Source organism: Oryctolagus cuniculus, chromosome 2 (genome assembly GCF_051225735.1).
Source record: "Oryctolagus cuniculus isolate XC-2025 breed Fujian yellow rabbit chromosome 2, ASM5122573v1, whole genome shotgun sequence".
NCBI classification, from domain to species: domain Eukaryota; kingdom Metazoa; phylum Chordata; class Mammalia; order Lagomorpha; family Leporidae; genus Oryctolagus; species Oryctolagus cuniculus.
In genome coordinates, this window is record NC_142868.1 from 138,940,822 (window position 1) to 139,007,404 (window position 66,583).

The 66,583-nt window shown below is 46.8% G+C and overlaps 1 protein-coding gene and 1 non-coding gene across 2 annotated transcripts; both read left to right on the forward strand.

Annotated features, from left to right (window-relative positions):
• Positions 1 to 21,740: 21,740 nt before the first annotated feature.
• On the forward strand, positions 21,741 to 32,448 carry BMP10 (bone morphogenetic protein 10). Its single transcript, XM_002709825.6, has 2 exons — positions 21,741 to 22,216; positions 27,043 to 32,448. Exons 1-2 carry the CDS (start codon positions 21,883 to 21,885, stop codon positions 27,987 to 27,989), a joined length of 1,281 nt encoding a protein of 426 aa, XP_002709871.1. The 5' UTR covers positions 21,741 to 21,882; the 3' UTR covers positions 27,990 to 32,448.
• On the forward strand, positions 29,280 to 29,381 carry LOC127490407 (U6 spliceosomal RNA). Its single transcript, XR_007918369.2, has one exon. It is a non-coding gene; the product is annotated as a U6 spliceosomal RNA (small nuclear RNA).
• Positions 32,449 to 66,583: the final 34,135 nt, after the last annotated feature.

Genomic DNA, 66,583 nt, shown 5'->3' on the forward strand with positions numbered 1-66,583 from the left:
TGACAGGAGATGGGCATGGGCAGGGGAACTAAAATTAGTTTCCCATCTGACATCCTCCTTTCTGCCTTCTCGGGAATAGCCGTCATCATCCACATTTCTCCCCATACATGGTCCATTCTGAAATAATCCCATACAGAGGGCTAAATGTCAACCGCTCTGAAAAAAAGCCTCTGAAATTCTGACAATGAATGAATGTGCAGCATTTCACACACTCTCTGGAATCTTATCACCCCTGCCAGGAAGAACCAGGGCCGTGGACTGCAGCAGGACCTGGTTTCTGGTTTCTCAAGCAGATTGGTGCCTCATCCCATGGCCAGAACTCCATCCTGACTGGGCTTGCCAGCCTCCCTAGAGCTGTGTGTAGACACCCCATTCCTGGAGGAGGTGAGATCTGAGATGGGCCTGTTAAATAGGAAAACCTCCCCTGGGGCTCACTGAGCTGCTGCTCAGGAAAAACATCAGCCCCAACAGCCTCAGCTGGGTATTTATTGAGGTCCCTCTCTGAATACTGACCCAGAGAAGGAGGCAAAGGAATTTAACCCATAGTAGTTGGTAATTACTTCTGGATATTTGACTTCCCAAATGCAAGCTTTGATTACTTCCCTCTCCAAGAGAACAAAAATATCTTTTAGAGATCAACTTAAAAAAAGAAATAAATGGGGCTGGTGGTATGGTGTAGGGGGCTCAGCCGCCACCTACAATGCCAGCACCCCATTTCGGCACCAGTTTGTGTCCCAGCTGCTTTAATTCTGATCCAGCTCCCTCGTAATGTGCCTGGGAAAGCAGCAGCACATGACCCAAGTATTTGGCTCCTGCCACTCACACGAGACACCTGGAAGAAGATCCTGGCTATGGGCTTCATCCTGGCTCAGCCCCAGCTGCTGCAGCCATCTGGGGAGTGAACCAGTGGATGGAAGATCTCTCTGTCTCTGACTTTCTATCTCTCCCTCTCTCTGCTTTTCAAGTAAATAAATAAATAAACCTTTTAAAAAAGCAATAAAATGGTGTTTAGGACCTCAAGCAAGTTGATAAGATTAACAAACTCAGAACATATAAATACATGTTTGGGCCTCAGATCAGCTTTCCAACGTCTTTGATGTGAAGAAAATGAGGTCTATAAGCTGTGCTAAATGAACCAAAAAATGGATCAACTGATGCTGAGATTCATTTGAGGGATTTGAATGCAGTTTTTAAAGAAAATGTGAAAGTGGAAAATGTTAATTCATATATTATTTTATATGATATTTTAAAATATGTGTATTAAAATTATTTAGTAAAACAACTTAAGTGAACAATTGACTGATTCATCTACATCTGTAAGAAATATAAATACAATATGCCCCCAAGTCTCTCTCTTTTTAATCTTTCAATGGGAAAGCAGAGAAATCACCATATTATGTTTGGGTGTATATGGGACTTGAGAATTATTGACAGATTAATGTAGAGTCAGAGCCGTTCATATGAGAGATTGGATGTCATTGTTTCTAGTTATGACCGAGCTATGGATTAGAATTTTAAAAATATTGTGAACAAGCATTCTATATTAACTATAGAACTTCTTAAAATTATTACCTAATCTACTGAATTTATTGCATATGATCCCTTTGAAAATAATCCCTTGCCAATTGCCCATACCTTAGTTTTGGCCTAGTTCAGCTGCCAGACGTTAGCCCCAATTTTGGTGATGACTGTAAGTAATGCTTAACTGCGGTTTTATTTGAGAACAGTCATTCAATCTTTTGAAATTTGGGTTTCCCTGTTTATATAAAAAGAAAGATTTTTGACTGCTTTGCCTGCTTATCCCACAACTTATGAACTCAAGGATTTTTCCTCCAGATATATTATATATTTGTAAATATATATTACATTTTAATTTTGTTTTATTTATTTGAGAGAGAAAAAAAGAGTTCTCCCATTTTGCTGGCACACTCCTCAAAAGCCAACAGCACCCAGGACTGGGCCTGCCGAAGCCAGGAGCCTGGGCCTCAGTCAAGTTCTCCCAAGTAAGTATCAGGAACCCAACTACCTGCTGCCTCCCAGGGTGTGCATCAGCAGGCATTCGGAATTGGGTGCACAGCTAGCACCTGAGCCGAGGTGCAGGGTCTTAGTCCACCCGTGCGACTATGGCCTGGGCTCCAGGAAAGGTAAATGCGACACTCGCCCATTTCCCAGCCGCCCCATTTTCCAGCCTCCCAAACCCGGAGACAATCAGACACAGCGGGCAGCCCAGTCAAGCAGGGACTCATTTATTTCGCACATAACAGAGCCTTTTAAAGCAAAAAACTGCAGCATCATTGGGGCAGGGCATAAGGACCAACCAATCACTTAAAAAGATCATTTTACGGGGTGATCTCTATAGGATTAGCCATGTCTATATACTCGTCATCAGTTGTCGTCACCGCCCCTGATGTTGCGCAGCCAATCAGCTTTGGTGGTAAACAACTTTGAGTTCCGCCCATCTGACTTCCTCTGGGCACCATCTTCTTTGCCCCTCTCCCAGGGCACCATGGAGAGGAGGCCGCCGACATGATCCTCGGCAGCCTGGTCCCTCCGTCTGGTTCCCAATGGTCCTCTTACTGGGGGCTGTGGCGGCGGCACGAGCTGCTCCAGGATCCACTCCCCCTCCTTGCACGACAGCAGTTTGCTCATGGCGGGCCCTGGGCACAGCGGCATCATGGCGGCAGCTGTGCACACGCTCCAGCTCACAGTCCCACTCCTCCAGCACCTGCAGGCTGTAGATGAAGTCCTCCTGCAGGCGCTGCAGCCAGCCTGCGCCTCCTGGAGCCAGGTGCACTTCATGTTGACCCCTCCTTGGCGCCACCTGGGGCCCCCATCATCCACACAGCCTGGTCCAGGGGCAGGAGCCGCTACCGCCACACCCCCGCAGGGCTGCTGTCTGCCATGGCAGCGGCCAGGCCGTGTGCGCGTGCGCCAGTCCTCTCCCTGTGCCTCCATCCCCAGGACACCCACCGGCTGGCTGCGGGCTCTGGCTCATGTAAGGTCGCGGCTCGGCTCCGCGCGGCTCCGCTCCGCCTCCGCGTGGCTGGGCCAAGGGCACCCGGGGGCGGCTGCGCGTGTGGAGCCCGCGGGCCTTTGCTGGCCGCGCCAAGGCCGCGCTCAAGTCCCGCAGATTCCCCTTTTTGTTTTAAAAGCAGACCCACCTCTTGGCGTAGTTCGGTTCTTTGGGCACCTTTTTTATAAGTTACACCCATTCGGCACCTCTTTTCCTGAGGTTCGCCTAGAGTATAGGGGAATCCTTAGGGGTTGAGCTTGTTGTGGCCACGGAGTGCCATAGTTTGTTTAATATGCAGGGCCCAGGGGGTACAAATTAGGGTAAGCAAGTCATCCAAGGGAAAAGTCAATCCGGCCGGTTGGGTTTCAGCTGGGTCTCCCCATCTGCACTGAGCCGGGGAATCTACAACCTGGCACTTTCCTTTAACACCGAGGGCCTCGTAGAAGGGAGGTCTACGTCAGGCCACCAGGTTTGGGGGACAACATTACGCGTGGTGCTGTTGAGGCTCTCTCCATTGCTGGCACTGGTCACTAGTCAGGTCACCCACTGAGGTTGATGTGGGTTTCTCTGGGCCACCGTCTGAGCCAAGAGGGTTGGAATGCCCATCAGTCGAGGTACCTCCATCTGAAATGGTCAAGGAACATAAAAGCTTCTCAAGGGCTGGGAGCCCTTGGGGATGGTTAGTAGTTACTTTTTTGGTCCTTTTTCCTCTGAAAATGAACTGTGACCACCATAATTGTTTCCTCTCCTTGTTGGCCATTCTGTTTTTGGGCATCTTCCTGTATAGAGGAAATGGGCAGAAACTTAAGGTTTCTGGCTGGAAGCCAGATTGGGGCTGTCTCCCCTATGGGGAAGACGCATCCAAACCCTCTGCCCATGGCGATTAAGGGGTCTGGTCCCCTCCATTGTTGTGTTAGAGGGTCCTTCCATTTAACCTGAACCTGGGGCCTGGGGTTTAATTGGCCCCAGTGTCTTTGGAATTTTGATTCAATTGACCCCTTGGAAAAATTTAAAATATTGATAGTGAACAAAGCCATTTGTAATTGGATATGGGGGCTAATTCCCCCTTTTTGTTTTAAAAGTTGTTCTTTTAGGCATTGATGATTTCGTTCTACAATTGCCTGTCTCTGAGGGTTGTAAGGTATTCCTGTGATGTGTTTAATATGTTAAAAGTCGGACATTGCTTTGCTAATAAAGCAAGGTCCATTATCCATTTTAACCTGTGCTGGCAGGCCTAGAATGGCAAAGCATTGAAGGAAATGTGATTGTGAATGTTTAGCCTTTTCTCCTGTATGTGCCGTGGCCCAACAAGCTCCTGAATAAGTATGGATGGAAACAAAAACATATTTAAGCTTGCCCAAGGCTGAAAAATGGGTGACATCAGTTTGCCAGGGAGTATTGAGTCTGAGGCCTTTAGGATTTACTCCCTGTGCCTGTAATGGGGGCACCTTCAGGAAGGATTGACATGTTTTGCAAGTGTGGATGATTTTTTTGAGGTCCCTTACAGGGACTTGGGGGAACCTGTGTTGTAAGACCCTCCAATTGATATGGGCTAAGTCATGTAGTTGAGTGGCTTCCTGTAAAATTAATGCTTGTGGGCCGGTGGCTAGTTGATCAGCGCAATTATTTTCGACAGAAACCCAGGGAGCTTTGAGTGTCCCCTCAAGTGCTGGACATGAATGGAAGCCCCCCATCCCTCTAATAAACCTTTGAGGGTAACCATAAGGGGGGTAATAGGGTTACTGTCCAGTCTAATATGTGCTTGGGGGACATGGGGCAGCAGGTTAACCATATACAGGCCATCAGAATATAAGTTAAAGGGCCCTTGAATGTCCTAAAGAACCATAATCACAACAAACATTTCTTTATATTGTGCCAGCACTTGGCAGGGTTGGAATCTTTGGAGGCTCAGGGTTTCCTGTTGACCCTCGAAGGCCACATATGCAGAGCCTGCTTGATCCCTGTTGGTGAAAACATGAGGGGCATGGAGGATGGGTTTGGAAGAGAATAAAGAAGGCATTTTTAAGGGAAGTTGCCATAGCATGGTGGTCCATTTGGATGGCCCACAGTGGCCATCAATGTGTCCCAAAAACCCCTCCGGGGAAAGGGCAAGACGGACACTTGCCCTGGTCCAAGGATGATGTCATCCATATAGGCATAGGCGAGGGAAACATCTGAACTTAATACGGGCTCCAAGAGCCTGGCCAGGTACTGTTGGCAGACCGCTGGACTATTAGCCATCCCTTGTGGTAATACTGTCCACTCATACCATTGATCAGGTTGAGAAAAATTAAGGGAGGGGATGGAAAAGGCAAAATTTTCACAGTTGTCCATGTGTAATGTGATAGAAAAAAAACATCCTTAATCTCTGTTACAGCCAGGGTATACTGCGAGGGTATGTTGGGGGTCCAGGGCATGCCTCTCAAGGGGGTGCCCACCAATCCCATCCTTTCATTTATTTTACGAAGGTCCTGAAGCATGCGCCAGGCCCCGGAAGCCTTTTGGATAACAAACACTGGCATGTTCCAGGGGCTCATGGAAGGACGTAAGTGTCCCAGGGTCATTTGTTCCTCCACCAGAAGGCGGAGTGCCACGAGTTTAGGTTGGGTTAATGGCCACTACTCCACCCAGGTGGGATTTACCAGCCTCCACCTGATAGGTGGCACCCGGGGGGCAGTGGCCTTTAGGATTGGGGATATACTCAGATGGGTCCCTTGGGTTCCTTGTGATTGGTGAGACGATCCTTTGGCTTGACCCCTTCCACGCCCCAGTCGTGGCCCTGGGCCTCTCCTTCCTCTAGAACACCCTCATAGAAAGTCTGGTGAGCTGTGGCAAGCGCAGCATCCATTTGCCCAGCACATCCTGTCCCAGTAAATTGACTGTGAGATTTTCTGCTACCAGGGGGCCTATTTTCCCTGTTCCCCATCAGGACCGATCCATTCCATGACGGCGACTGTTTCCTTAGATTGACAATTGCCCACCGACTCCCAATATTGATGGCCCATCCGCCAGCTCCCCGGTGGCAGCACCTCCTCTTCTCGGAGTACCGTCCTGTCCGCCCCAGTGTCGATCAGGCAGCGAAACCTTTTTCCGCCTATGATGACACTCATCTAGGGACGGAGCCCCTCCATGAGGGGGCCAGTGGGCTTGGGTCGTTCTAGTACAGGTTGCCCCTGGTTTCCCCTTGGATGGGGTTCCTCCTTGAGTTAACGGGGCTGGAGGATGCCCCCCCCTCTAGTTTAAAGGCTTCCCTTCTGTATCAAATTTGGACCTGCAATCCTTTTTCCAATGATATCCCTTCCTGCACCTTGGGCAGGGGTAGGGGGCGGCTTTGACCCTCCTGGTCTATTAGTCAAGGAGGCTTGAGGGCACTCCCGTTTAAAATGCCCCTCTTGCCCACACTTGAAGCAGGCTCCCTTAGTGGCCTGTCCGAGTGACTTGGAACTTTGGGTTGCCAGAGCCTGAGTAATAGCCTCTGTCATTGCTGATGTTTGGGCTGAGAGGGCCTGGGTCATGGCCATTGTCTGAGCATATAGGGTCATGGCCAGGGATTGATTTTGCTGCTGTTGCGTACCGACATCCTGCGAGGCCACTACCCATTGACTTATCGAAGCCTCCCTCAGGCCAGCGCAAGCCATCCTATGATCAGCATTCATTCCTTCCCAGACAAGCTGTGGGGAGCAACTCGGACTAGACTGTTACTGGAATTAAGACTTATTCTATGCATCTGCTCTCCCACAATATGGTGCTGGGAGAGGAGGAAACAGCTTCTACACAGCTGCCTCCAGTTCAACCAATAAACAGCAGGACCTGCTCCTGATTGGAGGAGAGCAGCGTACTCGGCGTGGGTAGCAGAGTTGGGATTGGTGGAAGAGGACTGACTATAAAGGAGGAGAGAGACAACATGCACCAGGAACATCTATCTGAAGGAACACCTGTGCAGCCCCCGAGAGAGCTGGCCAGAGGTGTGCCGCTCCCCCGCGGAAGTGGGGAAAGTGGCAGGGGGAACCGCCCTTCCACGGAGGTGGAAGGGACGGTAGCCAACCCGGGAAGAACCAGCAGCAAACCCGGGGAGGGCCGAGCAGACAAAAGAACAGCGCAGGGTCCTGTGTCGTTCCTCCACGAAGAGGGGGAGCGACACAAGCATCTTAACAAACTCATCCCGAAGGTCCCCAGCAAGCAACTTATGACAGAGACTGTGCTGGACCCTAGCTATAAAATCTGGCAATGACTCTCCCGGTTTTTGTCACACCCCCATGATGGGAGATTCAGTGGGCCCCTCGCCCAGCTTGTACCAAGCACTAAGTCCTGCCTGCCTCACTTGTTCATGGTTCGGAGCTGGTGGCATGGCTTGCTGGATCCCCATAGAGAATCCCTGCCCCGTGCCAGCCAGCATAGTGTGTGTAATAGGGATAGCCGGCTGGGCTGCTCAGTTAGCTTCGGCCCTCACCCAGCACTCCTCCTTAAAGAAGGCGCACCACTTTATGAACTGTGAACTTGTGAGGACTGCCTTGGCCACGTCCTACCAGTCCTTGGGGATGCATGGGTGATAGGCTATATCTTGCAGCAGAGTTTGGGCCCAGGGGGAGTTTGGGCCGTCCTCTGCTACTGCCTTGCAGAGTTCTTTGAGGTCCTTGGCCTCCCAAGGGTACCATTCCAAGGTCCTGTCAGCCGCTGGGGCTAAATTAACAGGGTAGGCCTGAGGCGGCAGGTTCCCAGGCTCCGAGTTCACTTCCCTATGCCGCTTTATGTCCACCGGATAAGCTTCCACATAGGTTACCTCCCCCAGCCCCTGTCTTGCGGTGGAGGGCTGGTCATTGGGATCTAGGTCACACAGGTCCCTCTGCAGGGTCGCATAGGACGACGCTCCCTCCTCAGTCCCAGGCGTGTATGGCGGGGGCCTGTACTCCTCCAAAATGTAGGCAGGGGGAGGAAATTTTACTTTCATCCTAACTTCTACTGTCTGTCTCTTTGTCTTTCCTACTGTCGATGTCATCCTCTGTCCCTCCCATGTCCCAGACTGCCTTAAAAATAAAATTACCCATAATAAGGCTTTCACTTACCCTGAGAGATCACTTAGCCTCAGCCGAAAAGTTACTGCTTGAGCCCCACGTTGGGTGCCAGATGCAGGGTCTTAGTCCACCCATACGAGGATGGACTGGGCTCCAGGAAAGGTAAATGCGACACTCGCCCATTTCCCAGCCTCCCGCACCCGGAGACAATCAGACACAGCGGGCAGCCCAGTCAAGCAGGGACTCATTTATTTCGCACATAACAGAGCCTTTTAAAGCAAAAAACTGCAGCATCACTGGGGCAGGGCATAAGGACCAACCAATCACTTAAAAAGATCATTTTACGGGGTGATCTCTATAGGATTAGCCATGTCTATATACTCGTCATCAGTTGTCGTCACCGCCCCTGATGTTGCGCAGCCAATCAGCTTTGGTGGTAAACAACTTTGAGTTCCGCCCATCTGACTTCCTCTGGGCACCATCTTCTTTGCCCCTCTCCCAGGGCACCATGGAGAGGAGGCCGCCGACATGATCCTCGGCAGCCTGGTCCCTCCGTCTGGTTCCCAATGGTCCTCTTACTGGGGGCTGTGGCGGCGGCACGAGCTGCTCCAGGATCCACTCCCCCTCCTTGCACGACAGCAGTTTGCTCATGGCGGGCCCTGGGCACAGCGGCATCATGGCGGCAGCTGTGCACACGCTCACAGTCCCACTCCTCCAGCGCCTGCAGGCTGTAGATGAAGTCCTCCTGCAGGCGCTGCAGCCAGCCTGCGCCTCCTGGAGCCAGGTGCACTTCATGTTGACCCCTCCTTGGCGCCGCCTGGGGCCCCCATCATCCACACAGCCTGGTCCGGGGACAGGAGCCGCTACCGCCACACCCCCGCAGGGCTGCTGTCTGCAATGGCATCGGCCAGGCCACAGGCGGGCGTGCTGGGCCCCTCCCTGCACCGCCATCCCCGGGTTCGCCGGCTGGCTCCGGACCCTGGCTTAAGTTAGTTTGCAGGCTTGACTCTGTTCCGCTCTGTTCAACTCTGCTCCGTGCGGCTCCGCCGGGGGCGCCCGGGGGCAGCTGCGCATGCGGAGCCCGTGGGCCTGGCCTGGCCGCACCATGGCCACGATCAGGCCCCGCACAGAGGCACTCCAATATAGGTTTTGGCTTAGGATAAACACTTCCTCCTATATTTACTTTTTTTTTTTTTAATTTTTTTTGACAGGCAGAGTTAGACAGTGATAGAGACAGAAAGTAAGTGAGAAAGGTCTTCCTTCTGTTGGTTCACCGCCCAAATGGCTGCTAAAGCCAGTGTGCTATGCCGATCTGAAGCCAGGAGCCAGGAGCTTCCTCCTGGTCTCCCATGCAGGTGCAGGACTCAAGCACTTGGACCATCCTCCATTGCCTTCCCGGGCCACAGCAGAGAGCTGGACTGGAAGAGGAGCAACCGGGACAGAATCTGGCACCCCAACTAGGACTAGAACCCGGGGTACCGGTGCCACAGGCGGAGGATCAGCCCAGTGAGCCAGCCTCCTATATTTACTTTTAAAGTAGCAACATGATGCATTCAAAGAATAAATTTAGTGAGGAAGGTAGGAAAGATGGCAAGAAGGGGGAGTAAAGGAAGAAAGAAGCTGGCAAGGAGAGAGGACAGGAAGACTGAATGGCCCACAATGGCCCACCTGTGTGCGTGACCACCGCTTGGCTCCTCACTTGCCCTTTCTCCTTTACTTGCCCGCGTGGCCTTGGGCAACTTCGTTGGCATCTGCATATCCGTGAGAAGACACATTTCTCCTGGGTTTGCAGTCTGCAGCTTTTCACTAACTTTGTTTTCCTTTTGCAGACACAGCTAATGGTTCCACTTATATAGTGTATTCTAATAGCTACATCTGTCAGCATAAATCAATTGAGCATCCCTGATTAATTAAGCCGAGTACATTTTCACTAGAGTTAAACTTAAGCAGAGTTAACTCTCATTAGAGTTAAATCTCTCACCAAATCAGAGTTAAATATCTATTCATTTAAAATTTTCTAAGTATTTTTCAAAAGAGTTTGGATCACTCATGATTAGGAGATGATGAAAGATAGAGAAGATGCTAAATTTTGAATTTTATCTAAAAAAGAGAATTGGTTTCAAGGCCTGGAGCTGAATAAATTTCAGCATTCATAATAATTATTGTTAAAACTAAGCTTTGTTATACCAAGCACTTTGAGGTGTTCATCACTTTCTCAGAGCAAGCGGTGAGGTTTTCTGGACAGAAGGTCCCACAGGGAACAGAAGGACACCTCAGGCCAGACTGTGAGGTTCTGGCCATAAATCTTAAATGATACTGTTAAGCCAGGAAGGAGAGAAGAAAATAGCCGAAGTTGATTTTGTTTAACTTATAGGGAAGAAAAGAAATAGAAATCAATCCAATTCGCAGCTGGAGTAGGGATACCACGGTGCTGGCAGGGTAATGACTTGAAAGACGCCATGAAGGAGAGCCCCCAAAGGCTGACAGGCTGCAGAGAACCCCAGGAATGCAGAAGTTCCCCTCCGGGGAGTGCAGGGGCAGGTGCACCACGCGTTTTGTGCACAAGAGTCTATGGGCGTGGCTGAGGGTGATGGGATGTGACTGACAGTCCTGGACAGAATAGACGGAAGAAGCCTGAGAAATACCAGCTTAAAAAGGATGACGTCTCTGTTAAAGAATTTGATCAAGGAATTGAGATGTCGACAAGTTAGTAAAAGACTTCAGCAGGTGATCCTGGAAGCTGGCATCTTCAACAGGAGCGAATCAGCAATAAAATCATGAAACTGTATCATTTGTATTGAAATAGCTGGAACTGGTTGGACATCAGGTTGAGTGAGATAAGCTGGACACAGAAAGACAAACACCACATATTCTCCCATATTTGTGGGAGCTAAAAACAAAACAAAAAAATTCAAAAAGCAAAAATGACAGCAAAAAGAAATGCCTATGTGTATCAGTTTTGCTGCAAATACAGTATTTTGTCAAACTTTGCTTTAAATCTTTATCAAACAAATAACTATGAATCATATATAATACTATAGTTTTAGTGATAAAAATTTTAAAAAGAAATGGCAAATGGGAAATATTATAGGCATATTTCCTTCAAATTAAGATATCAAAGAAAGAGCAGCTCCTTTCTACGGAGAAGTTGATCATTAGCTTTGTGCCAAGAAGAGTAACAAGCAGCAAAAGAGACAAAGCAGGAAGCCATCCCTAAGTCCTCCCTGCAGACCCTGTTTTCCCCAGGCTTCCCCCCTCTGTTTCTTGCCAACCTGCTCCAGTCTCCTCTTCTCACCATTGAACTCACTGGGAACACTTCGCCATGATTCCCAAGAGACTGCTTCCCGGGGTCCAGGCCACTGGTCCGTTTTCCTCACCCAGCTGCTCAGCTTATGAACTGAGCGGCTCTCAGTATTTGCCATCATCCCTTCCACCCTAGAGGTCCAGTGTACTTTGCTCCTGAAGTTTACAATGTTAATACCCTACTGTTGAAATGCAAAGTGGAATTGACTTCAGTTACTATGGCCCTAGCCCCACTTGTGTGGACTCTATAATTTTAAAATGGTTGCTTAAAACTTACATTTCACTGAAATTTATGGAAGGGGAATAATAGATTTTAGTAATATTCATGAATGTTGGGTTTTATATATGTCTGAATTGTTTCACTTGCTAAGCCGAAATGTTGAAAGGCATGGAATGTTAAATATGTGATATGTTGTTACTATTAAAACTCTACACTGAATTTCTCTATTGAACTTCAGTTTCAGTGTGTCTACCTCCTTGACGCATGGCCTAGCTCATCCATTTTTCTAGCAATTGTGCTAAGCTAAAAGCCTCTCCCACAAGCCACCTCTTGGACTGTCGCTCCCCCTCTTCGCAGAGGAACGACACAGGACCCTGTGCTGTTCTTTTGTCTGCTCGGCCCTTCCCGGGTTTGCTGCTGGTTCTTCCCGGGTTGGCTGCCGTCCCTTCCACCTCCGTGGAAGGGCGGTTCCCCCTGCCACTTTCCCCACTTCCGCGGGGGAGCGGCACACTGCCGGCCGGCTCTCTTGGGGGCTGCTCAGGTGTTCCTTCAGATAGATGTTCCTGGTGCATGTTGTCTCTCTCCTCCTTTATAGTCCTCTTCCACCAATCCTAACTTGGCTGCCCACACGCCGAGTACGCTGCTCTCCTCCAATCAGGAGCAGGTCCTGCTGTTTATTGGTTGAACTGGAGGCAGCTGTGTAGAAGCTGTTTCCTCCTCTCCCAGCGCCATATTGTGGGAGAGCAGATGCACAGAATAAGTCTTAATTCCAGTAACAGTCTAGTCCGAGTTGCTCCCCACATTGGACCACCACTTTTCCAATTTTCCAAGTAGATTTGAAGCCATTAAGCAGAATTACAACAAAAGAGGGAAAGATACAGAGAGAGAGAGAGAGAGAGAGATCTATATCTGCTGGTTTACTCCTCAAATGGCTACAACAGCCAGGCTGGGCTAGGTTGAAGCCAGGACCCCAGAACTGCATCTAGTCTCTTATGTGGGTATAGGGGCCCAAGGAGTTGGGCCATCTTCCACTGATTTCCGAAGTGCATTAGCAGGGGGCTGGATTGGAAGTGGAGCAACTAGGACTTGAACTGGAGCTCATAGGAGATGCCAACTTCACAGGCCACAGCCTAACCTGCTGTGCCACGATACAGTCCTGGAAGCCATGTTTTAACATGCTCATGAGTGGGCTTCTCCCTTGCCACTCAGCAGGTGGCCCTCTGCCATCAGATTTCCTGAATTCATATTAATACTTATACTAATACATACTCCACAATTGGTATGCTATTCCTCTTCCTTCAGCCTCAGTTTCCTTGGAGGCAGAGTGGCTTTCATTGAGTTAAAAGAGACCGCTCATATACATTAGTGCATTGGCAGACACATAGGAACTCAATATTTGCTGCTGTCATCATTATTTTACCATTGCCATTGACACCACCCCATCCCATCCTTTCCTCATTCTTCCGCTCCAGAGGGATTGAGGATTTTAGGTGTGAAGTTTCTCAGTGTCTTCTTCTAGCACGTCAAATGTAGCTCTGTCTCCACTCATCTTTTCCTCTCTCCTCAGGATAGCCAAAGACTTTCCCTTTCCTAGGTTTTCTCCTCCCCTCTGCCAGGCCCTCGCTCCATCCAATCAGTGCCTCTTAGGGGCGCAGAGTGTGTTTAACTGAGATAGGGCAGACCTCATGTCAATCTTGCATCTTTCCTTCCTGGCTCTTGGTTCACCATCTTCATCTGTAAAGTGGAGACAATTATAACACCTGGGTCACTGAGTTTGGGGGAGATTGGATGGGGTAATGACCAAAAAGTACGGGGCTCAGTGCCTGGCATGGGAGAGAGCCTGAGTAGATGGGTGTTTTGAAATTGTTATTCTTTTGTCAGCTGGTGTGGCAGTGCCTCTCCCTGCCAGCCTAGTGCCAAGTGCGTTACATAGTGTAGGTGCTTAGTAAACATTTGTTCTAGCAGTGGTGGTGAATGATGAATTATTAGCCATGATAAGTTGCGTCTGGCTGTGGCTCAAGATTCCTGGCTCCTCTCAGAGCTCCTGACATCGCCACAAGTGCCGGAGAACAGCATTGATGTGGAAAGGGGACTTTGCTCCAGGCGACATGGCTTTGTTTCCTGGAGGATCTTGTTCCAAACCGACTTTTGCTCTGTCTGTAAGTAGTTTCAAAGCTTAGAACTCAAGAAGAGCATACTTGTGTCTTTCCCCCAAGACCATACTTCAACCCATCTGAGAAGAAAGTTCTAAAGACATCCTAACTGGAGGATGCACTGCTTTCTGTGTTTTGTCAGCTACCTGAGTTGCCTGGGTTCCCATGAGCCAAGTCCTGGCCAAAACACTGTCCCAAAGAGAAACATCCAGGGAGAGAACTCAGTATTTACAAAGGAGACCATGAAGGAGAGTAGGTGGTTGTGTCCTGGGAAAGAAGATGGAAGGTAAAAGGCCAGAAATGCGAGTGCCTACAAGGATTCCAAAGCACTTGTAGTTCAGAGGAAGACTGACATTTAGGAGTGTTAGTGCCTTTAATTCAAAAGCATATTCCCTTGATTGTGTCAGGGTACTTCATAAAGCATGTGGAAAAGTGCAATTAAAAGGTAAGTTTATTGTGGTGTAAAAAATTTGAAATCTATGCATACAAGGGGTCTTTAACAAGTTCATAGAAAATCCATATTAGGGAAAAAAACTATGCATGGATTTCAAAATTATTTTGCACCAAAATAAATTTCTTTTGGTTTTGTTTTTCATGACTTTCTGGAAGTACCCTCTTGTTTAAGGTTAGTCCTGTGTAGAGCACTTTATAAATCCAAAGCAGATGGGTATATGGTAAGGGTGTGCTATGCGCCAATTTTATACTGGGTTCCAGGGATATGGGAATGGAACAGAGGCGCTGCCCTCAAATTGTGAGCAGTATTTGAAAAGACAGACATTCTACCCTTATCTCAGGGAAGCTGATACAACTCACAAGTATGTCAACCATGCAACAGAGAATGACCATTCTTGTTCCCGAAATAACAGCTTGGGGATGCATATTTTGGAATCTGTTTTATCACAAATTTGGTCATTTGCCTTTTATTACAAAGTTCACTCGGATGTTTCGTCTTAGCTAAGCTGATGATTGCTGTGGTGGCAAGAGTGACAGAATCAAGGTGACTGCAGAAATCTCAGAAAAAAAAAAAAGTCCCATGTTTTTCTAAAATTCAGCTAGCCAGGCTCCATTTAGCTATCTGGCTGACTATTTAAAGAATTCTGTTGTTATCCTTCCTTAAAATTCCTTTTAGGTGCTGTTATCCACCCCAATCACACAAAATCTTAGGACTCATTAACTAATGAGTCCTAAACACACAGCCGCGATAGAGAATTCATTAGCCGTTTTGGAAGGCACACGAGGCACCATACGAACAGCTCTGGGCCTCTGGCTTTCCACACAATGTAAACTGCTTCAGAACAAGCTTCATCGAAGGCACTTATCTCAAATTCAATTTGTCATTTCCAGTCATATATGCACATTGCTTTATAAGTATTGCTTAAAGCGGAATTGTTGACTTATGACATCATACGATTCAATTGGAGCTTGACCCTTGTGAGCTGCTCTTTTTCCATGGAAGGGAAGAAAGAAGCAGAGATTGTCTTGGGGGGAGCTGAACCTTTTAGAGAAGTCACCATCGCTGTCTGAGTAGGAACCGGAAGGCTGCTTCTGTAAACAGATGTGTCATTCCAGCATCACCTAAAGCTGAAACTTGCTGATGGTTCCAGCGTTCTTCTGCTCTTTACCGAATGCCTGGAATTTCATGAAGACGGGTCACATGCGGACTCTGAGTCCGCGAAGCCACAACCGGTGCTGGGCAACGGCCCTGTCACAACACACACGGGCTATCGCTCTGAGAGAGACCTGCTCCGAGAAGCCCTTCTGGCATGCAAGCCTCGGAACTCGTCAAGTGCAACTGGTCAGAGAAGCGGCTGCTGTGGATAAGGCAGGTGCCGCTCCTTTCTCCACCCTTCCTTCTCCCTTCTTGCAAAGTGACGGGCGCCGGCCAGGCTGACTTTGGCATTCAGTTTTGAATATTGGTGATTCCACATTATAATCTTCGCCTCAGCAGCTTGTGAAACTGGGGAGCCAGGGTTTAATTTGTAATGTCCCATGTGGTTATGTGGTCTCAGATGGTGACACTGACATTCATGGACTGATTGGTCTGGGCCAAATCTTTCTTGTGAGATTGTCTTTCCTTTCCTTCCAGTTAATCACCCTTTTGTAGCAGTCACTTTCCAAGTTCAATACCATGAGGGTGCTTTGCCTTGACATCATGCACTCTGGGCAAGATCCTGTTGGTGATCAATACAAGAAAGATGTGTGTTGTGCCTTCAACATGCACATACATTTAGTCTACAGAGAAAGTGACTGTGTTGTCTTAATGAGAAAGAAGAAAGGGGACTCACGTTTTGCTTGTTCTGGGACAACAGGGCAGAACATTTGACATACTAGGAAGTCTGAACACATTAGCAGGTTCAAGCAGCCTTCAGGGAAAACATCACTCATCATGCGGCCAGAGAAGTGTTCATCACAATACCATCAAAATTTTATATCCACCTTCCCCAAGTCCAACAAGTGTAACCAAAGCTGCTTAGAGAGCTGGGAGGGAGCAGTGATAAGAGTGTGAATTTTATCCAAGGTTCCCCAACTGTGTGAACTTGGGGACCATCGTTCAACCCTTTGAACCTCAGGTTCAGCTGAAAATGGGCAAACAAATGCCATCGTCCACGGGCGGCTCAGCTGGTGAGGCTGACTGCTGTGGGAATTCCCTCCTCTGGTCCACCTCATCAGGCCAGGAAAGTCTGCATCCCACCGGCCTTGCTTTTGGGGGCTCCTCATGGCATTGGAGTCAAAACAAGTCAAAATCAGCACATTTGCTTCACTGAAATGCGTGTGGTTATTCCCATCTCTTCGTTTTCGCTCTGAGCAGCTGTCCAGATCTGAGTGTCCCGTGAGGCGTGGATGGCAGCTTATCTTGCTGAGAGTGTGGAATAAGCTCTTCGCAGCCGCTGGTGTGAAGGGCTTGACTTATCTCAGCGCAGTGGCAGAGAGCCCTAGCTGGGCTCACTGCTCTGTCTCCGCGCTCTGTGTCACTGCTGAGCGCGCCTGTCAAACACCTCCAGGGGCTTAGAGAGTGCGTGGATGGACAGGCTGCTCCGCTCCTGGGATATCCTAGGTCAATGGGCATTTTCAATTTTAGCAGTTACTACTTAAGAAGCACAAAAGAAAAAAAGATTGTGGGAGCTTTAAGAACTATGAGTGCGTTTCTTAAAATACAGAGGGTGTATTCTGTAACTGGCAACAGTTGCTTCCCTCCCTGCAACAAGTGTGTTTCTGACAGGGGAGCCAACACAACACCTGGAGTTAAAATGTCATAGGGGGATTCAATATTCCAAGGACTTCTTGGCAAAGCGTTTTCTAAAGCTAATACTAGTGATAGCTTTGCTACTTTATTACCAGCGTTTCTAAAGCTAATACTACCAATTACAGTTTTGCTACTTTGCAATTTGATAGGTGATATCCATGCACATACTTGTTCTAGATGTGGACATCTTTTATTTAGAGAATGAGGATAGGATAATCATTTATCTTATTGCTACCTTCTGGGGTTGGAGACATCTTGTGAAGACAGCACACCAACAGGGGACGTCGGCATTACACGTGGTGGCTCAGCCTGCTGCGCTGTAACGTGGGCCCCAAGGATTTTCTTTTTCTATCACGTTAGAAGCAGGCAATTAATATTTCCAAAGCAGAGCCCAGCATTGTTCATTAAATTCTTTAGCTTTCTCCTACAGAGCCACAACACCAACGAGTCAGTAGCAGCTTTTTGTATTTGTGTAAGTCTTTCCCCAGGCTCTTCTCTACTCTGGTGATCTACCCCTACAATAGCGCCTCGCTGTCATAATTGCTAATGGTGTTTAATAGGTCTTAACATTTGGCACAGAAAGTCTTCCACCTACATCTTCCCCAAGCGAACCCCAGCTAGTCTCGGTCCTTTTACCTACACGAGTGTTTTGATAACCTTTTCAAGGTCTATACAAAGTCCTGTTAGGAACATTGGAGGAGTTTTGTTGAATTTCTAAGTGGATTTGGGGATTATTGAACTTATTTTATTGTTCTCCTAATTATGGAATAGGAATCTTGCTATGTTTATGAAGATCTCTTTTCCTGTCCTTCGAAACAATTTTATACTCCGGTGCCGTGATTTGGATGGGTGAGTTATTCAGTTTACAGCGTGGGAGCCAACCCGAACCCCTCAGGAGTTTATCTCTGGCAAATCTCAGGAATAGATAGGCAAGAGCAGCAGAAGAGAGAGAGCCACAGGCTCAGCCAGAGTCCCCACAGTCAGCTGACACAGAGGTGATGAGAGTGCACAGCCGGAGCGCTTGCCGGGAGGGACAGAATTGGTAAAACATTTGGAAAAACATGCTAGCATTGTATAAAATTGTTAGAGAATTTCCTGACTACTAGCTGAACATTTTGTTCCCTTATTCATTCTTATTAAATATTAAATATACACCTACCAGTATTCTAGGCCTGCACTGTCCAATATGGTAGCAGCTAGCCATTTGCGGCTACTTAAATATGAATGAAAATGAACTGAAATGAATATTTCAGTCCCTCAGTTGCTTCAGACATGCTCCAAATGCTCAATACCCACATGCTGTTCCAGTGGTTACTGCATTGGACAGGACAGATAGAGGACAATTCCATCCTAAGAGAAAGTTCTGTTGGATAGCACTTGAATGGAAGATAACAATTAGATTATCCGCAACAGTACTGTTTACTACAGTAACCAAAAAATCCAAGTATCTATTAATAACACAAGAACAAACACATCTTTACATATTTGTAAAGTTTACAACTATTAAATAGTGAAAGCCAACGAGCTACAGTTACTTGCATGAACATGTGTGTGTTGAAATAGTCTGCTGAATGCAACATGTTTGCATTCATGTAACATGTTTCAATTTATTTTAATTTATTTATTCAAGGGACAGAGAGACAGCAAGAGAGAGCGAGAGAGAGAGAGAGAGAGCGAGCTCTCATCCACTGGTTCACTCCCCAAATGCCCATGATGGTGGGGGCTAAGCCAGGCTGAAGCTGGGAGCTAGGAATTCAATCTAGGTCTCACATGACAGGGACTCAACTACTTGAGTTATCACCACTGCCTCCCATAGCCTGCATTAGCATTAAACTGGAATCACGAACGAAGCCAGGCCTTGAACCCAGACACTCAGATGTGGGATGCAGGCACTAGGCCAGACATCTACCCCTGAATTTATTTTTATTACCACACCTGGTTTCAGAAGGCATACCCCAGAGCCTGGAAGATTTCTTATTAGTTAAAAAGAGTAATGTAATGTTTCTGAAGCAGGATCCAAGGTAGAGAGGGTTCCATGAGCCTCAAGTCGATTCCTGAATCCACTGGCCTCTTGTCAGATCTGTATTGATTGCATTTATCAGGGTCTGTCCACTGCTAAGGAAACAGTAGCATTCATAAAGATGCTGTCTCCTGGATCTACCTTTGTCTGCCTCACAGATGGCCCTGAGAACCCAACAAAGTCCAATGTCAAGTTTGTGCAAATGTGGAACCAGCCTCGGAAATCGGCCTCGTACTTGGTAAAACAGAGGCTCCGGAGCGTTTGTGGAGGGATTAAAATGAGCATTGCTTTCCACATACGCGAGCCCTCAAAAAATGTCTAGACATACATTCTGTATCATTGGCTCGGCAAGATGGTGACCTTCTGTCCACCCTGAATGGATTGTAACACGTTCTAAGTGGGTGGAGTCCAAAATAATGAGATCAGGGCAAAATGCTAGAGTAGACTGGGAGGGTAGGAGAAGGAACATGGAGTTTTAGAATCGGATGGTTGCATCAAGAAAGGTGTTCAGAGAGAATCACGGGGATTAAGAGACCGCACACGAGGAGTCTCGGGCCTAGAGGAGGGAGCAAGCTTACGTTCCCTCCCTCCACCTCCATCCTCCTCCCTCACCCACCCCCACGTAAGTGTGGAAATTCAAGGACCTTTCTGAGCATGCATTTCAAGATGGTGTGGTGTGGGTAACAGCTGGGATAATAGTCATTCACCTGTTCTATTTCTTACTCTTTAACTACAATAAGCCTTCTGATGGAGAAATTGGTCCACGTATTCACTCACACCGTTTCTCTAACATGAGCACAAGAAGCCGGCGAGGTCTGAGTCGGTGTGTGTTCTGTTTTGGTTTGGTGTTTTTTGTTTTGTTATGCTTCATTGTGTTTTGTTTTTTGTAGCTTTTGCCAGATAACGTAAAGGACTCTGCAGGGTGGGATGTGTGTCTGTCCTGACCTCTGAGCCCAGGGAGCCCACGGGGTTTTAAGTACCACCACTTGCTCTGCTGTCCTGTGGCAGTTCCAGGCACATGCCTGTCATTCAGAGATTTGGAGTGTGCGCTGACATTTCTGTGTGTGCAAAGATAAATAGCTGCTTGTCCTGATACCAGAAATGATACAGGCCTGCTGGAATGCTGCCAGAAAGATCGTGCTAAAATAATCAATAATTTTTTTTTTTTTTTTTTTTTTTTTAGAAAATGAAACCGTATGTTAAAACAGAGAACAGGTTATCCATCTTGAACTCGATCATTTGTACCTGCTCAGGGTATAATCTATTTCCAGTTGACAACTGTCTTTTTACTGTAATAGCAGAAGATTTCATTAAAGGAAAACATTGACTCAGACCCAACAACTGTTAAATGAATGGGCAATTACCACTTCTAAACAAAATATAATTCTCTCTATGTTAACTAAAAAGCTTTGGTGTAGAATCAGAAAATTATCAGAAGCCTTAGGAGTATGCAGAGAAAGGGGACTGTAGCTAGTGGATTCGGGTAAATGTAGGAACTTTTAATTCAGAAGCTGAGCACATATTCCAGTTTCAACATCTAAACATCTACAAAGACTTGCCTGAATGCTCCGCCAGTGTGCCTGAGTTGTTGTACAGCGAGTGCACTGAACAAGTCAGAGAGGCCAATGCCACTGCCCCAGCGGAGGTGACAGCAGGGCCACACTGGCTGTGCTGCGCCTGCTCCTGTCACCATGTAGGGCAGCAAGTGTGATGCACCTGACCTGTCTTCCCTAAACTGGATGCATAATCAATTCTACCAATTTTTTTTCAGAGCAAGGTGTTTGGCATCTTTCATCTGACAAGAAGTTTGTTTGCCAAGCTTTTGCCGGAGCTGCTGGATGACTATTTTGGTTTAGTTATGAAGATGAGTTTGGCAGAGGGTTTGGTTGTATTAACAATTCATCACGCAGGCAAAGGCCCTGAGGTCCCCACCTAGCCACACACTGCTCTGTCTCCTGACTGTGACTGCTTGGGTGCAGGGCTGCTCTGGGGACTGGTTAGCCTTTCAGCATCATTGTCTAGTGGCAATAGTGGCTTACAGGAATGACTGTTTCTTTTTCAGAACAGTCAGGCTGTCCGACTGTGACCTCTGACAGGCGATGCACCTCTCTGACCCAAGCATGAGACCGTGATTATTACTAAGTGTGTGTTAGATGCTCCACGTGCAGCACTAAGCATAGCACCTGTCCGTGCCAAGCCCCCAGTAAATTCTAGTTGCCATTATAATTAAGTACCTGCCCTGCTTTTCAAAGCCAATTTTGACAGTTCAAATTTGTAGGAAAAGGCTATTGACTCTGAAGTTGATACTTTCTTGCTTCTAAAAAGGCCTATAAATGTATCTATATCTGTTAACTCAACTTGGAGATGGTGGCAATTTGGCCTGTCTTCAGAAATGTTTATTTGTAGTTATAAACGCCATCACTCAAGTTAACATGCATCACCACTGATGCGTCTTATGTCGATTCTCAAGACCCGTTATATGCATGTGTGAAACTGAAACTCAGAAAAAGCAGAACTTAGGCATTCTTGCCAAAAGGAAGTGAACTGGAAGGAAGAGGAGAGAGTCTTTGTGGAGAAAATTGTCCTATCTCTCCACCAGTGTCAGAATGTGGAAATGTTTACAAAATGCTCATTAAAAGAAAAAGGGATCGCAAGATAGAAACAAAATCTGGTGCACAAGTTTACACTGGGGAGATAAGAAAGGCTAGGCCCCTACAGGGGATTTTGTTATCCAATTATTGCAACCTGACTTTCGCCGAGGGGAAGAGTGGTCGGGGGAGGGGGAGAGAGGGGAAGAGTTTCCAAACTTGTCTCCAGTGACATGAGACATTTACGCTCGCTCGGCAAGATAAAACTGCCACTTAGAGCCCAGGAGAGCTAGACCTTCCTGGGTTGCTCCGGGGCCTTGAGCGGAGTCATGGGTTCTCCGGTGCTCGGGCTGTGCGCTGTCTTCTGCCTGGTGGCTCACTCCGTGGCTGGGAGCCCCATCATGGGCCTGGAGCAGTCGCCTCTGGAGGAAGACATGCCCCTCTTCGAGGATGTCTTCTCGGAGCAAGACGGTGTGGACTTTAACACGCTGCTCCAGAGCATGAAGGATGAGTTTCTCAAGACGCTGAACCTGTCCGACATTCCTACGCAGGAGTCCGCCAAGGTCGACCCGCCGGAGTACATGCTGGAACTCTACAACAAGTTCGCCACGGATCGCACCTCCATGCCCTCCGCCAACATCATCAGGAGTTTCAAGAATGAAGGTGAGCTCACCTTTTTGCAGATCAACTTTGGCTTGAATCTTCTTTTTACAAGGAGTGAGAAGTAGACTTACAATGCGTGGGAATGATGTGGATCAGGGCGACTCTATCTGCATAAGAATGTGTGCAGAAAGATTCACAAAAACAATGCAGAGTTTGATGCACACCGTTTGCATGGTCATTTCAGGACCCCAGAGGGTAGTTAAAAACATCTTTTAATCCAAAGTCACAATGTGTCTATCATTTTGGCATCCTGAGTCTTTGAAACTTTAATTTGGCCATCAAGTATTAAAAAACATAATATTGGTCTGCTGTTGGCTCTTTGTCATTTTCCAGAGGCACTTCAATTCGCAGTTTGGCTTTTATTTGTCTACAAAATTTGCCAACTTCTACTTAGAAAGAAAAATAATGAAAATGGAAAGTTGAGATTTGTGTTTTATTCAAACTTTGGATAAGTTTCCACTTTGTGACCTTACTTTAAAACAGTCATACAAGATGAAAAGATATTTTAGTGATTTTTTTTAAAGCTGTGTTGTGTTTGATGTGTCATGGCCTTCCTTGGAACACTGTTTATAGTTTCTGGGAATTGTGCATAGCTTAATTAATGATCCAGTTTAGCATTTCTGTATGTTTGTTAGGAGTAATGCAGAAGCTTTAAATTATTGGTGTAAGAAGTGTGTTTTCTCCTTTCAGATATTTAAATTCAGTAATGAAATCTAATGCGCTGGAAAGTTAATCCTTCATTTAATCCATTGCTAGAAACCCAAAAGGCAATAAATCTAATATCTGTGGTAGAGGCGAAACTAACTCTTTAATACTTACCAGGTATGCTTTTATAGTCATTAAGCAGATATAAAAGAGGTGGGTTTTTTTGTTTTCTTTTGTTTTTTGATTGATGTTGGCCAGATGTTCTTGCGAGTAAAAGGGCAGTGGCAGAGATAGGATGCAGGCTTTGGAATTTCAAGAGCTGGTTGACTTAGTAGTGGTAGATAATTAGCTTCCTTTCACTAGGTCCCAATTTCCTTATCCGTAAAGCAGTGATCATAGTAACTACATAATACAGCTGAGTAGTTCAGAAATAGTTATGGGAAAGAAAGCGCTCCATTTGCTATAAAGTGCTGACCAAACTTTGGTGATTATTAACAGCTTACTTAGTATTCTAGGCATCAAAGCAAATGTTGAGTAGATATTCCTTAGTTCCTAGGACATCATTAGACTTCAACATTTAATCGAGCAGGAGTGGGCTGTTAGCCTAGTGGTTAAGACGCCTGGGTGGGTTTGAGTCCCAGCCCTTACTCCTGACTCCAGCTTCCTGCTGATGCAGACTCTGGGGGGCAGCGGTGGTAGCCCCAGTTATTGGATCCCTGCCACCCATTAGAGAGACCTGGCTTGAGCTCCCAGTTGCTGAATGTGGCCTGGCTCAGTCCCTGCCATTGTGGGCATATGTGGGGAATGAACCAGCAGGTGGGAGTTTTATCTCTCTGCCCTCCAAATAAATAAACAAAAATAAAATGCAATGTAGTCCATAATCAAGTTTCTTCCTTAGTGACTTATCTCTGGGGGAAATAACAAGTTGGGAACATAGACCCCGTTTGGACATAGAAGTGCATTGAGATGGAGCCACCTCCTTTTGTGGGAGCCTTGCCTGACACTGCCTGGCACCGAACCCAGGTGTCTGGTTCAGAGTGGGGTGAGAAAATGTTGGCGTACCCCAGAAAAACAGGAACATTTTCATGTCTCAGTTCTCTGTGGAGGATTTGGATGACCCAGGTCAGGATGTAGAATTTACCCAGCATGATATCACTGGCAACCAGCATGATATCACTGGCATGTCTCTCAGGGGACAGCCCGTGGCTGCACCCTCCCCAGCCTTTGGGAGAAGATGCAGAGCTGGAGGACACGCACCTCTTCCCAGAGATGGTCCTGCTGGCTGCTATTATGTCTCTTCTGACTATTCTGGACTGCTCAGTGCAGCCCCTAAGAGCCAAAGACCAAAAAATCTCCAACTCCAACTCCAACTCGTCTGGGGAAAATAAGTGCCGTCTCCAGGTGGACAGCGCATGCCCTCAATTCCAACCCCTCTGTGTCCTCCCCTCTCCAGCGGGCAGTCAGCTCTCTGCTTGGAGGCTCTGTTGCTTCTAGTGCAAAATGAACAGAGGATCCATACCTGCATTATGGACCACTATAGAAAGCAAAGAAGACCATGTTTGCAAGGCACTTGGTATGAAGAACTTGTCAACAAATGCTAATTCTCTTCCCTGGAAATGTAGCTCTTCCATCTATTACTTACTGCCTTTGCACATGCACAGAACTGCGCAGGGAAATTATTTAAAAAGAACCTCTTAATTAAGGTATAATTGAAAAATCAAAAAACCCCATACTTAAAGAAGTGCTGCTTTGACAGGTTTTGACAAACGTGAACATTCACTGAAATCAAAATAGGGAACATATCCATGACCACCAAAAGTGTCCTTGTTTGCCTTTGTAATTCCTTCCTCTTGAAACAGTGAATTTTATTTTGCATTTTTCTCATGGGTGGAATAACCTGCATACTCTCTAGTTTTTGGTAAGCTCATGTTCCTTGTCCAGGGGAAGTCAAAGCTCCTTTATTCTTACAGTGAGGGGACAACTTCCAAGGTGCTTCTATTTCTTATCCAAGAGCTTGATGGTGTATGAAGAACATATGCCACACTCAAAAACTGAGTTGGCCTGATGCCCAAAACCATCAACTAATCCATACTGTAAGGCACTGCCTCTGTCTAAAGCATCAAGGTCAGACAGACATGGAAGGGAGTTTGGGCAATGCTGATTGCTCTCGGTGCCACCAGGATAGTTGGGAAGATCCACTCATAGACAGAGAATTGAAGCACAAGGATGCAAGTGACAAGGGCCAAAGAAACAAAGTGCTCCAGGGACTCAGAGGCACGTGAGCTTCCAGACAGAGAGGTGAGAAAGGGGTGGTGCTCTAGCAAGGAGTTAGAACGGGGTGGGCAGAGGTGAGGGGAGAGGGTTTTCCAAGGTCATAGAACACATGCGAAACTTCAAAGAACAGAAAATTGTGGTGGAGAAATCAAAACACACGGGCTTATAAATCCATTCAGTTTATCAACAAATATGAATCAAGCAATTGCCGTGTTCCATGCACTGTAGAGGGTGAATGAAAGCTACTGCTGGACCAGTAGGTTAAGGCTTGAGAGCCACGCAGGTGAGTTTAAATGCATTCTGTCACTCTGCAAGTTGGCATTTCCCAGTAGCAGTGTGAAAAATGATTTTAGGTGGTACCCAGAATCCCGTGAAATCAGTCAGCCCTCAGTATCTTGAGTTCCAGGCCCACAGATTCAACCAACCATGGATTTAAAATATTCAGAAAAAAATGACATGTTCCCTAAACAATACAACTATTTACATGTCATGAGGTATTATAAGTAATCCATAGATGATTTAAAGTATTCAAGAGGATGTGTGTATGTTATATGCAAATACTATACCATGTTATTTAGGAGACTTGAGCATCTGCAGATGTTGGTATCTGCTGAGGGTCCTGGACCCAATCCCTTCAGATACCACTAGGACAAGTCTAAAGGAAGCAACAATTCTAAAATATCAGAACAGGCTAAAGACAAATATTGAAAGAGTATAATATGGAGCAGGGGCCCACTAAAATAATCAATTTGGTTTACAATTGAAAATATGCTGCTAAAGATGTCTGAGAACCCCTCACTTGGAGGTCCTTAGCATCTTTATGTTGCAGAATCCTTTTATAATCTGATGATAGATGTCCCCAGGGTTTCTTGGAGACATATAATACCTGAGGCAAGTGTACAGGAGCTTTGCACTCCCTGTAAGACTCTCAGGTAGGAAGTCAACGTTATTGTATTTGGAGGTATACTTCTAAGATTAGAGAACTTTTTAAAATTTGTTTCATAAACATTCTCAAGTATTTGGATGTGTCAAACTCCATGCCAGGTGCTAGGGGCACAAAACTAATGCAACCAGTTTCCCCCCAAGAATCATTTCCCCTCATTCCAACTCACAGAGAGCCATATATCCAAAAAACAGCGACTGTGGTCTCTTTGCTTTATGTTGCGTTGCTGTTGCATTGCCCTTGTCAGGATTTGTGGTCTAGAGTAGAGGTCAGCAAACTCTTTCCATTAAGAGCCACGCAGATAGCAAATAATTTAGGCTGTGCTGGCCGTATGTTCTCTGTTGTGACTAACTGTGCCACTATGGTGCAAAGGTAGCCACAGACACTATATAAACAAACAAGTGGGCTCGCTCCAAAAAGACTTTATTTCTAAAAATAGATGGCAGATCCAATTTGGCCTATGGGTCATAGTTTACTAACCCCCAACCTTAAAAGAAGACTTTCAGGAAGACATCTATATGGGGATCTCCTCCCCATAAACTCAAACATGAAAAGCCTTCATGTCCCCATCTAGGAAAATTTCAAGGAAAGAACAACCAGCATACATCCCATTTGATGGTTCTTTACTGGTTAGAGAAATTGGGGACTTGTCCACCCAATCTCCAAGGTCCCTTTGAGTTCTGTAAGTTATGGGCTTTAGGATTCTCAAGCAGGGAGAGTGAGTTTTTCCTCCATCCGTCAGGCAGCTGTTTTCCACCTTAGTCGTGGGCACTTCACTTAGTTTAGGATTCTACCCTTGACATTTCAGAATTTTCTGCGTCATAGAATGCCAACATTGTGTTTGTTTTTGTTGAAATTCTCATTCTGTCTGTATCAAGCTTCCTACATGGGCAGGCCTTCTTATTACAGAAATATAAAAACACCTGTTGCAAATCTTATCTTTGCAATTCTCTTTTCATTTCAGATCTGTTCTCTCAACCAGCCAGTTTTAATGGACTCCGAAAATACCCTCTTCTCTTCAATGTGTCCATCCCTCACCATGAAGAAGTCATCATGGCTGAACTCAGGTTGTACACACTGGTGCAAAGAGATCGCCTGATATACGATGGAGTGGACCGGAAAATTACCATTTTTGAAGTTCTAGATAGCGAAGGAGACAGCGAAGGAGACAACAACGGGGAAAGAAGCCTGCTGGTTTTAGTGTCAGGGGAGATCTATGGAACCAACAGTGAGTGGGAGACTTTTGATGTCACGGATGCCATCAGACGTTGGCAGAAGTCAAGTTCATCGACCCACCAGCTGGAGGTCCACATTGAGAGCAGGCACAATGAAGCTGAGGACATCAGTAGGGGACAATTGGAAATAGACACCAGTGCCCAGAATAAGCATGACCCTCTGCTTGTTGTGTTTTCTGATGACCAAAGCAGTGACAAGGAGCGGAAGGAGGAATTGAATGAAATGATTGCCCATGAGCAGCTTCTCGAGCTGGACAGCGTGGATGGCTTTTCCAGGGGGCCTGGGGAAGAGGCATTGCTGCAGATGAGGTCGAACATCATCTACGACTCCACTGCTCGAATCCGGAGGAACGCCAAAGGCAACTACTGCAAGAGGACCCCGCTCTACATCGACTTCAAAGAGATTGGCTGGGACTCCTGGATCATTGCTCCTCCCGGGTATGAAGCCTATGAATGCCGCGGTGTTTGTAACTACCCCCTGGCAGAGCACCTCACACCTACAAAACACGCAATTATCCAGGCCTTGGTTCACCTCAAGAACTCCCAGAAGGCTTCCAAAGCTTGCTGTGTGCCCACAAAGCTCGAGCCCATCTCCATCCTCTATTTAGACAAAGGCGTTGTCACCTACAAGTTCAAATATGAAGGCATGGCCGTCTCCGAATGTGGCTGTAGATAGAAGAGGAGGGTTGTGCCTTATTTAATAACTGTAAATGTGTATATTTGGTGTTCTATTTAATGAGACTATTTAATGAGGGTGTACAGATAACAGAGGCTCGTTGCCTTAGGAAATGGACAGGTCGGTTTGTTGTGGGAAATGCATATTTTGTGTTAGTCTAGTCCCTTCCATCCATTTTTCTTTGGACTTGCCATTTCCTGGGAATGCCTTAGCTAAAGACAAATGGCAAGTCCACATGACTTATCCTCCACGCCAACTTGGAAACAGTGACCCCTAAGCAAATTTCAGTGTCAAAAGACACATATTTGTGTTGCCTATCTTAGCACATACATGAGTTCATGAACATATTTTGCTTCTAAATAGGGGCAGGATATACTCACACTTATGACTCACTCAACTGTGTATATATTAAAGGTCACTGGGATGGGCTCAGTCATCTCTTTTCTGAGTAGGATTTATGTCAAAGCCGTTTGCAGCAGGAACTTAACCATCCTCAGAGGTATTGCATTTCCTAACGACTTACTGGGAATGTAAGTGTCGCTTTTGTTAGACGAGGTTCTGGTGGTGCCCCAAGCTGCAGGCCTGGGGAGGAGGCTGCATGCTAGATACAGGAAGCAAGTGGCTTCAGGAGCAGTGACCTCAGAGGTACACTAGAAAACAGTGATCCTCCAGGGACCTGTGTGCAAGAGAGAACAGGGCCTGGTCAAGAAAGGAAGTGAGGGGGGGCTTCAGGATGAAATCTGTTCCTGGGAGAACCAGAGGCACGGCCCTGAGGGTCGGCCTTTTTTTTTTTTTTTTTTTTGCTGCAGAGGGTATAGGAGGTGGGAGGGAGTTCGAAGGGTAGAAGGGGAAAAGATGCATGTGGATGTTATTTACAGATGTATTGGTAAAATCATAAGCAGTTCTACCTAGAAAATCACGTCTTTAGACAAAATTATGAGACAAGGAGGAGAAAAATCAGAAGGGGCCTGTTTGCTGAACTCCTTACTTCTTAAGAGTTTCCTCACTTCATTGTCTCTCTCACTTGCTCCGGCACCCCTACTTTTCCTCATTTCCGTATTCCACTTTCTCTCTTTAGTCTTTGTTCAGCTGCCTCATGTGCTTCTCCCATTCCTGTGTCCCCTGCCTTCACTGGCCTTCATTACCCTCACTGTGGGCTGCAGGGGACACTGGAAAGCATTTGCTCTCAAGATGCAAAGAGTGAGTGATCAAATTTTTAGATTAGCCCCCATACTTAATTGGATTTGGCTTTAATAACGTCCTTTATGGCATGTTGCCCATCAAGAACACGTACATGGCAGCACATATAGTAAAATTGGAACCATACAGAGAAGGTTAGCATGGCCTCTGCACAAGGATGACACGCAAATTCACGAAGTGTTCTATATTTTTAAATAAATGGATACCTGTTTTCCACTGCTAAAAAAAGGGGGGGATACCTGAGTCTAGATTTTTTTTAAATAAATGAACTAGTGAATAGATGCACAAGGACATAGCTTGAAAGTGCAGCTTGAATGTTGACACCGGATTGGCTTCAAGATAGAAACCCTGCAGCTTTCCCAGCTTCCCATTCTGCTGTCTGCTCATTTTGGAACTGATCTGCCCTCGGTGGGATGGCCCTGTGGCTCTGCCCAGTAGTTGGCAGCTGGCTGGACACTGAGACTGGCACTAGTCTTGGTGCCTCCTTGCAGGGTCAAGGGCTTTGAGCGGGAGGAATAGAAGCCAGCAGTGCCCAAGCTGGTCCAGCACCTGCAGGCGGGCGGCACAGCTGGTTCCCGCTAGGATGAGGAATGCGCCTTTCAGAACATCGCCTCCTCTCACCCTCTGAGTGCTCCCTCACAAGTCTTGCACTTTTTTTTTTTTAAATCCTGGGGAACTCTCAGCCTTCCTTTTACAAAGCTTTTAGTGTTATGAACTCATGTTGTGCTAGATAATAGAGGTAAGGAAATTAATTTAGAAACCTTTTGCTAAATTTGGATCTCAGCTCTTTACATCTCTTATCCCTCTGGTGTCTGTCCAGAGGGTAAACCCTGGAGAATCTGTTGCCCCTGGCAGAGTGAAATTCTCACCGTCAATGGGCGTACAGTGCTGGACAATTTGAGATGGCTGTGCATTTAACAATCTGAGAACCATGCATTTGTGGACTAGCCTCCAAATAACACAGTGTGTGTGTGAGGGCAGGCAGGTCTGTGTGGGTGTGTAGCTGGCTTCCGACATCCTGGCTCAGTGCCCTCACTGGAACATGGTGCATCCTTTATACTCCAAGGTACACGGTGTATACTCAGACTCCCACGGTACTTCTCTTCCTTCTACAGGACATTGTAACAGATATACAGCAAAATCTCAGCTAAACAGCAGAGTTTCTGGTTAGAAAATTTATCTTTAGGCAAAAACCTTATTTATTTTATGTCTAAAATATACAAGACAGTGTTGGGCTGGTAGATGCTTTACAGCCAGCCATCCAAGTGGGAAACAGCCCTGGTTCATGAATTTCAGTGGTGTGAAGGCTCCCAGCCCGGCCTATTTCACACTACTAATGTGATGGCAACTGACCTGAACCAATGCCAGGATGCTAGCCAGGTGCCAGCCCCTGCTTCGCACCACACCTGCTGCCGGCTCTGCCAGGCTTCTGGAAAAACCTTGTCTCAAACACATATAATCACTACTGTTAGAGCTGTGCAAACCCAGGCCTTAGGCAGTTAGGCTGCACACCCCAGACATTCCTCCTCCTACCACGGTCCTGAGGTTAACCTGCATTTCTGTGCTTTTCTTCTTCCCCATGGACAGGGAGTGTGGAAAACTGCATATCACTTTCTTTTTTTGCCTTTTTTCTTATAAAAAATGAAAAGACAAAAATTAGCATTATCCCTCGTTCCCATCAGCGCACCCAGAACCATTCTGTTTCATCTTATTAATATGAAGCTATGAAATGGTAGAACGCACCAATGTTTTCTCTGGCTGTAAACCTTCTGCTGTGGAATTCTTCAGTTTTATACTTAGGCAGAATTGTCATCACTGACAATGCTAAACCCAAAGGACTTTGAAGGAAAATTGTAGTACAGGGACTTGGGCAGCCAACAGCCAACGCAGATTGTAAAAGTTTCTAGGCTTCCTACTATTTATTGATGGATATATTTATTTTGTAATATAGTGTAGAATATCAAATATTTTATTTTTATGTTTGTGATCCCACTTGCATAGAATAGGCTTTTGTGCGTCTCATAGTACCTTTCCCCAGAGTATGACTCACGTACAGTACATGGCCTGTATTTTCATCTCTCTCTTTTGGCATCAAAACATACTGGCATTTTAGGGAGTCTTGCTGTAAGCGTGCCATAACTTTGTATATTTGCGTCTTGTAGTCCTGCTGTGAATCCCTTAGTATATTTACTGGCTTGTAAATAGTACCGTTTCATCTGAAGTGTAGATGTTCCAGAAAAATATTGAACTAATAAACTGTCATGTCATTCCACAAGCTGACATTGTCATTTGATCCTGAGAGGCAAATGCTGTCCAGCTGTGAGGGAATAGAATTGCTACTCAACCAATGACGTATGAGTAGCTAACTGGAGCCCCTCCCCCCACTCCCACATAGCAGGTGTTCCTCCTGAATGTACCCACTGCCTTCAGAAATCCAACTGGATACATCTATTGTAATTGGACCTCTTACTCTATTAATGTCAAAAATGTTAATTTAATGATTCCCAGAAAAGGCAGCCTTGTTGTGTAAACTCTTTCTGCAAGTATAATTTTTGGTCTGAGAAATTAAGAGCTTTTCTCGGGGCCGTTGCTGTTTTAGTATGCTTTATAATTTATACTCTTTAAGTAAAAGATATGCTCACATAAATGGTTTTTATGTTTTCCTTGTTACTCGGTCCATCAGCCGACTCCAAGGCTCAGCAGTGGTGCGGCAAATTTGGCATGTATCTGTAACACACAAGGGATGTTGCTCTCTTTGAAGGACTGTAGATCTTTTCACGGTCACTGAGCCCTTTGCAGTTCTGTATGCTCACGTGTGGTGAGAAAGGAAACGCCACTATGATTTTCTGCATTTTCTGGTCTCCAAACATGGACATTTGACTTCACACATTGTACAGTAGCAGCAAAATAAAAAGAAAGTGTTTCTGCATGTGGAACTGTATCAGTCAGTTAATAACCCCGTCAGGGAATGACCACTTGTGCTCAGCGTGTCTCTCACACACGAGCACTGGTTTTGTGGCACCTGGCCTGTTGGCCGTGGGGAGGCGGATGTGCAAGTGCCCACCAAGAATCCCACAGCAGAGGTTACCTGCAAATTGGCACAAGCACGTTCGTGTCCTTGGATAAAACCTGCTCATTGGCCACATCCAAATCCATGTGGTAATCGCTAGGCGGAACTGAAGACAGATGCAAATATTTTACACCCTGTGCGTAAGCCAAATGTGTACATTCAGTCATTTTGTTGAATAAAATGGGAAAATTATTTTGGTGATAATGATTTGCAGCTGATTTTTTTCTTCAGATGGAATTTTTTTTCATACTCGCTCCTGTTTTCTTTTTCATTTCCCCTTCAAAATTTATCCAGATGGAATACAATTCCCTCTACATTTGGAGAGAGTGGTCTTTAGGAACCAAGCATTGTTTTTGGCTTTCAAGTGGTCTCACCATAGAATGACGCCCTGCCTTAACTTGGTCCTCCCTTTTGATACAAGTGGTATAAATCCCACAAATGCCAGAGACACACAGTGTCGAAAATGAAATTTAATCCTCTTTGTCCATGGGAAATATTTCCGGCTTGAATGCTGAATAAGGCCAATGAAGAGCAATTGTCTTGAGGGAAATAGCAGGCAAAATTTCACTGATATCTGACGATTGCACCTGTTAGAACCTCAGGCTTCAGCAGGACTGTTTAGAAGTTACCCCTATGCCCTCACGGGCCACCAATGGGCTCATCCTCTCTGCGAACGCTGGTGATGAAAAGGGACCTCATTATCTTCTAAAGGACGCCTATTAGGTTTTTAGTGGGCTCTGCCTCAGGCGTACTCAATTTAACAAATGCTGGGTCATTTTCAGCCAAGTCACTGCAGAGGTGACAAATTGACACACAAATAGACACAAAATTGTGAGAGAGTCCCCCTATGATACTGAAGTCTCTCCTGGGGTCCCCCACCCCAGCTTTCCAGTCCATAAACCTCAGAGCATTGCAGGCGAAGCTAAGCCACTCCTCCATCTTCATCACAGCCCCTCTGGCGTGCGGGTGGCTCTCCTGGCCTCCAGTCCCCAGTTCCTGCAATGGTGTGCGCCATGGTTCCAATGTGTCCCCCAAATTCCTACATTGGAAATGGAATCCCCAAATTCATTTGTCAGTGGTGTTTGGAGGAGTGGCCTTTAGGAAGTGATGGGATTAATCCATCGGTGGGTTAACGGATTATGTGGGATTGACTTCGTTATAAAAGTGGGGCTTCTGGCCGGGTGATGCCCCCCACCATGCTGCGATGCAGGAGGAGGAGTCTCGCTAGATGCTGGTGCCTCTTGCTCCTGGCCTCCCAGCCACCAGAACTCTGAGCTAATCGACTGATTCTCTATTGACTACCCAATCCGCAAGTGCTTTCTTACCGCAACAGAAAATGAGCAGCGTGTGCCTGAGCACTGGCTGGGCACAGCAGGCCCCCCCTAACTGGGTGCAAACAGATGGACAGGCAGCACTTGGGTGGGACTGGCCGACCCAGGGGTAACAGGGCTGACCGGCAGGCTCTGCAGCCTGTTCTAAACGGCAGAAGGTGGACGTGAAGGGCACAGCCCCTGGAAAGCTAGCATTCCTTCCTGCATGATCATCCTGCATCTCTTCTCTGGAGAATCCTCCAGTGTCCTGTGGCTCTGGCAAGGGGTCATCAGGGAGTACAGTTTGTCCCTGGGTGAGCACTGATAAGACAGAGTTTAAGGTCGTAGAGGAAAGCAAGCTCCACACCCAAGAAGGGGCTGGCCTACTAGGCCAGGGCCAGATGAAAATAGCCTGAAAAGCCGTTCTTCTGACTTGATGTTGGCTTCTTGAGCAAACCATTCATCACCTCTGTCAATAGCTCCATTTAGGGGTCTCTCACACGTGGGGCCTCAGTCCTTCTGCACATGTGATGCGACCTGGACTAGGCAGCGCTGTGCCGGCTGCCTTGTCCCCCCATTGCTTTTCTGCTCATGTAGTCTGAATTCGCGTGGGACACACACACACACACACACACACACACACAAGGCGGGGGAGAAGTTTGTCTATAAAGTAAGAGAAAGAATGAATGGCAACGTGTGTCCTTGGTGCTATGCTGCAGGTTCTACTGCTGCTCCAAGGTGCACTGATCTGTGTGGCATTGTGGGAAACTGATGCCACAAGGCTCATGGCAGGTGACCTAGTTGCAGGGACGAGGGCCCACTTTTGTGCAGAAATGACTGTAAGTAAGGGCCGCTGTGGAGAAGGTGAGAGCTTGTTAACTCGGGTGGTTATAAATGGATTAGGTGATTATCTCCGACTCACTCTCCTGAACTGTCAGTTTACAAGAAACAGTCCCTGCCTCTCTTAACCTTGTTCAGATCATTCGCACAGATCCAGAGCAGCTCATCTCCTCCCAAGAAGAACGACTGGAAACACACAGACACCTCAGCCCAGTTTTACTTTCAAATGTGATTCTGAGAACTTTACAAAAACGTGCAGCACTCAGTTCAAGGCAAGACCCTCTGATGGGAGGTGTGAAGGTCCATTTCCAAATTGGATTTAGAGGACAATGCGCATACACAGAGTGCTGGGCCAACTCCTTTGCCTCGCATGGGAATGGTTTTAGAAAATCCAATTCTAACCCTTATTAGTATACCTAACATAATCTTTCCATGAGAAAAAAAATCAGATACACCTGTTGAAGAATATTCTACAAAATAGATATATTTTTAAAGTAAGAAGCGGATGAAAGGCAAAGAAAGATTGTGGAACGATTCTAGATTAAACAACCTGACAATTCCAGGTAACACGTGATCTTGGATTGGGTCCTAGACCTCAGGCCCTCACACCAAAACTGGTACAAAGGATATGAAGTTTTGGTTAAGCTCACTGCTGCTCAGCTGGTGGAGTGTCAGATTGTATCAAATATACACTCTTAAATGACACTCACTTTAAAACTGTTCTGGGCGTGGGCATTGTGGTACTGCAGGTTCGGTTACCACTGGAGCCTTCTGCATCCCATATCAGAGAGCTTCCTGCCAATGCACCTGGGGAGGCAGCGAGTGATGACCTAAGTTCTTGTGTCCCTAATATCCACGTGGGAGACCGAGATGGAGTTCCAGGCTCCTGGCTTTGACCTGGCCTACTCCTGGAATTCAGGGAGTGAACCAGCCAATGGAGCTTAATTCCCTTTCTTCTTTCTTTCTCTCTCTGCCACTCTGCTTTATAAATAAATAAATAAATATCTTCAACAAAATCACTGTTGCTGTGAAATCATTTTTTGATTTTAGAATCGTCTGCACATTGAGTGCTTTTTTATTGAAGTTGTGCAGGAGGTGTAACCATTGCTCAACACAATGCCTGAAATGCAAGAGGTCTTTGTACAGTAGGCAAACTCCATGGAAAGAATGGAGCCGAGGGGAAAGTGTTCATCTTCAGGGCAAACCTGGTGTCAACAAATGAGCTGCAACAAAACACTTTGCTGAAATAACCAAGCTCAACACTCCATTCTCCGAAAGGAAGCACGCTTTTCAGGCAATAAACCATCTGTTCCAAGTGTTTAGAAAACGGACCTCCAATCACTGGTAATTTAAACTTCCTTATACCCCAGTTCAACATTTGATAAAGAGAGAGTGCTAACAGCATGGGAACTGAGTTACTATATTAAGAAACCAACCAGAACAAAAACCAGCCCCCTGCCGTTATTTTGTTTATGCTCCAACCCCATCTGTTTTAATTAACATAATATTTACACGAGACCAGCTTCTGTTACGTCTTTTGCTGCAACTGTCACATGTCTTATTATTTTTCTCTAAAAAATTTCCTGTGGAAACACAATAGCAGAATATGCCTGCATGAGATGATACCCTGGAATCACATCAGGGCATGCCAGCTCCCAGGGCCGGGCTTACCTGTTTGCTGCCAGGTGTCAGATGCTCAGGATTCCCAGTTAAATCTGGAACTATGGGGAATAGTTTGCTTAGTGGAACTATGTGCCCGATACTGCATGGGGTATATTTGTAATAAAAAAGTATTTGTTGCCTCCCTAAAATTCAATGATTTAGTTAGAGGGCATTAAAGAATTATTTTTACAATCTATTTATTTACTTATTTATTTGAAGACAGAGAGAGAGAGAGAGAGCGTGCTAAGGATAGATTATAGACATAGACACACAGACTGGTAGATGACAGAGAGATATCTGATCTTCTGGTTCACTCCTCCAATGTCCACAACAGCTGGAACTGGGCCAGGCTGAACACAGGACCCAGGAACTCAATCTGGCTCTCTCATGTGGCTGACAGGGATATGAGTCTTGAACCTCCCAAGGTGTGCATTAACAGGAATCTGGAATCAAGGGCAGAGCCAGGACTCAAATCCAGACACTCCAGTATTGGCGGCAACTTCCCCAAGCATTGGCTTAACTGCTGTGTCAAATGCCTGCCCCTAACTGGGTGCTTTCATTTGCTAAATCTGGCAGCCCAGATCAGGTATTGCTCAGAAGTTTACAAGAATGGGAAGTTGCACAGAAAGGTCAAGTATTTTGCCCCTTCACTCCTCAGAAGATTACAATCAAGTTTACTGATGAGGAGTGGCTTTGGGGTTTGAGATTGAAATCCACTTGACCTTCGGTCTGCACTGTGGTGTGGTGGGCTGAGCCTTCCCCTGCAGTTCACGTGGGTACCAGTTCCTGTCCTGGTTGTTCCTCTTCCAATGCAGCTCTCTGCCTGTGGCCTGGGAAAGCATGGAAGATGGCCCCAGTGCTTGCTTGGGACCCAGCACCCCCCTGGGAGACCTGGAGGAAGTTCCTGGCTCCTGGCTACGGATCAGCCCAGCTATGGCCATTGCAGCCATTTGGGGAGCAAACCAGAGGATGGAAGATGTCTTTTTTTCTGTCTCTCCATCTCTGTCTATGCCTCTGTCTCTCAAATACATAAATAAAATCTTGATGAAAGGAAGGAAAAGAAATCCACTTGACCGTGATACATGCTGGTACTCCAAGTGGTAATAACAGCCAACATAGCATCAGCCTTGTTTGCATGTGGATAACCTGTGTCCCAGCAGGAATGAACCCATTGCAAAGTTGTACAACCACACAAAAGTGGGCCTGGGATTTGAACCCACGAAGTTCATGTCTAATCATCAAACACTTAATCACCGTGCCATGCTGTCTTCTACTCAAAACTACAAAGGTTCTGAACTTCAGCCCAATTTACTAATGAAATCTGTCTGTCACCAACCTGGAAACCCTCAAGTCTTAGTACAAAGACCCCTAGTGGCCTCTTGGCCCCCGCAAGACCAACCTGGACCCTTCTTCCACTCCTCCTCTGGTGCCCCTCCAGCCTGCTTTCCTTTCCCCTTCTGAGCTGCCCATGACGACTCCGTCTTTGAGAATGTTCTCCCCGCACACCTGCTGTTCCCTCTTCCTGCCCTTTCCCAGCATATGGGCTCTCCTTAGGAGAAGAGTTCACTGGGAACTTTGCATACAGACAGGCACAGAATAATGTCAAGAAGAGACCTAGGTGACAGGTACTGGTTGAACAACCCTAAGAAGCCCTGGGGCCCTCATTTGGTCTCCTAGTCCTGGCGGGCCATCACCAGGGCGACCCACAACTTTCTCCCAAGACTGGGAGCATAGAGAGTGTTGGGCATGAGACCAGGATGCTCGTAGCCCAAGGGAGACTCGGGTTTCCACTGCAAGGGCTGGCCACTCCATGCCCAAGAATTCCTCCATGGTTCTGGCCATCCAAGTCAAGGAGCACCAAGGGTTGTCAGCAAACCACCTGGAGCTGTGGGAAAGGGTTGGAGAAGATTCTTCCACACTGCCCTCAGAAGGAAGCAGCCCTGCTGACACACCTGGGTCTTGACTCCCAGCCTCTAGACTGAGACAATCAATAGCTATTATTTAACCCACACAGTTTGTAATATGCTGTTACAGAGATCCCAGGAAACTAACACAGATCCTAAGTACAATCATTTGGGGGATGTAAATTTATTTCTTTAAAAATTAAAATTAAATTTGCTTTAAATTTAAATGTATATACTTACATAAGTTGCTGAGTGTAAACATCTTTTCACATTTCTTGACAAATTCTCTTCATTCTATCACTAAATATTTTCTTTTACACATTGCTCATATTTTTCTAGCCAGTTTGTTGGAATCTTATATATTCTGCACAACTCATCCTTTGTTATATACTATCTAGAGTTTCTAAGTTTCTTATCTTATCTTTTAACTTTTAACTTAGCTTATCTTTTAACTTTTAAAACATATTATAGGAGTGTCCCTTTGTCCAGTAGCGAAGTCACGAGTTAGGACAACTGCATCCTATATCAGAGTGTCTGGGCTCAATTCCTGGCTCTGGATCTGGCTCTGGCTCTGGCTCTGGCTCTGATTCCAGCTTCCTGCCAATGCAGACCACAGGAGACTGCGCTGATGATCAGTAATTAGGCTCCTGCCAGCAAGGGGGCCACCTGGATTGGGTTCTGGATTCCTGGCTGCTGCCCCAACCTCCACCACCCGGGTCTTTGTGGATCTCTGGGATGTGAACCTGCAGATAAGATCTCTCTCTCTCTCTCTCTTGCTCTCCTTGCCTCTCAGATAAATGAATAAATAAGTTTAAAAATATATTTTGGGGCCGGCACTGTAGTGTAGCAGGTAAAGCTGCCGCCTGCAGTGCTGGCATCTCATATGGGTGCAACTCTCTGCTATGAAAGAGAGCTGGGAAAGCAGTAGAAAAGATGGCCCAAGTCCTTGGGCCCTGCACCCACGTGGGAGACCTGGAAGAAGCTCCTGGCTCCTGGCTTCTGATCAGTGCAGCTCCGGCTGTTGTGGCCAATTGGGGAGTGAACCAGAGGATGGAAGACTCCCCCACCCCTCTATCTGCCTCTCCTCTCTCTGTGTAACTCTTTCAAATAAAATATTTAAAATATATATATATATATAACTGTTCAAAAGTTTTATATTTTTATTTAGTCACATTGGTCATTCTTTTCCTTTGTAGTTCTTGGTTTTGTGTATAATGTTTAGAAACATTTCTCCTCTCAGAGTTATTAAAATGTTTTGTTGTCATTTTTTGGCCTGGCCTAATAAAACATGCAAGGGAAGGAGAAGAGGCACACGGAACAAGAAAGTGATTTCTATTTCTGTTTTTTTCTGATCGGCATAGGCCAATGTTATATCATCTAGGCCTGGAAGAGGTCTAAACCTTCAGTTTCTCTTGTGAGCTCTCTGGAAGTTGTCAATATGGAGGCCCTGTGGCCTGAGCTTTTTGCTCACTCCTGCAATGCCCAGGGACTCAGAAGTCCAGCCCAGTCTCTTTCATGCTAATGTACCATCATGCCTCTAGGGAGTGTTAGGGGATGATATTATCATTATCTATCACTGTGTTGCAAACCATACCCACACAGTGCTTTGAAGCATAACAATCGTTTACTCCACTCAGGAATCTGGGGTTTATTGGGCTCAGGGACAAAATTCCTCTTTGGGATCTTGCAGTCAGATGGTGGAGGTTGGGATGTTGTCTCAAAGGCACCCTTCGGACCATCTCTGGTGATGCTGTCTCTCCACCTAACTATCTCAGGGCTACTAGACTGGTAATATGGTGGCACAAAGCTCCCAGAGTTCTTGTTCCAAAGTGCATTGTCTTATTATCCAGCCCTAAAAGCCTTGCAACACTACTTCTTCCACAATCTGTGGCAGGAGTGAGTCCACTAAAGCCAGCTCTCACTCAGGGGGATGGGAATTGGACTCTGCCTGTTGACAGGAGGCCTGTTGATGAACTTTGAGGTCTTTCAAAAACCCTCTTCCATAGGGTTTAAGAAAGCTCTGAGTCGATCTCTCTCTCATGTGGACTTTCTGTAGTCATCCACAAGAAAGGGTGGGCGTGCAAGCCAGCCCCCGCTCAGCAGCTTCTCCTCTCCACTCCTCCAGTAGACTGGATAGTAGCCTGAATCCTGACTTCAGATTCCCTAGGAGGGGCTCCAGCTTACATTCTCCATGGCCTTACCCACATAGGACATACGTGTTAACTTCTTCAAGGAAGCAGCTCTTACTGTTTTTGAAGTGAATGACAGGTCCCCTCTCCTCAATTTCAACAATCAGAGCTTGGCTAAGTAAATTGAGAAATATTCAAAAATTGTCAACAGAAATCAAGTTTAAAAAAATTTTCCCTAGTGGGATAATCATTTTTCTTAAATCAAATTATCATTGATTTTTACAATTTGGAGGCCCAAGAAGGCTAAATAAGGCATTTAAGCTAGAGTTATAGAGCTCTTACAGCTCTTTATTTGTGTATTTCACAGTTATACTTGATTTTCTTGCTTTTTGGACAAGGGAATTATAGAAAATTAAACAACTGAACTAAAATCACTTCATCAATCAGTGAAAGGATTATTCATAAGATCTAGATTTCTCAGATTTTAATATCAATACTGTGTCTCATGCAACCAAAGTGTTTTTAGTGATATTTAATCCTAGGATCTGCCTAAGTATATTTTTGTTTTAATGGGGTTGAAAATAAGCAAAAATCCCAGGTTCCCTGCCTTTTCCAAATGTCCGCAATGTATTTGAGCAAAGTCCAGATTTTAACAAAGACACACTGCCAGGCAGTATTGTTTAATAAGTAGGGATCCACATGATGTGGTTGAATGCCATTGGCTTGAGGAGCTGCAAAGTGAGAAGCAAAGTGCTGTTGAGACAGCCCAGGACACAGTGTTGAAAAGCTGCGTGTGGAGTTAAGTAAAGGTGGAAGGCAACGCGGCCTCCCACAGCAAGTACAGTAATGGAGTCCCATGATCTAGCACCTTTAGGTTTGTTGTTTGTTGCCATGACAACTGCTTATCTTGGGCAAACATTTTTGGATCCACAGCTGTCACTTGAGACAGTGACTTTCCTTAACTGGTCTGACAATGGAAGACCAAATATGAAAATTCAGTAATAGAGCAAGAGTTTTCCATAGGGAAGATGTTAGGGGTTTAGTGAAACTGCTGTTTTCATGGTCACACAAGTGACATAAGAAAGACATCGAACAGGAAATATTGGTTACTCTGAACTCCTGATAGTCTCTAATAAGCTGCAGTTCATCAACTACTTGTTTGAGTACTACTTTGAGCCCTGTAGCACTATTACAAGTGCTATTACTGGCCCAATAACTTAAAATCAGCAATGAGAAGATTGAACTGTTTGCCTCTATCTTTTGTGCTTTAGGAAAATTAGACCATTTTCCAAATTTTCATGAGCAAAAAGTAGAAGCTGCTGTGTCCCCTGGGCCTGTAGTGCCATCTCCTCCACTGGGAGAGCCCCGTGCCTGCCCTCTTCTTAGATCATGAAAGGATCACACGGTCCCTGTGAATGCTCTAAGACAGGGATGACAGCCCCACGGGCCGGGAAGGTAACACCAACAAGGGAAGTGGCCTGGGCTCCCGGACCACTGCAGCGCACAGGGCCCAGTGTTGGCAGCAGCTGTGCGTTCCTGGACAGTTGTTGCCACAGCAGATTTTAGATCGCAGGCACCAGATCTTCTGATTTTTAAGGTAAATGAGAAATGTGGAATTTCAAAGTTTTTGTGTTTTTCCATATGATTCTAGAAAGTGTTGATATTCTGAGAAGTTCAAATTATGTACATCTGTGAGCCAACCTTGGCTCATAAACTGCCTTTCTGGCCTTGAGGTTAGTGTGAACCTGGGAGAATCACATCCCTCCTGCCCGGAACCATGAATTTTCTCACTAAGGGCACTGCTCTGACAAACGTCCAGACGTGGAAATACTCCCCCTCTGTGTGGCCCTCAGAGTCGGCAGGATCCTGGAAGTCCCCCGTAAGCCCATTAAGAACCGCTCTGGATCCTGCCATGGTTCTTGCATCTCAACATTAGAATGAGATTTTCTTTGACAAAGATACTTCCTATTTCATTGTTTTTGAAGCTGGTTTGTGCAAGAGGACAACCTGTTTAGTCAAAACAAGTATAACGTAAGGCAGCTGTTCTCAAACACTGTGTACTTAGACCTCTTGTCCTTTCAAAATTACTAACGCCAAAGATCTTTTGTTTTTCTGGGTTATATCTACTGGTATTTACTATATTAAGAATTAAAATAAGACACCTTTCAAAATATGTATTTATTATTTCACTTAACAGTAAACAAACATTGCTTGTGAGTACAAGTATCGTATTTCATGAATAGCACATGTGTTTCCCAAAGCAAAACTGATGTCCTGAAACGATTGGCGTACTTTACAATTTAACCAAACTTATCAGTGGCTGAAGAAACCGAAGTCCGCTAGATTCTGCTGTTTCTGCCTTCAGTCTATACAGGTTTGTAATTGAAAAAGGGAGACCTAACCTCATAGCCTCTTAAGATAGTTGTGGAGATTTTTCTTCGATTCTACACTAAGACTAAATGAATGATGGTTTCCTAAATGCTAGTTGCCAGGTGGAATCTTTGCTTTTTTGAAAGATTTTTGTAAAATTTTATTTGAAAGGCAGAATTACAGAGAGGGAGAGAGAGAGAGAATCTTCCATCCGCTGGTTCACTATCCAAATGGCCACAAAGACCATAGCTGGACTTATCTGAAGCCAGGAGCTTCTTCTGGGTCTCCAAGGTGTTTGGAGACCCAGAAGTGCTTGGGCCATCTTCCACTGTTCTCACAGGGGCATTAGCAGGGATCTGGATTGGAAGTGGAGAAGCTGGGACTTAAACTGGTGCTCATATGGGGTGCAGGTGCCATAGGCGTACCACAGTGCCGGCCCCTCCAGGTGGAATCTTAAAAGCAGAGAACTCTTAGTAGTCAAGTATATTGAAATCCACTGGTTCTTTTTCACTTTTAATGGATATTTTTCCCAGCTAGAATATATTATAAATTTGCCATTTGGAAAATGTTTGTTCCCAGACCTTCTAAATGCGGACACATTCAACTACACGGTACCATTGTATCATATGGCTTCTGGAGAACTCTGGTGTATACTTTGTGAGAGAATGAGTCAAAAAAGTAAATATTGTCTTGCTATTATTATGAAGATAGTTTTAACTTCTATGGACCCTCTGGTATAGCAAAAATAGCCTTTTCTTTGGAATAGATAGACCTAGATTAAACTTCAGTCTATGCTACTAACTAGCTAAATGATTTTTACAAAGGTCTCCATTTTTCTGACTTCATTTCCCTATTGTAAAAGGAAAGTTTTAAGTTTTAGTCACTGTTGATAAGCGAGTATATGATTGGCATTGGGGGAGAGACTTGTCGTGAGGGACTGTCTCTCATGTGGTATGAATTTTTTTTAAAGATTTATTTATTTGAAAGGCAGAGTTACCGAGAGGCAGAGAGAGAGAGAGAGAGAGAGAGAGAGAGAGAGAGAGGTCTTCCATCTGCTGGTTCACTTCCCAGATGGCCACAATGGCCAGAGCTGTGCCAATCCATAACCAGGAGCCAGAGCTTCTTTCGGGTCTCCCACGTGGGTGTAGGGGCCCAAGGACTTGGGCCATCTTCTGCTGCTTTCCCAGGCCATAGCAGAGAGCCGGATTGGAAGTGGAGCAGCCATATGAGATGCCAGCACTGCAGGCGGTGGCTTTACCTGCTATACCAAAGCCCTGCCTTCCTCCGCTAAATACAGAAGCACCAAACCCCACCAGCAATTTTTGTAAATCCCAGAGAATGCGTCAGGGGGAGCTATTGTCTACAGTTGGGACCTACTGGATTAAATGGGTTTTGTTTCTTTAAATTCTGAAGCCAATTCTGTTAAAAAAAAAAAGTGGAAAAATTACCTAAAATAATTGACTATATTTTGAATTTCTCCTTTGTCGTGTGTGTGCGTGCGTGTGTGTATGTGTGTGTGAATGCACATCTATTTAATTGTTGGTGATATTCTTGAAAACCTTTGCTTTAGGCAAACGTGACCACATACAAATCAACGAAATTCAAATAACAGGAGGTGGAAATAGGAAGGAGAAAACTGAGATGGGGAAAAAACCCTCACCTTCTCCTCCCTACATTTTTGCACATTAAGGACTCTTGATGTCTTTGGAAGGCGCCAGTGTTTTGCTGGCCAGAGATGTACCAAGGAAGAGTTAAGCTCTCTGTAAGCCACCACGCTTCAGGGACCTACCAGAAGACCACGCAGTCACCACTCGGTCAGCCTGCCTCCTCCCGATTCCTGAGGCGGGTTACTGTGACGCTGATTAAAATCCTGAGTGCTGGGGGCCAGCCTGCCTAGGCTTGAATCAGCTTTGCCACTCACCAGGAAACGTAGGAAGTTACTTCTCTGTGCCTTTGTCTAAGTGAGAAGACTACAGCACTGGCTTCATAGACTGTGAGGAGTAAATGCGCTGTTGCGTTCAAGCAGCTGTGTGTTCCCGCGGACAAGGAACAGCACGTGTCAATCAGTACCAGCGTACAAGCCCGTGGAATTAAAAGGCAACTTTGCTTTTGGGTAAAAAGGTTTTGAAATCCATGCATGTGTGGGATCTTCAAAAAGTTCATGGAAATGTGCGTTATGGAAAAATCCTCATGGATTTCAACACTTTTTGCATGAAAATAAATTTATCTTATAATTCCATTGTTTGCAAACTTCTTGAAGTTCCCTTCTAATATGATGAAGAGAAATCGAGAAGCTCTGCTCCCCTCCACCGAAAACCCTGGGCCACCTTGGATGTTAGGTTCACCTTGCCCTGTTTGATGTGTTCTGTTCTTTTCCCGTCAAGCTGAGCACAAAAGCTGTACCTATTGGTTGTTGATTCTAATAGGGAGAAGCATCATCTTCTCGATGGAGGCAGAGAAATTTCCCAAGGCCCAAGAAGTGGCACGCCAGAAATTTGGGAATTCGGTGCATTCACTTTTAAAAATGTTTTATTTATTTATTTGAATGGTAGAGTGATAGAGAGAGAGAGAGAGAGAGTGAGAGAATTCCATCCATTGGTTCATCCTCTGAACGTCTGCAACAGCTGAGGTTGGCCCCAGTGGAGGCCAGGAGCCTGGGACTCGATGCAGATCTTTCACGCAGGTGGCAGGGACTCAAGGACTTGAGTCATCACCTGCCACTTCCCAAGATGACGTTGACAGGAAGCTGTACTGGAAGCAAGGCAGAGACTCCAGCCCAGGCACTCAGACGTGGAATGTGAGCACCCCAAGGAGTGTCCTAACCACTGTTCCATAACACTGACCCCACACGCTTCAAAAATACACTTGGTCCGAAGCTGTCTCCTTTGACAAGGAAAGCCCCATGGAAACAGGAAGCCAATACGAAATTCCCAGGATGTTTTAGCATTGCAATGACCACTGGGAAGAAAATTCCAGATTTGAGAAAGAGAGAGAGAAACACACTTAACAAGCCATTCCAGAGTGAATATTCAAGAAGGTTTGGCGTGAACCTTGGAACAGTGCTGCTGCCTCTTCTAAATTTGGCCATTCACACTCAGGTCAGCTCTTCTTTTTTCTTTCTTTCTTTTTTTGAGATTTTTATTTATTTGAGAAGTAGAGTTATAGACAGAGAGAGGGAGAGACAGAGAAAGGTCTTTACTGGTTCACTCCCCAGATAGCTGCAACAGCCGGAGCTTCGCCGATCCAAAGTCAGGAGCCAGGAGCTTCTTCTGAGTCTCTCATGCGGGTGCAGGGGCCCAAGCACTTGGGCCATCTTCCACGGCTCTCCCGGGCCGGATCAGAAGAGGAGCAGCCAGGATTCGATCCGGTGCCCATATGGGACGCCAGCGTCGCAGCAGAGGCTTAGCCCACTACACAACAGTGTCGGCGCCCAGCTCCTCTTTCTTAGGACTCTGACTGGCATTTGTGAATTCTGTCCTGGGCAGCCCGTCGCCCTGGGCTCCAGAGAATGCTCCCTTTGTCATCGCTGGAGAAATGAAGGTGGTGATGAGATAAGGAAGCAAAGGCTCTGCCTCTCGGCTTCCTGCGGCCCTCTCTGTGACCTGGCTTCCTGACTCACGGCTCCTGGGAGGAGCGTCCTGACAGATGTGTGTGTTCCCTCAGCCGCGCAGAGATAAGGCGAGGTGACCCGGTGCCAAAGCTTCTGTGTATTCGCATGTCTTCAAACACTCTCCTACAGGCTTCTGGGTTAGTGTTCCTCATTTTTCTTCCTAAGTGGTCCCGACACTTTCCTCTCTTTCCTCGAGATTCTGCTAATCGTTGACTTAAGTGCCTGCTGGGTAATTGGCAAGGCGTCTTTAGGGTCTCCTCGAGCCCTCAGAGTGTATAAATGCATGTATTTGTAGAGTTGGAAATGGTTCAGAATTCATCTAGTCCATTTTCCACATGGAAGCTGAAACCAAGAGATGCCGAATTAACTTCTGAGGTCGGAAAGTACTCTCATATTCTCTCAAAACATAAACGTCTCTCCTACTTGCTCCAGGGGTTTTGAAATTGGGGTCCATGTGCTCTCCTGGATGGACTGTGTCTACGAGACACAAGGAGGTACAGGATACAACTTAGGGCATCTTCCTGGATTTTCGATTTTACCTGAAGGCCTGTACTTAAGACAAATTTTATATCACACATACCATTGTAACCACAGCTGCTGATCAAGTCTTAGAATTGTTGTAAATGAATGGCTAAATGAATAATAAAAATAAAGTATGACATTTAATTAAAAACTCTAACTTACAATGAAGTTTTCTGCTGTTGGAGTTAGGTCAGTGGTAATATTTGGGAAACTGTGATGGTTCTAAAACAAGGGGTTTCAAAGACACCTTGGAATATTAGGAAATAACTCCTATACATTCCCAAAGTCCAATATATTCTGAAGTTGGATGAGTAAGGAAATTGCAACTTTATTCCTTTCTCTCTGAGTTACAATGCCTCCTTTTTCCACCTACCCTAAATATTTGACATGCATACATTTTTTAAGGTTTATTTATTTTGAAAGTCAGAGTTACAGAGACATCTTCCATCTGCTGGTTCACTCCAGCAGTACAGACCAGGCCAAAGCCAGGAACCAACAACCTTATTTGGGTCTCCCACCCAGGTGGCAGGGGCCCAAACACTTGATCCATCTTCCACTGCTTTTCCCAGGCCATTGGCAAAGAGCTAGAAATACAGTGGCTGGGACTCAAAATGGTGCCCATACAGGACACCAGCCACACAGGTTATGGCCCACTGTGCCAAAACACAGCCCTGCTTGATGTTTTCTTATTACTTCCGGAAAAGGCTTCTCCAAACCACTACACCAGAGTAAGTCTACTGGGCCCCTGCCCCACTGGATCCTACCCTTTCCCTTGGTGCTATTGTGCACAACAGATCAATGGCTTTACTTGACAAGGTACGGCTAGTGCTGGCCTCATTCATTGCCCAATAGCCCGATTGCCCTGACCAGGACCTGGAACATGGTAGGCACTCAATACACAGTGATTAATTGAAGCAGAGTTGAATTTCCTGAACGACTCATGGTAGCAACTGGAAGTGCCTGCCTGATCCTGCTCCAGGCTGGCAACAGCAGAGTATCGGCAGCTCGCTCCAGGGTCTCTCATTGCCCAGCTTCTGGGGCCCGAGCAGCTGCAGGTCACCTCTTCCTGCCCAGTGGCCACTCACTGTGACTCAGGATGCTTGCCCAGCTCTTTCCCCCAGGGCTGCTGGTTCCCAGCATCACCCTGTTTTCTTGTCGAGAGCTATTAGAGGTAGGAAGTCCATCAGAGAAGTTGATAAAAACAAACAAACAAAGAAAGGTTTGTTCTGAATCATATGATGCTTGAGGTCAAGAGAGGGTGGGCTCAGGACATGCTTCAGGGACAGAATTTCCTAAGCACACTCAGGCAGTGGATGTGAAGGGAACAGGGGACAGTGCACCGAGACCTCCAGATGATTCCATGGTTTCTGGGTGGAGTGACGCTGAATGCAATGCTCTTAACCAAGAACGGTGAGCAGTGACACGATTACTGAGAAAAACAGAGGAGAGGGTGGGCATCTGAATGGAAAAACCCAGAGTTCCAGTTTGAAAATACCAAATGTGAGCTGCCCAGCCGTGGGGAGGATGTGCTCAGCAGGTAGAAGCTTGAATGTGGAGTTGGACACAAGGTCAGGGAGTGGGGATGGAGAACCACACCAGGAAACTAGGGGACCCTGCTCTACCAGTCACTGCCAGATGGCTGTCCTGTTCATAGTCAGCCATGTGTCTCTCTGCTCAAAATCCTGAGGTCAAGACCTCCTCCTACTGAACCCGTCCACTCCTTCAGTAAGTGGTCACTGCGCTTGTGGCCGTTGGCTCAGCATAATAAGCGGCAGTGGCTGTGGCAGCCCTAATGGGAATGTCAGCTAAAACTGGACTTTCTCTAGCCCCAGTGGAAGATCGGTCCCTGAGCACCACCCAGGAGAAGGCAGTGTTTCCAGCGCTGTGAGCTGTGGTTCTGCTGGCACCGCTTTGGAAGGTGGACCACATTGGTCATAGAAATACGTGGGGATTTGCAAGTCTTCATAGAAACACAGAAACTTGGGAACAGTTTTAAAGAAACACATATATCAAACAAGACAGACCTGTGATATGTGGCATAGGTATACAGGAATAGGTTTGTCCCACCCTCCTTTTGTGAGGGACATTGGTTGGTCCTTCCCTCTGGACGCTCAGACAGATATCTCCTCTTCTGGCTCCATCTTCCCCTGTCTCACTGACTGTAATTCTTGGTCATAAAAAGACTACAGGTCCCTTGACCCCTCTCTTCATCTCACCCCAATTTATCAGCAATTTATCAGCCTTTCTTTTTTTAAAAAAGATTTATTTATTTATTTGAGAGAGTTACACAGAGAGAGAGGAGAGGCAGAGAGAGAGAGAGAGAGAGAGAGAGGTCTTCCATCCGATGGTTCACTGCCTAGATGGCCACAATGGCCAGAGCTGTGCCTGTCTGAAGCCAGGATCCAGGAGCTTCTTCTGGGTCTCCCACACAGGTTCAGGGGCCCAAGGACTTGGGCCATCCTCCACTGCTTTCCCAGGCCACAGCAGAGAGCTGGATTGGAAGAGGAGCTGCCAGGACTGGAACCAGCACCCATAAGGTATGCTGGCACTTCAGGCCAGGGCATTAACCTGCTGCACCACAGCTCCGGCCCCAATCAGCCTTTCTATTTGATACCAATTTATCTGCCCTGGGTCTCGCTGTCATGGATCCACCACCCACCCACCAGTGCATCGTCTCTGGCTTACCTCCTCAAATGCTGGTCTCCTCATCCTTCCAGCTCATCCACGAGGCAAAGCCCCAAGCCTGGATTTATATTACTTCTCACCTCCATCACTCCCGCTCATGGACTATGTTGAAGGAATTAACACAGCCAGGAGGCTGATGCAGACTCTCTCTATTCTCCTAATTTCTGGACCACAAGACTGCTCAACAGCCCTTTCAGGCTGTAGCCAGATCTTTATGTCCCATTGAGTTAGAGAGAATTCCAAATGCTTAACTCTGTTCATGCTCCGAGCCCCTTGTCCTTCCTTCGGATCTCATCTCCCCCTTGCAGCTTCAGCGGAGAAATCAGTTCTCATGGTCTGTGTTGTGGAGAGTACAGGTGCACACACCTACCTCCCCGTGAACATGAAATGGTTACACAGATGCCTCCAGGCTGCTACAGCAAGGGGTGATGAGACAGGATCAAAAATGATTAAGATAAAAATAAAAAATAGCAGCTCACACTTACTGAGCTCTTACTAAATGCCAGGCTGTGCTCCAAGGGTGTCACCTCATTTAATCCTCATGACAACAACATGGAGTGGATGGCAACAGATCCCTTGTGTACCCAGCCGCTTCGCCAAGAGAAGCCCGGTTTGGTGCCCACCATGGCACAGCTCGTGATCTGAACCAGCCACAGTGGGCTGCCCCACTTAGCCCGGTAGGCACTCCCCGGGCTGCCCTTCCAGCAAGGCACACCCATGCGATTCTGCTCTGAGCCCTGGGGAGTCAGGGGACGTTTTCTGGACAGGTTTCTTTTTCAAAATGAAAAGACAGTGACTTGAAAGGAGAAAGGTGCTTTTCCTCTACGTCTTGGTTTTGAATGTGACTAAGCGGCCTGGAAGCTGACTGAGGCAGCCATCTTGGAAAGACGGAGTGAGCCGAGAATGCGCAGGGAAAGGGAAGTGCAGGCGCCCGAGGCCCTAGGACACCCTCCATCACTGAGCCGTCCACGCGGGTTCTCCTCAAGAGAGACAATGACATGTCTTCATCTCTTAATTGGGTGTCCTATACAGCAATCCCTGGTGACTGTGGGGACTGGTTCCAGGACTCCCCGTTGATAACAACATCTGTGGATGCTCATGTCCTTTATGTAAAATGGCATAATATTTGCATAGAAACCGTGCACATCCTCCTGTCTACTTTAAAACCTCTCTAGATAACTTACAGTACTAATACAAATGCAAAATGCTATGGCTGCTGTTCAGGAAATAATGACAAGAGACCCAAGTCTGCATCTGTCTAATACAGCTGCAATTTTTATGTATTCTTTTACTTCAGACAGAGCACTTCCATTTACTGGTTCACTCCCCAAATGCCTGCCAAGTCCAGGAAAGGGCCAGGCGGAAGCTGGGAGCCAAGAACTTAATCCAGGGTCTCCCACATGGATGGCGGGACCCAGTTACTCATGCCATCACCACTGTATCCCTGGGCTTTGCGTTAGCAAGAAGCTAGAGTCAGGAACTGGAGCTTGGAATCGAGTCCAGCTGGGACTCAGGTGTCTTAACCGGCATCTTACCCACTACACCAAATGCCTGCCTCAAGGCGCATTTTTCCAAATATTTTTGATGCATGGTTGGTTGAACCCAATGGACGCAGAACACTTTGATAAAGGATTATTATATCAGCATCAAACCTTCTTTACAGAACCAGGCCATAACCACCATTAGTCTTTTTTTGTGGAAGAAATGAAGACTTTGCCAAGGGCAAGTGACTGCTAAGGCTCTAAGGGCAGATGGGGTCTCACGATGAACACACAGTCTGACTCCAGGCATGCTCTCTGGGCCCTGTCTCTGCCGGGCTATTTGACTTTTGTGACCCAGAGTTAGAAGGTCAGCAAAGACAGTGAAAACCAGATAAAATGAAGTAATAAAAAGAGGCCAAGACTGAGAGAAATTTACTGGTGTACTGTAGAGAAATGGCAAAGAGAAGTGCTGTACACATAAGTGGCGGAACAACTGGGGAGAGGGTGGAAAAAGAGATTTTCAGACTCCAGTGAGACTGGAACGTACAGGACTAGGAATAAAAATTGTGGCAGTTGGCAGGTGTTTCAAGAGATAGAAGTAGGGGCCAGCACTGTGACATAGTGGGTAAAGCCACCTCCTGCAGTGCCAGCATCCCATATGGGCACTGGTTCGAGTCCTGGTTACTCCACTTCCAGTCCAACTCTCTGCTATGGCCTGTAAAAGCGGTGGAAGGTGGCCCAAGTCCTTGGGCTCCTGAACCTATGTGGCAAGCCTGGCAGAAGCTCCTGGCTCCTGGCTTTGGATTGGTGTAGTTCTGGCCGTTGGGGCCAACTAGGGAGTGAACCAGCAGATGGAAGACCTCTTTCTCTCTCTCTCTGCCTCTCCTTCTCTGTGTAACTCTGACTTTCAAATAAATAGGTAAATCTTTAAGAAAAGAAATAGAGAGAGGGAGAGAGAAAGAGGGAGAGAGAGGGTAGAACTCTCTTCTCTGTAAGGAAAAACAAAACTCCCTATCCATTAGTTCCAAATCTGTAGATCCAAATCAACCATGCATTGAAAATATTTTTAAAAACTAGCATAAAATGTTTCAAAAATTTGCATTTGTATCGAACATGTAATTTCTTGTAATTATTGTCTAAACAGTATAGTATGCTAAGTACGCACACAGCATTGATATTGTAGGTATTTTATATAATCTAGGGATGATTTAAAGCACCTGGGAGGTGGTGTGCAGGTTGCGTGCCAATACAATTACTCTATACCATTTTATAGCAGGGACTTGAGCATCCGTAGGTTTTGTAATACTTTTTCCCCAAAAGTGTTTTTCTGCTCATTTTGACTTACTTGCTGGATGAGGTGATCAGGAACATAACTGAAGGCATCCAATTCCGAATCCATCAGTCAGTTAGCAAATACTGACCCAGAGGTTCCAAACCTTCTCATTTTACTTTCTCAATATATGTCACAGTACCTCCGGGTCAACAGAAAATCTTCATGTTCATTAAGTAAAGGCCAAACAACTCAGGAAGTACTTATGTCTTAATAACTTGGCGGTTCTTTGGAAAAAGACTTTGTAAATTGAATGACAACAGTACTTTTAAAATTTCGTTCATCAATGGCCACAATTACTAACAGGATCTGTGGTGAGTCGGGTACTGCATGATTTCTCAAACTTTTGGAATCCACTTGACACTGCCACTGTCGTTTCCTGCTACATGGATCCTTGTTGGTGCTTGCATTTTATCACAGCAACAACCAAAAGCCCAGCTTCAAAGCTTGGGGGTGACTGAAACAAGTACAGGGAATCTAGTACTGAAGCTGTGGCTACCTCAAGACGGTAGTCTGTCCTGGGTCCCAGGGACATTAAGACTTGCCCTGTTCCCATCAGAAATGTGAAATATTTTGGGGCTCTTGTGGGTCTGCTGTAGCTCCTAGGGTGTGGGAACCATAAGAATGGTAAACCACTCTGTGCCAAGAGCTCTGCTAGGCATGGCATTTCATGCAGTGAAGCAGACGGCCAGTCTGTGTGCCTTGAATCTTGGAGGCCAGTGGATGAGACAACGTTAATAAAATAATCTGGAAAATAAATGCATTATCACAAGCTAATAGGTGCAGTGTAGTAACAGCAAGGTGTTGCTTGCAGGGTCTTTTTCTCAGGCCTAGAGGAAGAATCTGTTCTTATTTGGTTCCAGCAGGTGCTTCCTTTGGCAGAAGCAAAGCTACAATTGTACTCGGCACCATCCTTCCTAGAACAATGGCTTGGATTGGGGGGAACATGGTGCATCCTGAACACTGGGAGGGAAAATTATAATGGCTGTTCTAACAAGATGCAGGTGGCTGGACTGGAGGATGCCCATATCCTACATCAGCGTCATCTTGTTACCCCTGATTCTCAGGGAAGGTATTTAGAGGGGGATCTCCAAGAAAGACCACTTTGCATGTCAGCAAGACCTTTGCTACAAACCTTGGGAGCTGGGTCATGCTGGGCTGAGTGCCTGGGGCTGTTAGTGTGGATGCCCTTTGTCCTGGCCCCAGGAATCCCCCGGAAGCACAGTGTCTGATTTCTGGGCTTCTGTGCCAAGGGCCCCTCATTCACTTCCAGATTTCCATTCATCAAGCACACTGTGTTCACAGGGCTGCCTTGCCAAGCCAGCTGCATGGGGTCCTAGGAATCCCCTAGGAGAACATTGCTGGGGAGACTTTTGATCTCAGCCTCTCAGGCCCCAGTGCCCCGAAACACCCCCATCCTGAATTCTAGTCCATCCTTGGCTTCAAGGAGCGGCGTGAACCGAGAGCTCCCACTAGTGGCCGGAGCGGGCCATCAATGTCGCTTGGTTTTTCATTTGTTTCTTCCCTTATTCGCATGGGCCCTAGCAGCCAGGTCTATGGTCTGTTAGGAGCATCTCAAACTGCGTGTTCACTTCTAGGGGACATTTGCCCTGACGCCGGCAGCTCTCTGTGGGCTTGCAGGAGCAGTGGGCATCTGTAGACCTTTCTGAGTGTCTCGTCATGTTGTCCCCTAAAGAGGAGGAAAGCTGAGAGTCAGCCTGTTCCTACGGCTGCCTTCTCCTTCCCCTGTTACCCTTTTTGCTGAGGATTGTTCAGAATCAACAGATCTCTCTCTCTCTCTGTCTCTCTCTCTCACACACACACACACCCATCTATGTGATCCCTCCCTTGCACCAGCAGTGACAGACTGGGCAGCTGGGGAGGTGTACAGTGAGTGGCCTGGAGAAGCTCCACAGAGAGATAGGCAGAGCCATCTCTCACCCTCACTTCCTGGATGATGCTTTCCCCTGGCCTGCCTTCCCTTGGTGTCAGAACAGAGAGCCTGGGGGAGACCAGGCCGAACGGGTGCAGGAGGTTGCCTGCCTCCCCAGAGTTTAAGCTGCCTGTTCACCTCCAGTCAACCCAGAGGCAATGGGTTCCTATGCTGCCTGAGCTCCATTCTGGGTCCCTGGAGCATTCAACTGTAGTATGGGGGCAAAATCCTTATAGCCGTGAAGAACACGCATGTCTGGCATGTCCCTCCTGATCCATCACTGTTATAGATGGGTGGGTGGAGGGTCAGGGTTTCAGGGTCCCTGCATCGTTACATACTGCCTCATCACAATAACCTAACACAAATAGTACCATTAAGAATGATAGCTTGGGGCCAATGCTGTGGCATGCTGGGCAAAGCTTCCCCTTGCAGTGCTGGCAACCCATATGGGCACTGGTTCGAGTCCCGGCTGCTCCACTTCCAATCTCACTCTCTGCTGTGGCCTGGAAAAGCAGTGGAAGATGGCCCAAGTGCTTGGGCCCCTGCACCAGTGTGGGATACCTGGAAGAAGCTCCTGGCTCCTGGCTTCAGATCAGCTCAGCTCTGGCAGTTGCAACCATATGGGGAGTGAAATCAGCCATTGGAAGACCTTTATCTCTATCTCTCCCTTTCTCTGTCACTCTGCCCCTCAAATAAAATAAAAGAATGATAGCTTCATAAATAACCTCATGATGGTCAGATTTTCTGACCGTATCCTATGCATTTCATATGACATCTGTGGGTTAGCGAGACTTGAAAATTCTGAAGTTATTCCTCTCCCAGGACAGAACATTTAAGACAAGGTGGAACAGCCACCAGTGGTTTCTAGTTGTGACATCAAGACTTCTACTGATTTGCAGGGGAGATTCCAAGGGGTGAGGATCTCTTGTCATGAGAGAACTAAGGGACAATACTAAAATGTTCCCAAGCGGTATGTGCTGAGTTGTGTCTCTTCAAAATTCCCGTTGAAATCCTAACCCCCGGTACTTCAGAATGTGACTGCCTTTGGAAAAAGAGGCTTTAAAAAGGTAATAAAGTCAAAATGAGGTCATTATGGTGAGTCCCAATCCAATGTAACTGATGTTCTTATAAGAAAAGGAGATTGCGGCTGGGGGGTTGCCCACATCAGAGTGGCTGGGTTTAAGTCCCAGCTCTGCTCCCTCACTCCAGCTTCCTGCTAATGCAGACCCTGGGAGGCAGCAACAAAGCCTCAATAACTGGGTCCCTGCCACTGAAATGGGAGACCTGGATGGAATTCCTGGTTCCTGGCTTTGACCCCAGCCCTGGCTGTTGCTGACATTTAAGGAGTGAACCAGAAGATGTGATCTCTCTCTGCCTCTCAAAAATAAACAAACAAATAAATGTCATTTCCCCTACTCTCCCAGCTTCTTCATAAAGAAGCAATCGGGACTCAGATGCACCCAGAGGAAAGACCACGTGAAGTCACAGGGCAAAGTCAGCCAACTACAAGCAAAGGAGAGGGAACTCAAGAAATCCACCCACCAACACTTTAATCTCAGATTTCCAGTCTTTAGATCCTTGAGAAAACACATTTCTGTTAACTCCAGCCATGCAGTCTAACATTTCATTCTGGCATTCCTAGAAACTGAGTGTACCAAGATGGGAGTTTTCCTGGCCATTTTCATGTATTTCAGAACTCAAAATGATACAATTAGCAATGCTGGGAATCCAATTCAAGTCACTGTCACTCCAGAAGCTATGTGTGAGTGGGTGGTACTAATTCTTCACCACCTTGGGCTATTTGGAAATGATGGCTTTCAAAAGGGTCATTAAAGAACATTTTGAGGGAAAAAATGATTTTCTAGTGAAGACAGCCTTCTCATTGTTAGTGAATTTTTATTTATTTGAAAGGCAGAGAGGTAGAGACGGGCAGAGGCACACAGCCAGGAAAACAGATCTCCCATGCACTGTTTCACTCCCCAGATGCTGGCAAGCTGGAGCTGGCCAGTTTGAGATTGGGAGTCAGGACCTCAATCCGGGGTGAGTGACAGGGACCCAACTAATTGAGCTGCCTGCCAATTAACCTGCTGCCTCCCAGGGCGTGCATTTGCAAAAAGGGAGCTGGAAACAGGAGCGGAGCTGGGACTCAAAACCAAGCACTCTGGTACAGGATGTGGCATCCTAAAGAGCGCCTTAAGTGCTGCACCAAGCACCTGCCCCGAGGCTGCTTTCTAAGGGCATGAGGCTTGCTCTGAAGACCCAGACCGGCTTCTGCATCGTCTCCTGGGGCTACCTCCACACCAGGGGTCCTGCCGTGAGCATGGGCCCCAGAAGGCAAAACGGGCCATGGGATTGCTCAGGCAGCACAGGCCGTGTGAGCACGTGGCTGTACCAGAAACTTGTCAGGAGCACATCAGGGCTCGAAGCTTCCCAGAGCGGCTCCGTGTATGGGAAGAGCCCCTGTTCTCGGGCTGCGTCATTGTGCCGTGGACCCTCATTCTCTAGCCCCACATCCTCAGAGATGCTGAGACGAATTTCCGCCCTGTTTGGAAGTCACTGCCTAGTGGCAAGTGTCACTGCCAGCCGGGGAACAGGTGTGCAAGATGCTTTACAGAGAACTCTCTGCGCTGGGCATCTCGGCGTGTGGTACGTCCTACCCTCACCCACACGCACTGGTCGACTTCATTCCCCAGGACTTCCTGTGTGCTGCACAGGCCAGGTCTCACTCATACCCCAGTCTTACAGGTAAGAAAAGGATGTCTCAGAGTGACCAAGGCTGACACCGACCCTGCCAAAGAACGTCACGGACGTAGGGGAGAAGGAGACACCCAAAAGGGAGCTGAGTGTTCCTCACTCCTGTAATGGCCACATCTTCATGTTTGCTCTGGTCCCCAGAGGAAGAAAACAAAGCTGGAGCCCAGGGACCATGCTGAGCTAACACCAAGCTCCCACAGCAAGGTGGGGACAAAGGGTATTGTAGGTGTGCATGTGGGGGCACAGGTCCCACAAAAAGCCACTGGTACACAGTATACCAACCGAAGCTTTCTGAGCTCACATTGTTGGTGGGAGTTCTGTTTAGACCTGGAAGCAGGCCAAATCCTTAGAAACTTGGGGCAATTCTTCCAAGGTGACACTTGTGTGCAAATTTAACCAGCACCTCTTACTTATTACATACACTAAATACAGAAGTCCTCATCAATTGCAAGTCTGTCCTTGCGGCAGCCTCCTGCTTCTCTTCATTTCCAAATCTTTCTGATATTGGCTTCTTTAACTACAAAAAGATCTCCTTATCTCCTCTAGGTACTAATCACAATAATGGTTTCATTCACTAATAAAGAACTATCTTCAGATGGACTTCCTGGGGCTGCCATTGTGGTGTAGGATATTAAGCCTATGAAACTGACATCCCATATGTGTGCCAGTATGAATCCTGGCAGCTCTGCTTTTGATCCTGCTAATGCACCTGCAGAAGCAGTGGGAGATGGCCCAAGTACTTGGGCCTTGGCACCCATGTGGGAGACCTGGAGGAAGCTCCTGGCTCCTGGCTTTGACCTGAACCAAACCCAGCCATTGTGGCCATCTGGGGAGCAAACCAACAGATAGAAGCACTCTCTCTCTCTCTCTCTCTCTCTCTCTCTCTAACTCTGCCTTTCAAATAAATAAATAAATAGTGTTTTAATGAAAGCTGGACTTCCTGGGAAATCTTTTGAGTCCTGAGAATGCTTTAATCCCCTCCGTCTCTGACTTTGACCTGCTCACCTGCGGCCTGCCAGGACTGGCTCATTCTCAAGGTGCTGCCCTATTCTGCTGAGAGCATCTGTTGTGGGGTCACCTGGCAGCCCACAGGGCTCCTCAAAGCAAGCAGGAAATACCTCTGTCACTGGAGGCTGATGTAGCACTGCAGGCCTGGGCAGTGAGCTGACTGGGCCTTGGCATGGAGGAAGAGCCCTCCGCGCTGGAAGTGCAGTCAGGGTGCAGGGCTTGGAGAATGGAGTGCAGGCTGGACTAGGGTTGCCCCTGGCCTGGCAGGTCCACAAAGGTCTGTGCCTGCAGCCTGGAGCCCCTCACCCCTGCAGGAGCCCCAGATGCAACCTCCCTCTGATCCTCCCTGGGGGGTTCCTACCTGCAGGCACCACTCCACCTCACCCCTAGCTAGGGGGGATCAGAAACCCAAGAAGTGGTCTCTGCCTCGTTTGTCGCCTTTTTTCTTCTCTTTCCCTGTTACCTGGGAACTCCAGTTATGCTGTCGCCTCTCTCCTGACTTCACTCTGGTTTCCCATAAATCTCTGTGTTTCAAGCTTGGCACCCTAAGCTGTTAATACATGAGCAAGACTAATTCACTAAAAAGCCAATTTGTCAGGTGAGCAACTCTCCCACATTCTGGAGAATTTTTGAAGAGTTAACTTTGCCCCAAACCTGCCCCAACTCTATCCCCAACCCCAGAAGCTGTCATAAAAATACTTACCTCTTGGGGCTGGCACTATGGCATAGTGGGTAAAGCCTCCACCTGCAGTACCGGCATCCCATGTGGGCACCGGTTTGTGTCCCGGCTGCTCCACTTCCTTTCTAGCTCTCTTCTGTGGCCTGGGAAAGCATTGGAGGATGGCCCAAGTCCTTGGGCCCCTGCATCCGCATGGGAGACCCAGAGGACGCTCCTGGCTCCTGGCTTTGGATCGACTCATCTCTGGGCGTTGCGACCAGTTGGGGAGTGAACCATTGGATGGAAGACCTCTCTCTCTGTCTCTCTCTCTCTCTCTGCCTCTCCTTCTCTCTCTGTGTAACTCTTTCAAATAAACCTTTTAAAAAAAATATTTACCTCTGGGCAGGGAAGGTTTGCAGGGTTATTGAACTGCCCGAGGCAGGAACAATAGCAGAAGCAGGTTACCCAGCTGTACAAGGGGAGTGCTGGTATCTAGCCCTGGTTTTTTCTTAGGACGAACTCATGTGATACAAAGAAAGCATGTACAACAGTCTAGCAGGCAAAACACAGCACCCAATCAGAATAATTTTCAATATTCACTTTACACATGCATTTAAACAATATGCACATTTAAACTGCACATGAAATGAAGACAAAAAACAACAATTTAAATGGAGATGCCAGGATATGAAAACAATAATCACCAGGGCTGCTTCAGTGCCCATATTGGTTTTTTTTTCTTTATTTTTTAAAGATGTATTTATTTATTTGAAAGGTAGGCTGACAGAGACGGGGAGACAGAGAAAAAGAGATCTTCCATCTGCTAGTTCACTCCCCAAATGGCTACAACAACCAGGGCAGAGTCACACTGAAGCTAGGAGCCAGGAACTGTATCCAGGTCTCCCACGTGGGTCACAGGGACCCAAGGACTTGGGCCATCTTCTGCTGCCTTACCAGGTGTATTAACAGGGAGTTGGATTGGAAGTGAAGCAGCCAGGACTTGAACAAGAACTCCCGTGGGAGTGCCAGCTTCCCGAGTGGCAACTCAACCCATTGAGCCACAACATAGGTCCCTTCTCTCATTTTTTAACTAAGAATATTCACTTGAAAGTCAGGAAGACAGAGAAAGAGAAGCATCATGCAAAGAGAGACAAACAGGTAGACAAAGAAAGCTCCTATCCACTGGTTCACTCTCCAAATACTCCCACTTACCTGGCTGGTTCAAAGCTGGGGGCAGGAATCTTAATCCAGGCCCCCCACGTGGGCAACAGAAACCCAACTGGTTGAGCCGCAGGCCAGTGCGCCCAAGGATGTGCAATAGTAGGAAGCTGGAATCGGGAGCAGAGGCAGGATATGAACTCGGGCACTCTGAGGATGGAATTAAGGGTGTCCCAAAAGGTGTCATAACCTCTAGGACAAATGCCTGTCCATGGCCCATACTCTTGGTCTCATCATTGACCACAAGTTTTGTAATTACACCTAGCGGCCAGGGTGTACATATACAGCTATACTTATGAACCTTATAATGAATTTTTGGGAATTTTCAACAGTGACTCTGACAACAGGTGATTTTTATCTTACAGACTTAAAACCAGATCATGAATGCGTGACTATCCCGCATTGAGAATCTTGGAAGAGGTGGCACAGGGTATGAAATCCATCGTTTAAAGAGTATCTCTTATAAAGACAAGACTATCAAGGACAAGCTGTGGGGAGCACTTCTTTCACAAATTACTAGAAGATCTTAAAAAGGCAGAAAGTTGATCTAGAACTAGAGACGTGCTGTCGTCACAGAATCCATGTATGGAGGACTCCTCCCCATGCAGACAAGAGCCAAAGGCAGCTGACTTGACTGATGGAACCCTGGAAGAAGAGAGGGAGCTGCAGTTGTGTGCTGGTTCTCAGACTTCAGGGAGCATCAGACCCTGCTGCCTCATCTGTCTGAGGCTTGGCTACGCTTGAAACAGCTCTCACTGGGAAAATGACAAGACTGCGACTTTCTAAGTGATGCCAAGTTGAACCAATGATTTTTCTCAAAGAAAAAATTGATCAATCTAATCAAATTGACTAAACCAGTTGGTTGTTCTAATAGAGTAAATCACTTCACATTTGTAGGCAAGCTAGAAGCCATGTTCTTTCATGCAAGCGTGTTATTGTTTTTATGTCCAATGCTTAGACACAGATTGTTTCCCTTGACACTCAGGTCATTGTCATTGGGTGATTCGGCTCTAGAATCAGGTAGACTTGGTTTTGATACTTTCTCCTGTCACACGGTATATTTTCTTAGTTCTAAGTAGCCATCAACTAGTAGTAAGATGTTCCACTTTAAACACACCAATCACCTGTAAAATATATCTGGTTTGAAAATATTGCAGTTGGGGCCGGCGCTGTGCACAGTAGGTTAATCCTCCACCTGCGGCGCTGGCATCCCATATGGGTTCTGGGTTCTAGTCCCAGCTGCTCCTCTTCCAACCCAGCTCTCTGCTATGGCCTGGGAAAGCAGTAGAAGATGGCCCAAGTGCTTGGGCCCCTGCACGTGCGTGGGAGACATGGAAGAAGCTCCTGACTCCTGGCATCGGATTGGCGCAGCTCCGGTGATTGTGGCCATCTGGGGAGTCAACCAACGGAAGGAAGCCCTTTCTCTCTGTCTCACTCTCACTCTGTAACTCTACCTCTCAAATAAATAAAGAAAAAAGAAAAAGAAAAATATTGCAGTGACAAAAATGACTCTTAACATTGAGATACTTCACTGTGAACCTGAGCAAATCACTTAACCTCTTGCATCCTCAGTTTTCTCATCTGCACAGTTGCAATGACACCAGCCCGACCTCACGGCTGCTGTGATAATTAATTCATCTCTGCAGAGAGAACACCATATTGGAGGAATAGAAAGCGGCTAAGAGGTGCATGGAAAAAAAATTGTTCTAGTCAAATGTAGTGCTTCTAAAATGTCAGTTACCACAGGAGGAAAAATTACTATTGAAACATTTTGCAATGCTGTAAATGCAACTTGCACTAAGTAAAGTTATCACTGCTAATCCTACCCACACAATTTTTCTACAGAGACTATCTCAAGGTCGGAATGACAACTTCTAGTGTCACCTGGTTGTCAGCTATTTTGTCCCTCCAATTGCCCTCAAATTCTTGGGGAGAGCTATAGTAACACTTTCAGAAGTGCAATGGAGACACACGTGAATGACTATTTACAAGTAAATAGGTAGCACGGACACCAAAACAAATCACTGAGAAACACAAAGTTGGGACCAATATATGCAATCCTACATGAGAAACTTGAAGGTGATAGCTTGAATTCTGAGTGTAACAGCCCTTGCTTAAAAATCAGCATTGCAGCAAGCAAGTGAGTTCAGTATTCAGAACACCATGCGGGCTTTTTCTGAGATTGTTTTTTCTATGAAGTTAATGCAGTCAGATCCCTGAACCTGCAGGTTCCACATCCGTGGAGTAAATGTTCAAAAAACTTGTACCTGTACTGAACATAAGTGGACTTTTTTTCTTGTCATGATTCCCTAAATAATCCAATCTAACAACTATTCACATAGCATTTACAATATTAGATTTTTTTTTTTTTTTGACAGGCAGTTAGAGAGAGAGAGAGACAGAGAGAAAGGTCTTCCTTCCTTTGGTTCACCCCCCAGATGGCCGCTACGGCCTACACGCTGCGCCGATCCGAAGCCAGGAGCCAGGTGCTTCTCCTGGTCTCCCATGCGGGTGCAGGGCCCAAGCACTTGGGCCATCTTCCACTGCCTTCCCGGGCCACAGCAGAGAGCTGGACTGGAAGAGGAGCAACCAGGACAGAACCGGCGCCCCAACCGGGACTAGAACCCGGGGTGCCAGCACCACAGGCGGAGGATTAGCCTAGTGAGCCACGGCGCTGGCCTATGCATTAGATTTTAAAGCTTGTCTGGAGATGGCTTAGAGTGTATGGGAGGATGTGGGTGGGTTATGTGCAAATACTAGGCCATTGCATACCAGCAACTTGAGTATCTGCCAATTATTGGCATCTGTGGGGTGTCTCAGGACCAGTCCACCAAGGAGACCAAGGGCTGACTGCATCCAGCCCTGAAACAGACACAGTGAATCCAGATCACCTGCTTCCTAGTGATCAAGTCCGAGTTCCCGCAGAATGTGTCTGCTGTCAAGCCCCAGGCCAGCAAAGCCGAGCCATATGCTCAACCCAGCTCTTTCTCTAAAATAAGAACTGCAAGCAAACCAATGCCCTCTTTCACAGCCTGGGAAGGAGCAACTTCTCAAAAACACAAGGGCTCTGTGTCCTCGCCGAGAAGTCCGCAGTGAGAAAGCGGAAGGAGCAGAGGGCAAGTGCAGGTCACTATATCTCTGAGGGGCCTTGTTTCCAGAGTGGTCACATGGGGCTGCTTCCTCTGCCCACTGTTTTCCCAGAGTGGTTGAAAACTGTGCGACTGCGTGAAGCAGGCTGGAGACAGAATCCACAAGCTCCCAGTCATGCTGGGCCGTCTCAGGCATACACGTCCAGAGGGCAGAGCCTGCTTAACTTACGACACATGTGAAGGTGAGGAAGACATGGGGGATATGCGGCCTCTTTCTTCCCACCAGCACCCCACCACTCACCGAGTCCTCCGTGTGCCATGGGAAGAGCTCTCTCTCTCTCTCTCTCTCGCTTTCTCGCTCTCTCGCTCTCTCTTTCCCCCCAAGGTCTCACTGGCGGTACATCCTCCATGCACTGTGCCCCACTGGAGGACCCTCCCACGCTCATGGGAGGAGGAAAGAGCTCTCTAAATGGAAAGAGCCTTGAGAATACGTAAGGAAGTTCAGCACAGAGCCCTGCAAGGCTCATTCCTTAGCCACGTGAGATCAGACTCTGAGGAGACCCCCATCCCAGTTATTCCTGAGAGACATCTGGAGGGTGGTCCTGCTGATACGGAGCCCTGAGTTGATGCCAGGCAAAGACCTGGCAATGTGTGACCCCCCAGTCACCGTCACGGCAGCAGTGGGCACAGCCGGGGCTGTGGGGGGGGGGGTGTCTGCCTGCTGACATGTCTCCACATTGATGCTGAAGTGGGAAAGGCACGATGCGTGCTTCTTCCCTGAATTTCCAACCAGGCTGCTGCTGCTGCTGCTGCTTCTTCTTCTTCTTCTTCTTTTTTTTTTTTTTTTCAGGCAGAGTGGACAGTGAGAGAGAGAGAGGGACAAAGAGGCAGGCTTCTCTTTTTAAGAGAAAATGACTTTAGCCATTTTATTTCAGTGCATCACCGCCAAGAGATAGATTTCTGTGTCGCCCTTCTTCCCCGTATGAGGGTCAGGCTGACACAGCATTGGACAAATTGGACAGACTCGCTTCAGTTCCGAGCTCTGCTGCATTGAAACCTCAGGAAAACAGACTTGATTGCAATCAAAGAGTTACGGGATGTACAGTTCCCCTAGAGTGGAGGACACTCACATCCCCTACAATAGTTCCTGGCCTGACTCCCAACCGCAGCTTCCTACTGACGCATACCCTGGGATGCACAGCTCAAGCAGCTGAGTCCCTGCCACCCATGGAGGAGACCCGGATTGGGCTCCTGCCTACCGGCTTTGATCTGGCCCAGCCCTGGCCATTGTACATATTTGGAGAGTGAGCAGTGGATGGGAGCTCTGTCTATCTGTTTGTCTCCCTCTCTTTCTCTCTCAGATTCTCAAATAAAAGTAATTTTTAAAGATTTTATTTATTTATTTGAGAGGTAGAAGGGGAGAGCAGGGGTTTTCCATCCACTGGTTCACTCCCCAAATGGCCTGCAATGAAGGCAAGCAGCCAGAGCTTCTTCCGGGTCTCCCACGTGGGTGCAGGGGACCAAACACCTGGGCCATCTTCTACTGCTTTCCCAGGCCAGAGCAGAGAGCTGAATTGGAAGTGGAGCAGCCAGGAGTCAAACCGTTGCCCATATGGGATGCCTGCACCACAGTGCTGGCTCCCAAAAAATGTTTTAAAAAGACAAAATTTGATTGAAGACATGAAGGCGACTCATATTCCAAATGCTTGTCACAGTGCAGAGAAGAAAAGGTGTTTGCTGTTTACTAGTGGTAGTCACTGTGACGATGTTGACACCGGGATCTAGAGTGATGTCTGAGTACAGCGGGACCCAGCAGGACCAAGAGAACACCAACAGCAGGGGGACGGGGAGAAGAAGAGGACAGCCGGGTGCCCACTTCAACCTGTCATCAGGTGTGCTTAGGGCAACCTGAAGGGAGAGTGAGCCAGTGGACGGATCTCTTTCTTTGTCACTCTGTTTTTCAAATACATAAAATACATCCCAGTAAATAAGTCTGACCTGAGTTGTGACTAAGGACAGTGTTCAATCTATCTACTGCCCCTCCCATCAGCAGTCAGCACAGCGTGCCCTCTGGGCTTCTCTGCTCTCAGAACTGCCTGTGTAGCTTTTCTGCCCTGTCGCTCCACCTGAAGCGGCCAGTACACTGCAGTACCTGGTGACGTCCCGCTCTTCGCCTGTCCCTTCACCCACCACCCAACTCACCCGGCAGGCTCTCACACCTTCTGCCACAGCTCTCTTCCAGGAATCAGACCACTGTTTTAAAAGCTGGTTTCAGGGATTAATGGAGGCTTCATGGTTTTCTCCCATAACAACACATTCATGGTCAATATTGTAAATTACCGGTAGGGATACCTTAATCTAATATGGATCTGAAGAGAAGCTGCTTTTAATCAGAGCTATTCTCAGTACTCTATAAACAAGCCCATGTGTTCTTACCTTCTGTGCCTAGGAATAGAATCTACCTGCACACAAGTTAAGAGCACTCTTATTATCAAAGCAGTCTGTAAATCCTTGGATTTGTTCATGACTAAGCTACTGTTATATTGAGACTTTTTGAAAAGATTTATTTATTTATTTGACAGAGTTACACAGAGAGGAAGAGAGATATAGAGAGATTTTCCATCCACTGGTTCACTCCCCAGATGGCCGCAATGGCCAGCACTGGGCCAGACCAACACTAAGAGCCAGGAGCTTCTTCTGGGTCTCCCATGTGGGTGCAGGGGCCCAAACATTTGAGTCATTTTCTGCTGCTTTTTCCAGGTGATTAGCAGGGAGCTGGATTGGAAGAAGAACAGCTGGGACACGAACCAGCACCATATGGGATGCGGATTACCCCACTACGCCACAACACCAGCCCCAGAGATTTTTTGGTAACATCCCCAGGCTCAGTTTTCCCTATCTGCAAAATGGGCATATAACATAAACCCATTCTCTGTCTCTTAGGTACCTCTTATCCTAAATGAACGAGTTCATGATAAGCCAGTGTGCAGGGAAGACCAGAGAGCACGGTTGTGTTGACTGCTGATGGGAGGGGCAGTAGACAGATTAACACTGTCATTAATCACAACTCAAGTCAAACTGAGCAGTTTGAGCTGTGTTTCATAATCCCGGTAGCATATCAGAATGAATTGGGATTTATTTATTTATTTACTGGGATTTATTTTATTTATTTGAAAAACAGAGTGACAAAGAAAGAGATCGTCCCTCCATTGGTTCACTCTCCCAAATGGCTACAACAGCCAGGGCTGGATCGGGCGAAAGCTATAAGCCAGGTACTCCATCCGGGTCTCCTATGTAGGTGACTGGGGCCCAAGTACTCGGACCATTATCAGCTACATTCCTGGGCACATTAGTAGGAAGCTGGATTGGAAGTAGAGCAGCTGGGACTCCAAGCAGTGCTCTGATACGGGATGCCAGCATTGCAGGCAGTGGCTTAACCTACTGCACCACAACGCTGGCCTCAGGATTTATTTTTTTATACCAACTGTTAGAATCTACCCTCTATGATTCTGATCAAGTGATGTGGGTCGGGATCTGAGTGTCGGCATTGTTTCAAAAAGCACTTGAGGTGATTGTCTTACGCAGCCAAGGCTGCAAACCACTGCCTTAGAATACCACTGCTAATAAAACAAGCAGGTATAAAATGGCATCATATGGGGCGTGTCTTGGCTGTGACCCCAAGCTGAGGCCAGCTCTATATTCTGGAAGCGCTCAACAACAGAGGCTTGATAAATTTCACACATGGTTGTGGTTGAGGGGATTGAACTCTTGGACAGAAGCCAAGAACCACAAGAATCACTAAACTGTGGCTTGGAGCAGCC

What these genes read in the sequence shown, in the direction of transcription:
- BMP10 (XM_002709825.6), top strand. Translation starts at nt 21,883, where the DNA reads ATGGGTTCTCCGGTGCTCGGGCTGTGCGCTGTCTTCTGCCTGGTGGCT. An exon ending in CAGGAGTTTCAAGAATGAAG is followed by an intron (nt 22,217 to 27,042) that starts GTGAGCTCACCT and finishes TTTTCATTTCAG; the next exon opens with ATCTGTTCTCTCAACCAGCC.